The sequence below is a fragment of the Tachypleus tridentatus genome, chromosome 2, assembly GCF_004210375.1.
Source record: "Tachypleus tridentatus isolate NWPU-2018 chromosome 2, ASM421037v1, whole genome shotgun sequence".
In the NCBI taxonomy this organism is placed as follows: domain Eukaryota; kingdom Metazoa; phylum Arthropoda; class Merostomata; order Xiphosura; family Limulidae; genus Tachypleus; species Tachypleus tridentatus.
In genome coordinates, this window is record NC_134826.1 from 90,906,852 (window position 1) to 90,970,195 (window position 63,344).

General features: G+C 36.0%; 1 protein-coding gene across 3 annotated transcripts; it reads left to right on the plus strand.

The window, feature by feature from the left end:
- The first annotated feature begins 14,293 nt into the window (after positions 1 to 14,293).
- On the plus strand, positions 14,294 to 59,427 carry LOC143244504 (uncharacterized). 3 transcript variants are annotated; one of them, XM_076489304.1, is made up of 5 exons: positions 14,294 to 14,380; positions 18,168 to 18,244; positions 19,097 to 19,194; positions 56,858 to 56,934; positions 59,106 to 59,427. In XM_076489304.1, the coding sequence occupies exons 1-5, from the start codon at positions 14,295 to 14,297 to the stop codon at positions 59,170 to 59,172; spliced, it is 405 nt and encodes a 134-aa protein (XP_076345419.1). In that variant the 5' UTR covers position 14,294; the 3' UTR covers positions 59,173 to 59,427. The 3 variants fall into 3 exon arrangements, with proteins under 3 accessions (XP_076345419.1, XP_076345418.1, XP_076345420.1); XM_076489303.1 differs by lacking the exon at positions 19,097 to 19,194 and adding an exon at positions 25,762 to 25,886; XM_076489305.1 differs by lacking the exons at positions 19,097 to 19,194; positions 59,106 to 59,427 and adding exons at positions 25,762 to 25,886; positions 57,850 to 58,062.
- The last annotated feature ends 3,917 nt before the right edge of the window (positions 59,428 to 63,344 follow it).

Below are 63,344 nucleotides of genomic sequence, written 5' to 3' on the forward strand. Positions count from 1 at the left end.
TGCGCTTTCTTTTAAAAATAAGCTAACTGAAGTTTACGCACATTCCTCTTCATTAGTCTATTGTGACTCGAAAACAGAGTCGTATGATAAAACAGAGTTCATGTTTTTCTTTTTGTATCCCAATAAAATTTTCATTGAGTACCAGAATTCGTCAGTTCTAGACAATCGGATATAAAATATTCTGTGAAATAGTATTTATATATGCAATACAATAGCTTAAAAGTTACTGAAGTGCTATTTTTACACACTTGTTATTTCGAAAAGCAATTTAAAAACAGTATGTTGCGGGACAGCGGTAATTTTACGAACTGACAACGCTAAAATCCGGAGTTTAATTCCCCATGGTTGACATGGCAGATACCCCATTAAAGCTTTACTCTAAAATAAACAAACGAAAGGTCTGGCATGTTGGTTAAGGCGTGTGTTTTCTTAGCAAAGCCACATCGGGCTATCTGTTGAGCCCACCGAGGGGAATCGAACCCCTGATTTTGCGTTGTAAATCCGAAGACATACCGCTGTACTAGCGGGGGGGGCGGTGGTTAAGGCACTGGACTAGTAATTCGAAGGTCGTGGGTTCGAATCCCCGTCACACCAAACATGTTCGCCCTTTTAGTCGTGGGGGCGTTATAATGTGACGGTCAATCCCACTATTCGTTGGTAAAAGAGTAGCCCAAGAGTTGGCGGTGGTGGTGATGACTAGCTACCTTACCTCTAGTCTTACACTGCTAAATTAGGGACGGCTAACACGGATAGCCCTTGTGTAGCTTTGCACGAAATTCAAAACAATTTTTAGGCCTACAGATTTTCCACTGTTTCGACAGTTTTCGGCGTTCAAATCGTTTCACTCTGGCTTTTTTATTTTAAGATTTTCTAGAAAATCAGTTTTACTCCTCTGTCAAGAAATCTCCAAAGGTGTTACTTCTTTTTAAGAACTCTACAAAAGTCCTAGTATTATTCCTGCGTCAAGAAATTTCTTAACATTGTATTGGCTTACTTGATAAAATTCCATTATCATGCCGGTCTGTGTGCAATATTGTAATATCACTTTGTCAAGTTTAATACTTCTGCTTTTCTTTTTTTATGTCATTATATCCTTTCGTTACTAAAATAATCGCACTAAGTCATGATTGTTTTGCAAAGATCCGTGTAATTTTAAACTTACCTCAAGAAAAAAAAGTAAAAATAACCTTGACTGCAGCAACTAAAATAAATCCTCTGCAAAAATCAATGGGTTCTGTATTCGCTAGTATTAGCCAAGATCTTTCAACAGTTGAGGGATGTTAATCACGTGGTAACGTCAGAAAATATGTGTAGTTAACGGTCAGATGTCCAAGTTTCACCGATTTGTTAACATCATGTATTGAAGTGTAATATTTCAATGTAAAAGCCATGTGGTGCACGCATTATTTTACTTTTCTAATTTAAGTAGTGTTTAACCTCTTATGATTCCCTCGGCAGGACAACGATAAGTCTACAGATTAGAACTGTAAAATCCAGGTTTCAATTCCTCGCGGTGGATTAAACGTATAACTAACACGATAACCCAATTTAGTTTTGCTTTAAAAATAAACGACCCCTCGTGTCCTAGCAGATAATCACTTTACCCTGTGTATGAAAATACGGTGATCATCAATACTTTAGTTTTGTTAATTGTTGTATGTTGCGACATTCAGTGTTATAATGGAGAATTAACAAGTAAAATGGATTTGAATTGTTTTCGAAATACATTAAGTTGCTACTTGTATAAGTAATAATACGAGTTCCTTGCTTTGTTATAATTCTTTTATGTTAACACTCAGTTTGTTTTTTGCTGTGTCCGCACTTGTTAAGAACACAAGAACGCTATTATTGCTGTAATTGTATGCCACCAAAACACACACCCATCTTGATGAATGACGTCATGAAAGTAATTGATCGACTTGCCATCATCATTGTACACCACTGAGGCTACGTGATGTGGTAAGTTGTACACAGGTCATATTACACGACACGGCATTCCTGTATGCAACGTATAAAAAGAAATTATGAACGACAGCGACCTCTACTGTTGTCACATCCTTGCATTGAAAACTTTCAAATCGTGCAGCTTGTCTTGTTATTTATTCAGATTAATATCGTTACTTGAGATGGAAATTCTAAAGTAGCTTGTACTAGCTTACTGGAATCTCAAGTACGTGCATGATTTGTTTGCTTTCAAACAGTTGTAAAAGTTTTTTAGGCCTTATCTTGCACGCTATGTTTTTTAATTCCTTGAGGGTTAAAATATAAATTCACATTCCTTCTCATTCTTTATTCCTTTTTTTCCTTTTATTTCTGCTGTCGTTTATTTTAAAAGTTATGCTCGTTATAATGTTAACTATGAACCATTTAGGTCACTAGTAATAATACTGTCAGCTTGTAGACCCAGTATTTTATGTCGTTGTGATAACTATTTTTCATATTCAGTTTAACTGGTTTCACTATATTCTAGTAGTAGCTTAGAAGTAGGCCAGTTTTATTTATTAGTGCAGTAGTTACTAATCACTAGAAATAAGTGAAAGAACTGTCAAATCAGCACGAACAAGATTTGTAACCCATAAAATTTGAATTGGACTGCCAGTCGAAATACTTAACTTATTTGCTATTTATAAATACAAACATTACTAATTGATATATCAAACCACTGACGATGCCATCCCGTAAATGTTAACTTTGCAGGACCAGAAAAGTCAATTTCACTTGTGCAAAAAGTAGGTCAAGTACTGTGTATCTAATAATGGTTCTTTACTATCATAATGTATTTGTATTGTTTATGGAAGCTGTGTGGAACGGTATATTTCTTTCCATACCTTTCCTAAATGCATTACACTAAAGAAAACAACATCGCCACCAAAAAACTAATGCCTCTTTGGCTTCGCTGTGGTATATAGGAACGCTGATTCAGATACAAAGATCGATAGCTTATATACCATGTATATTTGAAATGGCCTAAGCAACGAACATGTGCAGTACAGCTCCGACTGGAGAAGGGTAGTCAACGCAAAAGAAAGAATTGTGTATAAAGCTGAGCGTTTTAGCTGATTACTCATAATCAGTGATTATACCGATTAATGTGATATAAATTAATTGAAATTAGTGTTCCCTGTTATTCCAACAATCGACTAATCGAAGTAATTATGATATCGATTATTGAGAAAGTAATGAACTAATCGAAATTAGTTTTCTAGATTATTTTTTTCGATTATTTCAACTATCCAAGTAATTGAAATATCGCCACCAAACGTATGTCAAAACTACTAAGGCTATTTGCTACTGTAACTAATGTTTAATTGCTGACTAGGGGAGAGAGAAACTGGCTGAAAGCAACCATTATCACCACCAACAATTTTTTCTTGTATGTACTGTGGTTGGAGAAATACCATGCTAATATATTGTAATCGATTAATGGAGCCGTCAGTTTATCAATTCGCAAATATCACTTATTGAACATTTGTCAGAACTGGCTCAACACAACTGAAAGCTGAAAAGGGTATGAACTACTACCCCAAGCATTGGTGTGGTGTTAAAGGGGCCAACTAAGGAGAGTACTTCGCTGCCATCGATAAATTTCAGTATTTAGAGAAATGCAAGCTCTCAGTTTTATGTGTTTTTTTATAAATACACAAATAGGACAGACAAGGCAAAACAACAGTTAATAAAGCTATTATCTCAGGGTATAATACTCCAAGACATATATGTTAAAAGACTTTTAGCTCCTAAGACAGCATCAATAGTCCAAATCTTCCCATTTTCCATGTAGTTCTATTACGACAAACCAATTACAATGTGATAAGCCTGCCCCTACATCCCAAAATGTTAAGTTTGCTTCTCTTACAAACATAAAATTTGTTTTACAACCTTTTAAACAAGAGAGTTGCTAATTAGAGCTGGGTCATAACGAGTTCTTAGAAGTGGATTGCTTCCAAAAGTTGGATATTCACAATTTTGTGATACCAATTTTGCAGTCCAAAAGTATCAGTAAGGTTGGGCGATTCATGTTCCATAAGGCCATGTTTAAGAGTTTAATCTAATTCCCTTTATACAAAAGAACCGAGAAATAATAAATAGGACCACTGAGAAGATTCTCGAGCCGAAAGGCATTAAGTTCGAACTGGTAATAAGGATTTTTTTTCCGCATGGAAAAGGATGGTGGAGGTGAATTTTCTCAGATCCTACATTTGATAAAAAACAGCAGATGGTTCTGGGAACTAAAGACATTGACTCTAAATTAGTATATTGCAGTGGTCCTCCAAAGTCTCGAGGATTAATTGCATAATGGGTCTGGCTGGGTTGTTGACCTCTCAGTGTTAATTAAAAAATAAGGATGATATTAAAATGTTTGGTACAAAATAGTCACCAAATATTCTGATATTTGTTAGCTGCATGATTCGTAGCATAAGAACGTATTAACAGAGTAGTGAAATATCAGACCTACTAGGACATTCTAAACTTCTTTGGGCCGTATTCAATGATACCTCTCACTAGATTCAGTGCACACGGGTCAAAATGGTCTGTTTATTAATGTATTTGTGTTTAACGATTCATTCATGTCAATGCTACCTCATTCACGTTCTGGTGTTTGGGGAAATAGACCCCAGGAAAAAAGGTTAGTTTTCAGAGTGATGCAGATAAGGAGATAAAATGTGATGGTGGGAGTATGTTTGTTTTTCAGTGTCTGAGCACGACTGACAACAAAGGTCAAGTTTACATTAATTACATTTAATCATAATATGGACTCACCATTTTTAGTAGTATGAAGATTGTCATTTTGATGTGAGTACTCATTACTGTAGTTATCATATATCATATGTCATAGAGCAGGATTTCTACTTGAAAGCAATCCAATAAGATTGGTTCTAGGCTAACAGACTTGATATTTTATTGATCAGATAGCCTAATAATAAGTAACTTTACTCACAGCGTCTCCCCTTCAGGTACTATTGATTAAGAAGTTTTTTTATTATGATGTCCAATTTTATCTGCGAAATTGACATTTATTTATATAATTCTTCATCCTCTGTATTTCAATGGGTTTTAAAGTATGCCATAACAAAATAACCCAAATATCCTTAGTTTGTAAAATTCTGTTACGTGTTACTGGAATTGTGGCAAAAATATTGCTGACATCCAGGAGCCCAACTACTGAATTAATGAATTTTTTAAACACAAAAACACTATTTCACTAAAAATAAGACCACCACCTCGATTTAAATCATTAATCAGTTATTTAAGTTCATAGTTTTTATTAAGTTATTTACGACCAGATTCTTTACAGTAGATATTTGGGAATTCTTGGCGATAAATTTCAAACGTAAGTTAGAGACACCTGCTATAAAGTTTCTGGCTTTACAAACCATAACAGTGGCGAGCCACTCGGAATCTACAATGGTAAACGGCAGTAGAAGAAAACATAAACAACAGTAGCAACTCTCGCCTGTATACTCAAAGCTGTAGTGGTGGTGAAAATATTGTGGAGGTTACAACTACACTAAACAATTATGTTGATTTACTATGATAAGTGGTAGAGAGAGTCAAGTGACTTGGGTTAAAAGATTGTGATCTACAAAAGTTTGTTAAACAACAGTAAGACGTAAAGGGAGAGAAGTGTCAACAGGATAGAGAGGAGGAGATGAAGAGATAAACTGAAAGAAGAACGTATGGATGAGACTCAAGCTCAGAGAAGAGAAGAAAATGAGAGAAAAGAGAGACTGGAAATAGAATAAGAGCACAAATTAAGATTGCAGTCTTACCAAACCTAAAAATGGAGGACCCACGAATGACAATGGCATCAGGGCCAACCAACCCAAGCTGTTCAAATTTGGTGAACAGAAAGATGACCTGGAGAGGTATGAAAGATTCACCCAACGTCTGAACTGGGACAAAGGTGATTGAACAGTTCGTCTCAGCTTCCTTCTTACAGGACAAGGCTTACAAGTGGATGGGAGCTTGAAGTCGGGAGGTGTCTTGGACTGTGACAAGTTAAACGTGGCCTTGCTGAAGTACTATAAACTGACCAAGGAAGGCTTTAGTCGTAATTTCTGAGAAGTTAAACCTAACAATGAAGAAACTGTATTTCAGTTTGTGGCATTTCTGTGGCAATAATTCGCAGATGGACTGACATAACCAACTGAGAAGATAGTTATGAAGAACTGCATACATATAGAGGTGCTAAATTGAAGTGCGAAAATTGAGGTGGGCGTTGTACCTCCATAACTACCAGCTACGCATTATAGCCATTAAGGGGACAGTAAATATTAGTGCATATTTTATGAGTAGACAACGAGTATGTTGTTGCTGTAATGTTTTTATGATATTTGAAAAATGAGATACTTTTATTACCAACGCTTGTAGTGTAAAAAATAGGTGGTCTTGAAAGAATATTGAGAGAAACACCAGCAAGTTAACTACGTAAGCTTCTATTATTTTTCTTATTAAAATCCAGTCATGGAGGCCCGGCATGGCCAAGCGTGTTAAGGCGTGCGAGTCATAATCTGAGGGTCGCGGGTTCGCATCCCCGTCGCGCCAAACATGCCCGTCCTTTCAGCCGTGGGGGCGTTATAATGTTACGGTCAATCCCACTATTCGTTGGTAAAAGAGTTGCCCAAGAGTTGGCGGTGGGTGGTGATGACTAGCTGCCTTCCCTCTAGTCTTACACTGCTAAATTAGGGACGGCTAGCACAGATAGCCCTCGAGTAGCTTTGTGCGAAATTCAAAAACAAAAATAAACAAACAAACAAGTAGTCATGGAAATGCGTCAAAATAAAATTGTAATTTATATAACATAACTGTTTTAAATTTCGAAAAGTAAGAATTGAAAGGACTGTTTGACTTTAAACTGCGCATGCGCAAAAGTTTTCCTAAGCTCAGAATTTATTAAGCAATATACAAGTGAAACAGAAGACCTGCCAAACGCGCTACATTTTATATAAGTCACGTATGTAAGTTAAAAAAAAACAAAAACATGAGTACTTGTACTCATGTGTCATCCGCTGGGACAGAGGTAACTTTTTGGATTTTCAACGCCAAAATTAGGGTTCGATTCCCCTCTGTGGATACAGCAGATAGCCCGATGCGGCTTTGTTTATAATAAACGAACAAACAATTTTGTACTCATGAATTGGAAAAATGCATTTATGGATGCTTCAAAATTTGCGAATTCATGAAACGCCGAACATGTACATTGTCCACAGTAACACTAAATAAATTTCTGTTGTGATAAGTACACCGGTTAGATTCTGTTCTCATATTTCAAGTTTATGCGAAATTCTGAAAAAAAAGTACGTTAAATAAAACTGGTCCAAATAAAGAGTAAAAGATTTTGTTAATTAGTCTCTGTAGCAACCTGATGATATTATTTGTATTGTTAGTTGATTATTTACTTTGTGTTATTATGTAATATATTAAAAATGCTATATTTTAAGCAGAAAAGTTAGTAGAATCCCTCCCATTTTATATATGTAATAGGACTCGTACACCACCAGTGAGGGTCGTTCTTCGCTTAGGTTCCTTTAAATTCTAATATAATTTGTTCATTTTGTAAGTGTTCTTTATATGATGTTAAAAAATCTTAACGAAATATATATACATACGTTTACATTTATTTCTACTTGTGTTAACATAATTTCTGGACATTCTGTGCACAAGTTAAGCTAATTAGATGCAAGCAGAACAGCATGAACTATTCGGCAAAGATGAAACAAACATTCTGTAATTACCGAATGAGATATGTGTATCTTTTATACAATGTTAAGTTTTGTTGCATAACACAAGCCTGTAAAAGTTAATTAATCCAAGCGAACATTTGTGTTACATTCATTTTATTGAACATTCGTTTAAAATAACAGTAACCGCTTTTCTTTCAGTGGTATTTGAGGTAATGTAGAAATTGCAGTGCTGAAATTGTGTGATGGACTTTCTGTTCGTGTAGATTTCTCGGTCTGTGTGCAGAAGCTGTTTTTCAAATACGAATGAAGACCAGAAACGTTGTCCTGATCAGAAAATAAGAACTAGAGCAGTCTTATATATAGTTCAAAACTACAATAGAAATGGTGTAAATCAGGCATCATTAGGAAGCAGTCACTCCGAAGGGTGTAGAACACCTTTTCTTGCAGAGAATGACATAAGAAACTGGAGGGTCACTCGGTAGAGCGTATAACTTCGCCACGAAGCGTTGATTTATATTATGCCTTAAAAATATACGAAAATCTGTATGTATGTTTGCAATTATTTGTCTGTGGACACGGACCATGTTTGGCAGGACACGTCCACAAAATTTTATTAAAATTCAATCATTTTGACTGAGTTATAGAACAAAAATACTGTGAAAAATTGGTCCTTATGTTATTAGTGTTTTTTTTTTTTCGTGACCTTACTTAATCTTTGATTTTGATCATGGGGAGTAATGCTAGATCTACTTTTATTTCCTAGACTGGCATTCTGTGATCATTTAAATTGCCAAGAGACTTGTAGCACCCCTCTCCTGCATATAAAAGAAGTTCAATATCTTTTTTTTTAATAACATAAAGTCGCTTTATTTAACTTGCAGTAAATAACATGGTAATGTGCTGAGACTGGTGCGTTCAGGTTACATCGCTATTAACGACTGATATTTTTAGCATTATGTTTACTTGATGTAATTATAAATGAAGCCCGTCAACAATATTAAACACCAAGTGAATATTTTTATACGTATATCTAAAACTAAATCAGCTCAATTGTAATAAAAAATTTATGGCAACGAAAAAAAAAAAAGACGAACACTGAAGGATGTGAAATCAAAATTGGTGGTCAAGCCAGTGAAGTAATTATGTTGATGTTTCACTTATAGGTCTCTAACACAATGTTTACCATAACTGTTATTAATAAAATTTTCATTGTCACCAACAGCGTTACTGCATTGGTTTGGTCGTCAATTTTGATTTTACATCCTAGTTTTACCGTCTTTTTTTTTTTAATTTGCTTTCTCGGTTGCACTTTCATTGTTAGAGCTGGGCTGTTTTTGGTTTAGATATCACTATTTTGTTAGAAAGTAAAATGTGGATCTACGGACAAGTAAGTTGTAAATAGATGGACTTTATATATGCGCACGCACGCACACACACACACACACACACATTCATGGGTTTATCACGTCAAGCAGCACTTTTCCTACGTATCAGTTGAATGTCCACTGTGCAGAGAAGCTGTAAGATTGTTTTTGAATTTCGCACATAGCTACTCAAGGACTGTGCTAGCCGTCCCTAATTTAGCAATGTAAGGCAAGAGGGAAGGCAGCTAGTCATCACCACCCACCGCCAACTCTTGGGCTACTCTTTTACCAACGAATAGTGGGATTGACCGTAACAGTATAACGCCCCCACGGCTCAAAGGGCGAGCATGTTTGACGCGACGGGGATGCGAACCCGCGACCCTCAGATTACGAGTCGCACGCCTTAACACGCTTGGCCATGCCGGGCCATCTGTAAGATATAAAGGAACTTTCAAAGTTGCATGGTATAATATATTGTTACTTACATATGCATACTATTTGATGCTGCAGCGACAGTTCGATCGCTGTAGAACAAAATTTATACATTCGTTTATGTTGTAGGCCTGGACGCCCTACTCAATTGAGATCCAATGAAAACCGGATATAAGACGATTTTTAAGTTGATCAGGGGAATTTCGGTAACTCTAGAACGATTCCGTTTACGATTTGTCCTTCAGGCCTGAGCAAATGTCCTTAAAAATTTCGGTTCTATTTACTGTAGTAGACAAAAGTTGTTTGGTTTGTGCGAAATTTGTACATAGGTAGAGCAAACTGTGCGCCAAATGTATGTCAAATATCATACAAGTCGTAGCTTGAAAACCCAATGTTATTTTACAAATAAAAATACAGCAGTTTATTATCTGTAAAGTTGAAATATCTTGTTTGTGATATTTTTCCAGTCTGAATTGCACAGTGATTTACTGACATCCTCTACTGCTCAACTAATCACAGGCAGTGTTACTTATTTTTTTGTTTTCTATCTAGATTTAGTTTTAAAAATTTCAGTACAAACTGGGATATTATTGGCAGCTAATTATAGAAATTATTTACCTGATAAAATGGTCATGAAACAGTTTTCAGTTTTTCTTAGGCTCATCCTTTTGCTCTAACCCTCCTGAAAACTCTACGTCGATTTTGATTTCGAAACGCACGAAATACAAATACTGAAATTTTTACTACCCTTTTATAACCAGATTGCAAACTACAGCGGCTAGAAGTGGTCTAGTGGTTAAAGTTCTTGGATCGTGCATATGAGAATTTAGGTTTGTGCTGTTGCTGTAAAAACAACACATCTTGGAACTGTGTGTACACTATAAGACTGACGGTCAAATCCCATTATTCGACAAGACTAAAGCAGCCTTAGATTGGCGGTGGGTGCTGTTGATTAGCTGCCTTTACTCTGTGTGTAATTATGAAGGTTTTGAAACATCGGCGTGTTCATGAAACTCATGTTTGGGCCAGGAAAATGTAGTCAGCTGAATTATTGACGAATTTCACATAAAGCCCATGGGCTTTTTTCAGCATATTTTCTAATTATACATCCATCAAATCGTTGACCAAGACTACTGGTTGCAACGTCATTAATAATGAACGAGAGAAAAATGTGAACAAAAATACACTTAATGTTGTAATTAATCTCTCTCTAATTACTGCTGCAGTCCTGTATTTAATACTGATTTCAAACACCGTTTATTTTTGTCATATTTCACATAAGTTTTGTGGTAAATTGTTCACCCTAGATCAGTGAATTTCAACCGTTTTGAATCCACGAACTCTTCTGGCGCTCAAATTTGAGTTACGGAACTCTTCACAGCTTTCGTTACCCCCCCCCCCAAAAAAAAAAAAAAAAGAGAAGAAGAGAGAGAGAAAGAAAGAGGAAAACCTTACTCCATTAATTCGACAGTCCGTTTGTTTAATGCAGCTTTATACCCACATGCAAACCACGAAAACTGTCTCAAGCCAGTTAATTACTCGGACACGCGTATCGGACATAACTCAAGCATCTGTTTGTACCTCGTCTCACTCACTAGTTTAAAACCGTGCAGTGACTTACTTATTGTTATATTCTGTCATATGAATATCCCCAAACTAATAGAGAAATATGAAGTCTGCGGATTGCAATTTTGTGATTAATATGTATTTACTTATTATAATATGTGGACCTCTTGGACGTGTTTCGAGGCATCCGAAGGTTCCACGTAATCCAGGTTGAGGAAAAACTATCCTAGATGTTCTGGATAAAAACAAACCACATAACAATTACTACATATTATGTAATATGTGGACCCTATCTGTAGTGAACAGTATAAAAGTAAGACCTGTTTACAGTAGAGTTGTATCTATTGTAGCTCATGTTGAAAAATAATCGTGTTCCTGTTATTGGTATACGAGTTTGTCATTTGTGTTATGTGAAGTGACGTGCTACTTTGCAACATGTACACATAATTGACGTGCTACTCTGCGTGTCAGTCTTAGGCTTATGGCGAAACAACCGTTGCTTGGGACATTTGAAACAATGTACCTTTTAAGCACACCAAATTAGAGACAACATAGAGTACATATAACCCATTTGTGTTGCCACGCGCTTAACCGTTAACAAACAAAACGGGATAGAAAGATCGGGATAAATAAAAGAAATACAGACGTATTAGTGGACGTGCGTATGATTATATTGATAAATAATTTCGCAATATATAGGTGACATTTTCCATCTATCCATTGTCTAAGTGAGTTAGCGTGTGCGTTTTATACGTTTCTTTGTTTTGACAACCCACATGGTAAAACTTTCAGTAGATATCACAATAGTCATTATATTGTTTTGAGTGCCTGCTGTCTGTCATATAATTAGTCCAGTAGAATCTAATATGGCGGTAAGAAAAATACATTAAATTAGTTCTAACATCTAGTAATATAGTAAGAGGAGTGGAAAATATTTTAGTGTAGATGATATCATCTTTTCGTTGCATTTTTACTTAACATTCAGTTGGCCAGTTAAAAGTAAAGTAATTAAGATGTTCAAAGTCATAATGTTGCTTATCATCACACTTAAATATCTTAATAGCTGTAATGTCATGTGATATACAACTTGTAATTGTTTTATTTTCAATGGTGATTTAGATCGGGTAGGTTTCAATTCTTTGAAATGGGTAATTTTTTTGTAAATATGAACTTTCTTAAATCTTTCACAGAAGCTGCAAAAAATTCAAAGAAATTATAATTAATAATAACTCTTGATTATGAGTAATAGATTAGTTACAAAAACGCTTCTTGTGACCATTTCACCATTTGTAATCAGATGGATATCCTAACCAAGAGTGCCAGACTGTGGAACTGAGGTTCGCACCCTGTTATCGTAAAAAATAAAATCAAACCGGGTTCTGCTCTTTGGAGCAGTAGAGGTGTTTATAAGAATAACGATTAAATCCTCACTATTCGATTAAAACAGCCGATGAGTTGATGGTTGGTTGTGTTGAATAGCTGCTTTTCCTATATTTTATCACTTAAGTTAGAAACAGCCAATGTATATAGTCCACCAGTAGCTTTGTGCTGAATGCTGATAACTTACTTTCATTACATTGAAAGATACTTAGTTTTACAACAGTTATGGATGGTTGAGTGATGGTCATTTTTTCAAAAATATGCTGGTTATTAGATGAATAATCATGGCAAAATAAGTCCACGAACGGTAACCTACATGATCTTGCGTAAAATAATGCTGTCTTTGTTAGAAGAAAAGTGGTTGCTTTGTGCGGTGAGTAAATGGTGCTCATATAAATCGGTGGTTTATGCATTCGACGTAATGGAGGACAGGATACAATCTTTAAATTAGAGCACTTCATAGATCTAAGTACGTGGTATAAAATATCCATTTTAGTAACATGCTTGTTCTTTTCTCTATGGAAATGTTTCTATCAAAATGTGAGGTTTTGAAAATGGTTCTTTGTTATTATTGTCCTCTATTTCTATGGTGACGTGATGATTGTTCTATCACCGTCCTTCAGTTAATATTGTGTAGTTAAATCATATTATTTTTAGTAAATGCGATCTGACGAAAAAAACAATATGATCTTCTGGTTATTTATATAAATATAATAGTACTGTCTATTGTATGTCCATGTAATTACTTTTCAGGGTATAGATAAATCTTCACTCAAATTAGTATGAAATTTCATTATGTTTATATGGGGGTATATGCAAATTTTGCGTTTTGCAAGGGCGTTTTTTTAGTTTTTTTTACCACTGTTTCGCTTCCTATAGATGGATCTTCACTAAATTTGGTATGGAGGTTCATTTGGTCCATGGGGAGATGAACGCAAACTTACGGTTTCATATTTTGTATTTTGCAGTTTTATGGGCGTTTTTCGCAGTTACGTATATGGGAAGCAGGTAACCTTTCATTAATCACGAATTTACATAACTTCCTTCCAGGGTCAGGTACTCCATCTAGTAAACAAGTATATAAAAATTTTACTGTGATTTTTTTTAACTTCCTTTTCATTTATGTATGGCTTCGCTAACAACAGAAAGGGTGAACAACATTAGTTGTTTGTAACTAAGCTAACAATGAAAAGGGCAACATGTATCAATATGTTTATACTCGAATTTTTTTTTCCCCATACGATAAGAAAGTGTAATCTCTCAAGAGGGAATTCTTGTCTTGTCTCACATGTGGCAGAAATACTTTTACTGTTTCCATGGCGACTTAACGTATAGAGCTTGTTTTGGCTCGACTGGAAGTAGCTTTTTTTTTTCCTCATTTTTTAAGAGTAGTGTACGAAATCAATACCATCTGTGTTTTCATATCGGGCAAGCAAACAATAAGTACGGACACACTGTTAAGTCGTATTTTGTCAATGAACTGTCTTTTAAAGGGTAAACAGCACTGAATACAAGTAACTACTAGTCTAAAGATTTTCTTTCCTACAGCAATCTTTCTTCTTGTATCCTGCTTTTTCTAAACAGATAATACTTTATCACTTTGTCGTTCAATTTTTACAGAAGTTAACTTGGAGATGACCGAAATATTTTTACTATTTCACTAAACAAGATAATAAGAATAGTTCTAAAGATATAATGTAAATGCAATATTGTTTAGGGATCTCCGTAAATGTTGTCTGCATTACGTATATAGGTAAATGTTGTAGCTAACCATTAAAGTTGTTTCTCTATTGTCTGCTTTGTTTATTGATAATATACGTAATAGTTATCTTGGGTAGGATATGTATGTTTCTCATTTCCTGCAGGTGACATGGCGGTTATCTATTCCATCCTGTGTTTCTTTCGGTGCCCTCGCTGTAGTTCGAGTTGTTCTTGTGTTTTGACATATTTCGAATGGTAATACGATATTCGTTTCTATAATGATCAGAAATTGTTTTATTTTACTCAGTTTCAAAGTTTTAGCATGCTTGAAATAAATTTAGATATAAAGCATGTGGTGTAAAATCATTTGTAATCATCTGGCTTTAACTGAAATTCACATGCATGTAATAGAGAGTGTACCAGAACAGAGTAATTGTTTAGGAAGGATATTTTAAAATGATTGCGTGCTATGAAACTTGATGGCCAAATGTTTCATTATAACAGTCGTAAAAAACTATTGTCGATACTCTGATGTAAAAATGCAAATATCGTAAGGAAAATAAGTACAAAGGTAACAAACACCATGCAGGCAATTTGTGATTGAACTAGAAGTGGACTTACTAAGAACTCATCACATGAAACATCATTAGTTTAACATTTTCTGTTTTTTTTTGTGTTTTTTTTAGTATCACCATAATTGTTTTTGAACTGTATTTTCACAGCTACTCTTGTCTCGAATCTTTTATGGTATTTTAATTGATTTTGCTCTAAAGTTGGACCGAGCGTGGCCGACTAACTATGTCGGGTTGCGCATCATTAAGCCCAAGGTTCGAATATGTTCTGCACATTCAACTTTTGAAACATTATAATTATGACGCTTATTTCAGTTATTCTGTTAAGAGTAGACGTATACAGCGAAAGCTGGTCAGCAGCTGTAAATTAGAGAAGGCTATGCTAAACCTGACCGTTAAATTTCGTCTCGCACAAAGTTCGTTCAAGTAAAAAATGTGTTGATATTGTGTGGACTTTTGTAGAAATCTGTGGTTGCGCTTAGCTGTAATAAACTGTGTGACTAAATTGTCAGTATAGAATGTAAAAAAAAGAAGAGAGAGAGAGAAAGATTTGTCATTGGTGCACATTTATGGAAACTGGAAATAAAACTGTAAACTACTTGTAAACTGTAACGAACAATTGTGTTGTTTATCCAGTTGTAAAGTTAGTAAGGACTATTCTGTTTGGTTGCCAGGGGCGGATCTAGTGTTTGCACGGCCCTAGGTGAATGTGGCGTGTGATTCGTAATTAAATTTGGCTGTTATTTTGATTTAAAAAATCTTTCTTGCTCCCTTATATGGACGATTCCGGACACGAAGTCGCTACACTATATATTTTGCAATACTAAAAGTAATGTGACAAGCACTTGAGGGAAAATTGACAACTAATTAAAAAAAAATATGTTAAAACCTCCTTTATACAACTCATTTTCAGAAAAAACTGCAGCTCATATATTGACTTGAAATAAAGTTATGAAATGAAAAATATTTACATTTTTAAAACTCAATACACACATAATGCAGTTACGTTACTCACATTATTTTACAACTATTAAGAAAAAATATAACTACGTAAAAAAAAGTATGTAGAGCTGGCTACTGAACTTATAACTAAGATCGTTATCAAGTGGTATGTCCACTTTTATCACTTAGCAGAGTAAACCGTCTCGACTTTACATGGAGAATCCTACATTACTAACTTGGTGTCTATATATAATCCCAGCTTTCATCATTATACCTTTCTTTTAGTTAGTTTTACAGTACTACTTATATTACTATTTTACCATTTTACGATTGAAAATTCTGGTTCTACTTATTTTGCCAGCGAGACGTATACAGTCTCGCTACCGGCTAAGTCTGTCTTCGAAACCATACAAGCGCTGAAACCTAAAGTAAAAAACTGCTAGGTATACTGCATCAAAATCTATTAACAGCTGCTAAAGAAATTTCTATGAAGATTGTGGGGCTATTTTAAGTTGATTCTTGAAAGACGAGATTTCCACCCTATAAACTTTTCTAAGTTCATCACCACCAACATAAGCTTTTCCAAGCTATTTAAGCACTGTTATACTAGTAGGAAATACTCTATTTTATATTGGTCGGAAACGCTTCGTTTTACTAGAGTAAACAATGTTTATGTGTAACCTTTGTCTCCAATCTAATTATTATTGATTATAGTTTTACAAGCCACTAAAAAAACACACACCAAAAACTACGAATATTTTACTGAAACTGCACAATTGTAATGAATACAGTATTGAGTATGTCATAGGGTAGTTTAAAAATTTATTCAAAAGCCTTTGAATTTTCACCTTAAATTATTTCTCAAATCCCTTCACTTTCCGCCATTACAGAGAAAAAAAAATCCGGTGTTTTTACCAATATGCATAAACTGGAAAATAATTTGTGCAATTTATAGTGCATTAATTCGAAACTACTAGGTTGAGGGTTCATTTTTTTTAATTCGCTGCTTTACTGTCTACGTGGTTTGTTTGTTTGTTTGCTTGTTTTTGTAATTTCGCACAAAGCTACTCGAGGGCTATCTGTGCTAGCCGTCCCTAATTTAGCAGTGTAAGACTAGAGGGAAGGCAGCTAGTCATCACCACCCACCGCCAACTCTTGGGCTACTCTTTACCAACGAATAGTGGGATTGACCGTCACATTATACACCCCCACGGCTGGGAGGGCGAGCATGTTTAGCGCGACGCGGGCGCGAACCCGCGACCCTCGGATTACGAGTCGCACGCCTTACGCGCTAGGGTCTACGTGGTTTTCTGCGACTATTTCAATGAGTATCGTAGCAGTAGACGATTACAATAGTAATTTTTCTGCCCTTGTGAGTGGTGATTTATGTCGATGATTTTGGTGTGTATTTTACTATTATTATTATTAATGTTTTCATATTTTTATTTAACAAGTTTACAGCAAAATCAGCTGGGTATTTTGCACCTAACCTTAGGTGTATGAAACGTTGCGATTATTCATGACCTATTTATTTCAAAAGTTGATTATTTTGTCAATAAAGTTGATTCCCTAAAATTGAAAAGTACTGTAGACATGAAGTCAAAATAAGGATCTGTATCTTGAGAAAATAATGTATACACTATTTCCAGCCCAGTGTATTGTAGTCTTAGTTGTAGACTTGGAAATATATTTGCATCTTGATTCAGTTTGTTTCTCTACTTTGACGATCCATACTCATCTCTTTAAAGTACTATTTTTAATTATCGTGTAATATGAAGAATGAACGGGTGAATTTTAGATATTTTTACTAACAATCGAAAAATAGACTCCTTTGGTATTATCAATATTTTAGCAGCCTTAGCCATTGAAATAGGTCATGAGTGTTTCAAGAACAAGTCTGCCTTTTAAGATGGTTTTTACCCATGTATTCTGTTAAATTTCTGCGTAATTCCTGGGCGAATTCTATTACGCTGTTACTCTGTGGTTCATGATAAATAGATGTTACATTGTTCAATTGAGGAACCACAAAAATAACTCGGTGGTTTATTCAGACTGTGTTGGCTTTTCTTATAGCAAAGCCACATCAGGCTATCTGCTGAGTTCACCGTGGGGAGTCGAACCCCTGATATGAGCCTTGTTAATCCGTAGACTTACCGCTGTACCAGTGGGGGACTAAGTTAGACTCAGTAAAGATAGATTTGCTACCTGGATATTACAATGAGTAATAAATGGTTAACGAGCTTTGCTCGAATATCCAAAATTTGTTTGAATGCTTGTTCTATACACCCCTTTTTATGAATGTATTTCATATAGTTGTAGGATTTACAAGTTAACGTTTCTGTTTTTTTAATGTACTCTGTTTAGTGTTTACGAGTTTGTTTCGTTTTTTGTGAGTGTGTTCTGTATAATGTCTGGAGAAGCTATAACTTAATGTTACATTGTTAGTAACATACAGTTTTTATATTACCGGGTATGATCCATATATGTTTGTAGTATGTCTATTTTGATCATAATGTTTTCTTTTGTAGTGTCCGTAGTGTTATGCATAAGCATCTCGAGAAAATGGGGGATGTCACGTTTGATAAGATATTTAACCAAAAATTAGGTAAGTCATTCTGATACGTTCATTTGTTATATTCATAGTTATTTAGGAAATTTGTAGCTTTCCTAATGACTTGTGTTCGCAAAAATTAAGAATAACCAGTGTTATGTATTGTTACAGATCTGTTAGTGTATGTTATTGTACTGGTGACCGTGATTGATCTGTCACTTTTAAATCTAATGCCTTTAGAAAAATAAATGACTAACTTCCGTTCAAATGAAGCTAGTTACTTGGTTCATGACTAGCTTTTAACATAATAATGAATGTAGTTAGTATAAAATATAATTGTTACTTGTATTACCGAACTGGTGAATGTATGACTGCTTGTTGATACCGATTTTTGTCAGTTCAGAGGATACAGATGATACATTTTCAAATCACATGTTTCTTGATGTGTGTGACAAATGTCGAAGGCTTCTACAAAACTTCAGTGAAGTTACCAAGGTCATTGAAAGTGTGTGGGCTATACAGTACGTTATTTGATCTTACCTATTAAAGAGCATGCACAAAATAGTATATAATCAGTCACTTTTTACAGGACTGTGACACAAATGTCACTTCAAAACACTAACATTTTGAGTACAGTAAATGGTAAAAAAATGCTACGCACAAAAGAAAATTTGTGGATATATAAAATACGTTCTGAATTAAATATTAACCAAACAGCGTCATTTTTACTTCCCAAAGTAAACACCTGAGAATAATAAAATACTAACGTGTACTTAGTATCTAACTCTTTAAAATTGGGTAGTCATGTTTTAAGGTGAAAAAAAATTAGTTGAAAGGGGGAGGAAGAAGAAGATTAAAGGATTCTAGACTGTGATACCAATGTCTCGTACAATTACTTTTTCATAGTAAATATCCAAAGAATTGAAAACAGAAATCAAATGGGATGTGAAATCCGGTTTCTTCTTGTCAGCAAACGTCCTCAACCACCTAAGAATGCCGTTTTTGTAAGTGAAATATTAGAGGATTTTTTAACCGTGCCAATTGAAAGATAGTCAAAAATCGATCTTGTTACCAATTTGGTCGTTAGCTTAGATTCAAGTTTTCGGAACATTTCCACATCAAAGATGTTTTATTCTTATTGGAGGATTCCCGCTGAGCCTTAGAAAGTCTTAAATTGGTTTTGCATTTTTGAGGTTTTGAGAAGTTTTAGATATGTTGTTCAAGGTCTTAAAAAGCCCTGAATCAGTCACAGGTAAAAAGAGAAATTGTCATCCTTTCAATAGACATTTATACGAGCAGGGGTAACAAAACATGTGCTAGTGAATGAGAAACTCTCGTCATTGACATTTATCGAAAATGCATTCAAAGTTAAATAACCCAGAGAAAGTATTTGAGCAATTATTTATTATTGACATTTTTGTTATTTTTGAATAAAATGGCTGTGAAAATTGGTTTTAAAAGGTCTTAAACTTGATTAGCTTGTAGCTGCAGGAACCATGAATTACAAATTTTTATATTTTCAACCTTGTTAATTTTGAGGGAAATAATAAATAGCGATTGCGAGCTCATGTATTTGTTTGATTGTTTTGCAGCTCTTTCTCTTGAATGCTTTTTCTTTTAATCGAAAAACACACGCACATTAAAAGGTATTAAAACCAATGGATATTTTACTTCAAAGGTTTTGCCCCTTCGTCAAGTACCCATTTAAGACCTGTATTTCATGCATGGACATTCAACCCATCAAAACAATACTACAGTTATGTGTGTTGTATACTTCACGTTTTAAATATTGCCAACGTTATGAAATATTTCAGAGGTTTTTGAACATTATATATGTTTTGTAGTTAACTCACGTTTTTATCTTTTGTAAAAATAAAATATTGAAATACTAAACCGGTAAGCTTTAACAAAGAGTAGAGCCATACCATACCACAGTGGAAAATTTCAACTTCAAAACATTCAATAAGGTTTTGTTTTTTATCAGGGGCGTCTTAGATACACAAAAGGGATTATGAACCCTCTTACTTTAATAATTTTCCTTCATGAATAAACGGTCAGTTTACAGACTAACAACCATAAAATCCGGTGTTCAGTTCCCGTGATGAAAAGAGCACTGTTAACTTATTGTGTAACTTTGCTTTAAAATAACTAAACAAAGTTCTTCTCATTTATACGAATTTGACAGTCACTGTAGTATTATCATCTATTAGGTCATCCCTTAAGTCATGTCCGATTTTAGGTTCAGAAAAAGAGAAAGGATTTCAAACGCTTTTAATGTTATTTAATCAACAATGTATGTTCCATTATTATTAATTACTTCCTGCCAACGATTTACAAGCCACTTCTATAAAATTATTGGGGTTTGGAAGAAAATAATGTAGAGAGGGTGATTCTGACATCTTCGTGTGTTCCAAGATCTTATCCATCAAGATAGTTCTGCAAACTTTGGAATAAATGATAATCGAATGGGGCGAGGTCTGGAGAATAAGGAATATGTTGAAGATTTTTCCACCAGTCTAGCTCTTCAATCTTTGCAGATGTGATCCTTGCTGTATGGGGCTGTGCATTATCCTGATGTGACAACACCTTTACGATTAATCAAAGCAGGCCCCTTTTCTTTCAGTGCAACATTCAAACGCTCTAACTGTTGACAGAAGAAGTCTGATGTAATCGTTACTTTGAGTGGCAGAAACTCAAAGGGAATCATACCAATAATATCCCACCAAACGCTTAACAAGACTTTCCTAGGGTGGAGGTCCATATGCTTTAGCCAGTTTATCTGCACTGAGCCATTGTCTGCGCCGCTTAATATTTGTATAAGATACCTATTTTTCATCTCCAGTCACTAACCTGTCCAAAAAAGGTGAGAAGTGCAGATGTCCACTTTTGCCCTGAGGTTGGCTTCTGTCAAATCATGGAGGACCCATTTTCCAAATATTGACACCTTTTCAGGCTGTTGTAGACGACAGTGAACTGTTGATATGGGTTGAATTAAGCCTCTGTGCTTGTTCATCTGTTACAGCACGATCTTCATCAAATGCAGCCAGTAGCAAGTGGTCATCTGATCTGAACTTTTTGAAACAACCTTCGACATTTTCTTTCATTGAGAGGTTCCGCACTATAAACACTTTGAATGTTTCGCGTAGTTTCTGCTGCACTATTGTCTTTTTTAAACTCGTAAAGCATTATATGCTTAATGTGCTCCTCAGACACATCCACCTTCATAAGGGTTTATTTGATCAATGATTTGAAAAAAAAATGGAATTGGGTTAGCTTCTTTTACTTATCTGAACATTTTTATACACGTCCTACTACATATTTTAGTCATTAAAGCCTTCTACAAATTCAGAAATGATGTACTATCTGTATTAAATTTTCGGACATTACTTATGGGATGACCTGATACAGTTACTGTACAGATTCAAACTCTTTTAACTAATTCAGTATTAGCTAGCTGGAACATCACAAAGTTAAAATAAGTTATCTTTGTTTAAAACTGAAGCTAGAGTAAAAAAAGAGGCTGGACAGAAAATAAAGCATAGTTAAAACAGTTATTCAAACATAAAAAAAATGTGTGTAAAGGGAGAAAAGCGTCTTTACTGGAGCTATCAAAAGTATACAGGTGTCTGTATGTCTGTAGATGGGGAAAACTCTTGATACCGAGAAAGCATAGCATTATGTACACAGTTTTGAAGAGTTATACCTTTTAGTCTGATGTGCTACTTACGACATTCTCTATCATTCCAATCTAAAAATAATGGAGTGAATATTCTTAAGGTATAATTTGACCTGCCATTGTAAAATAACACTTGTTTTTATATAGTGTGTTCTGTTTTATAGCAGTGCTTCTCATGATAATATGCTCGTGATACCAAAGAGCTGTACAGAGTTAGAGTGAAAAGAATTTAGCCGCGTACCGTGACCAGTGTTCTGCTTTCAGATCTACTCTTAGTATGCTGGTGTACTAGGTTATTTCAGTTTCCTTCATGCTTCTATTAGTGCTAACAAGTGATACGCAGACACACCTTTCCGACTGCTTCGGAAGCCAAAGAAATAAATTCCGTGTCAGGGCAAGTAACTTTGCTAGTAATTGACTAAAACTGTTATTGAATCTAGTTTCTAAATTTTATAATCATGTACTCTTGATTTAAAAAAAAAAAAATCCCATTTTCGAGAGGGGGTTGTTTTGTTTTCATCATTTCTCAATGGTCCAGCAGTAAATGTAGAGGCTTATAACGCTAAAAACAAGATTTCAATATCCGCAGCATAGATAACCTATTGTGTAGCTTTATGTTTAACTACAAACGAAACAAAATGAATGTCAGGTGTGGTTGTATGGAGTAACCCACAATTATTACTTCATTTTAAAGAGAATGTTAACAGCACCAGAAGATATGGTCAGCTTTATCACAGTAGCATTTTGGGTTGGAGTTTTTTCTTTCGTAACCATGGTCTTCGTTTTATGGATGAGAAAATTGTTCCTGATTGGCATGGTGTGGATTACGCGCGCGTTCACCGTATGGTTTGGTTTTGGAGACCGTTGCTACTTTTAAAGCGCTGTTTTTTTTTGTTTTTTTTTCGTGCTTCTGCATTTTTTGGTTCATTTGTTTGACAACCCTTAATATAACATCTTTTAGAAAGGACGACTACACACGCCTCCAAACATTGATCTAGTTCTAGAGGAACTTCTGCCTGCACATGTTGCATCTTTTGTTAATCATCTTCACAGTGTATCGAGTAAAAACTTGAAGTTCCTACCATGCTTATCATTTTCTGGAGTAGCTTTAACGTATGCGCGCGCGCGTGTGTGTGTGATCTCTCACGCCATTTTACCCATTTATTCCCCTCTTTTTTTTTCTCACAGTAAACGACAAGCACGTTTTAATTAAATAGTTTATAATTTCTAAATTAAGTTTACAAGCTTTTGAACTCCTGACTCAAGGTATCCATTTGGATAATGTTAATATAATATTAAAAGAGAACATTTTCGAATGTTTTTATTTGTAAAACGTGTTTTAAACAGAAAATCATGATTTATAAAAGAAAAACGGAAGCTTATGGACCATCTGCCATTAAATATAGCTCGATGCAATAAATTATAGAAAAGCTGAATATAAATTATGGTAAACTGTGGCTGTTGATCCAGATTGCAAACTAATAATTAATACTTCTCGAGGTAAAAATAGAAGCAAAAAAGTGTGAAGTTAACCTAAGTTGACTTGCCAGTTTCTTTATTGTACCATAAATATACGGCAGTATTTAATTTGACATTAGTCATAAAAGAAACGCTTTTTTGTGATTAAATGCACGCATTAAAGACGTAGGTTTTTATACAAGTTTATTTGAGATTCTGTCTGACGTTTCTCAGTCTAAAAAAATTTTCTTCACACATTTACTGTCATAATTTTTTTCGTAAAGCCATCGAAGGTTAACGCACATTTCCACACCTGTAGACACTGAAGGTTAAACCGTTCTTTGATTATGAAGCACTTCTTTCTTAAAGTTCAGCAAAACTCTAAAGACGCTGTTTAAACTTGTACTACCTGAGGGTGGTTCCCAGAACCAGTAGAGAACATAGCATTTTAAATAGATGTTGTAATTATCAATCCTGTTAATGTTTGATTTGAAATTATGACAATTTTTCACAATTTGCATTGAATATAAGGTAATAATTACTTGGGACCTGACCTGTTGCCATAACCAGAAAATATATAAATAGTGTATGCACTAAATTATATTTGTGAATGTTGGATACGGGTTTCCAAAACATTCATTTAATATTGCAATTAATTATACTGATTATGGCTGAGAGTTTATAAGAACACAGGAGCCACTCAAAATATATTGTCACTGAATTTTTTGTTATTAAGTACAAACATACATAATGGGCTCACTGCAGGTATCAAAACCTAATTTATAGCATTATAAACCATCAAACCTGCTCTTGAGTTACTGGGGTACTAATTGATTCTTTACCTATTTTACATAGAAAATTAGAAATTTCATCCAATTTTTTTGTTAGTTCCTTAATCCAAGTGTTTTAACAAGCAAAGCATTACTCATTATGATGCACTTTATGGACCCCACCAGTAGTAAATGGTATCAAAACAAGATGTCAGTCTGAGGATTATTTTCATCCAAACTAATTTAAGTATTAAATGGTGTATATATTAATGGTTCCAACTGTTTGGGCCTGAAGCTCTCCACATGTTTACTGTATACAACTTGTACTCCACTTTTGCATTAAAAGTGCATTTGCACGTTTGAGCTAGGAAAGTATTTTCACTGAAATTGTCTAACCTCACAAGCAGACAATCCTGACAGACTACTTTCTTGTTTGGGTTGCCCCTAGATTGTAAGCTATTGATATAGGGGACACCTAAAACCTATTAAGTTTGAAGTCTTAAGTAGCTATGATGGAAGAAATATTTAAATTATGGCAATATTCTAATACTAGGTTTTATCATTTCTTATTCAATCGCTACTTTGAAAAAAGGATGAGGAGAGGGACATGCTTGTTTCTAGATTTCTCAAAAGGTACACTTGGTCTGGCCCAAGTGCAGACCAGTTGTTTGTGCTTTGGACTGCAGAGTTTCTATGGTTCATGTCCAAATACCATTAAAATAAAAATTGTACCATATATTGTGGGGTTGTGAATATAAGAGTGATGGTCTAATACACTATTTGGTTTGACAAAAGTAAACCAATAATTTGTGATGGGTGTTGAAAGCTGCCTTCCCTCTAGACTATCACTTCAGAATTAGTGATGGATAGAGTAGATATAGCCCTCAGATAGCTTTGCTAGAAATCCAGCAAAGCAGGCACAAAGGCTATATAGCATAGGCATCCCTAATTTTAAAAAATGTATACTAAGAAGGAATGCAGGTAATCAACAGCACCCACCACCAACTCGTGTCACACTTGTCCAGTCAAATAGTAGGATTTGACCATCATTCTAATATTATATGTATGACCTAATAGTACGAAACCTTTCTTCTGTGTAATGGATCACAAACCATGAATTCTTGGATTCACAGTCAGGGCATTCCAACATTGTGCCACACTCTGTTTAGAGACGTATAGCTGCATCTGATAACAAATAAATAATACATAAGGCAGCTAATCTATTAAAAATGGGCAACAAAAGGATTAGTTTTTGCTGAGAAAAAAATTCAAAAGACATCACTTAGAAATGGTTCTGTAAAAAACTGATTTACAGCACTAATTCCTTTAAAATTAAATAAAATGTGGTATACCTATTAAAAAGTTGGTTAACATTAAGAAGTTCAAAAAATTCAGGAGCAATTGATTTATTAAAATTGGATGAAATGTAATATAGTGTATCTGTTTAAAATTAAGTCAAGAAGCAATTAGTCCATTAAAACTCGAAAAATATATGATATAGTGAATCCATAGAAATTGTTAAGACAAGGAGTCGTGTGCTTGTTAATAATTACGAGATAATTGTAGTGGATTATTAAAATGGACCAACATGAGGACCAATGGATCTGTTAAGAAATGAAATACAAATTACCAATTAGTTATTAACAATCTTGTTTATCTGTTTTCAGAAAATATATTGATACAAGGTTACACTGCTGAACATGCGAGTCCTAATGAGAAAACAGTTTTCCAGTGGTGCACAACACTTATTTCCTTGTATGTAACCACAGGATTCAACCAAACAGACCAAAAAGTAATTGCATTTTACAGTGTTTGCACTTAATTAGCTGTACTTTGAGTTCATAAGGGAACAAGTAAATATCATAATCTGCTCAGGTTATTGATCTCTTTCTAATTTTCATTAAGTTGTATCTAGGATGAAAGGTGACATGTTTTTACTCAAACAGGAGAAAAAAGTTCTGAATCTACAAACTAAAATACATAATTATATAATTATGAAAAACATATTAAACATAATGCATTAGGACTTGCATGTACAAAGTTTAGAAAAGTTCAATACCTTGTTTAGCAAGTTGAAGAAAGTAATAAGATTTTCCTTGCGACTTAAAATATCCTTTTTTTATTTTGTGAAGATTTGTTGATTTTCATAGGAGATTAAAGTAAAAAATATTTCAAATTTTAATTCAGACTAAACAAACAAGATTTAAGGCTAGCATCATCCATGATTTCTTTAAGGATGTCAATTTGATACACAATAATTTTTTTTAAACTAAATTTTGGGTTTTAATTACTTACCTTGACAGTGAGGGTATTATTGAGATTCAAATGATTTTTATTCACCCATAACTGCAAGGTTATTTTCTCCTATTTTGGTGTCTGTGAATAATAACTTAAAATTTCCATCTCATTTTAACCAAGTTTTGAAAAGAGGTTCAATGTCTATGAAGAACCATTTGATTACCTTTTGATGAATATAGTTTTTGCTATTATATTAGTAGGCTGGGATTCAAACATTAGAACAGAGATAGAAGGATGTTGGTACATAGATTTATGTTGTTGAGGATAAGGAATGTTGTGTAATGTTAGGTGGATAACTGCAAAATTCAACACAGTGATGGGATTTGTAATCTCCAGAGTGCCTTTCAAGTTGTATATTTTTATTTACTTTGTATATTTGTATATTTACTTCTTTTTTACTTTTAAAACACAAATAATCTGGATGCTGCAAAATCAACTGAATAAAATTTAAAACTGTCTGCATAATTTATCATCTTTATGAGTGTGTATGCATATTCTTTAGCAACTTTCTATGATTGGTAAAAAGAAGGTTGATTGTGGGCAGATAGTTGGCATACCAAACAGATTATGGATCTTAAGTCCATCATTTGCATTACTTTTAGAGACTGAGTGCTCTGAAAAGATGGTATTTAAACCCCTTTATTTATTCAGACAGGAATTAGCAGCAGATGTTATTGACAAACTGGCATCCCTGTAATCTGTCAGCTTAAAAATTTAAGGCTGGCTATTGCAGACAGCTCTTCAGTAGGCCTTCACAAGTTTCTGAAAAACTAAAAAATGGAGGAGTATGCATTGGTCTTTGGGGGTGGGAGGTGGGGTGTCTTATTGCCTTTTAGTTTTAGTCATTAAGTGATAACTAACTAACTTCTTATTTTATAGTATTGTAAATTACAATGTGCTACAAATCTATGTCAGATACCAGGTAACAGCTATAGGTACTGCAGTATTATCAGTAACAAAAAGTAGAGATAAACAATTAAGCATTAGATTAATTTTTATTGTTGAATAGGCTTTTGTGGTGGAGTTGTGTGAAAATTAAACAATACAATATTATATTTAAAAATATTAAAAACTTTGTTAATTTAAGCCAAACAAATAAAAACAAACATACTTAAAAGCATAGATACTGATTTTGCATCTGCTATGATACTCTTCAGTTTTTAAAATAAGGCTCTTATAACAAGACCTACTTAAAAATGTGATACTTCTATATTGTAAATTTTTTAATGTTTTTCTTTTAATGAAATATTACCTTTCATGGAAAGAATTTTATAATGTATTATCTGAACAACCACAAATTGTATCAAGTTCTAGATTTTTGCCTTTTTGAAGGTGCAAAATTTTTTGTTTTAATAATCAGTCATTATCACCATTTTTTAAAATTCTGTTAATCTGAGTTTTCTCATAAATTCATGTTTTTTTATTTTTGAATTCATTTGGTTTATTATTTGGAATAAAGGTAATTACTCTCTTTGAATGTTTTAATTTCTCCTGACAAAGTTTTTGAACTCAATTTCAAAACTTTTAAGGCCTTTATTGAGGAAAAACGTTTTTTCTGTCTTCTCTTCTATTATTATTATTATTATTATTATTATATATTTTTATTTCATTCAATAAATTCTCCCTTGTGTGCTTGACTTTTTTCTCGGATATTTATTGATTTCATTCCTTCTGTTATTTTTCTGAATGTTTGAAATGATTTATTCTTCCTATTTCTGGATCTTGCCTACCTAAGTCTATTTGTTTATAATGGACTTAGGCTAACTCCTTTTTTTTTTCTTCCAAATATTCTTGTGAAGTTTTTCTTCTGCAGTAAAAAAGACCCTTTTGTATTCATTAGAGATTCATGTAAATAGTCAATGTTGTTTAAATACCTTAAAAATTTCATCACTAAATAATTTGTTTTGTATATTTAAGTAACTAATTCTCTGTTCTTGATTGTAAAGCATGAATTCTGGTAGTTTTCTTAGTTCTGTGCATTAATAAATATCCTGCTTATCATTTTACTTTGAATTAGTTATGAAGTTTTAAATTATGGGGTATGAGAGGTGGTTCTTCTTAGACTTTTTATTAAGAATCTCAAAGTTTACTGCTCTCAGTTTTCTCCAGTACACAGAAATGGCAGCTGAAACAAGAAAATTGTTGGCTGGAGAAGGTTTTGGCACTAGACAACGAAGCTCACAAATATTAGTTTCATTGTTTTAGTTTGCTTTTTACTAAATTTTGCCTTCATCTTCCTTTGATTAGCTTTTCACAATTGCTCTTGTGATTGAACATCTGTATCGTTTTATGTATTATAATTTATTTCAAATGAGCCTCCAATTTATTATATTACTATTACAATATGAAATAGCCTAAAATTGAATTAATTTGGATTCAAATTTAATTAAATGTCGATATATATCAAACTTATGATACTCGCCAACAAGATTGATACACACAATATTATTTCAGAACACATTACAACATTAGTTTGCAATAACGGTTATTGCAAATAATAATTTTAATACAAAAGCTTTACAAACTTGCAAACAATACTGAGTCTTCTGTCTTGTTTGGAACTGAATATTTTATCACCGGTTCATGATGAGCAAATAAATTTCGAATTGATATCAATACAGTTCACTTAACAGGTGGCTAGCTATTTCTTGTTGATCACGAGTTTTTCGCAGCTGAAGTTATACCATGTCTAGGTAGAAATTTTCATGTCCGATGGTAATTGGCTGAAGTTAGTTAAACGGTTTTTAATGTTCGAGACCTAAACATTCCAAGTCAAGTATCTGTAGTTTCCAGATTAATAAGTGTTAATCAAGTTTTAACTTCCGAAGTGTATAATATATCAAATATAGCAAACCAACAATATATGCTGTTTCTTGGCGCGCCGATATATAAGCTATAGGCGAGTTCTAGAAATTCCAGTTGGCAACTGCACTTGACGATACGCTAGTGCTTTTGTAAAACTTGTATTGTTCATTCTTACAGTCAAGCATTTTTTTTACAAAGTTAGTGAATATACGAAAATTTCAAAATATTCGTTTACTAGCATAAGTTACATGCATTTCTAAATATAAATTTAACTCGCACAAACGATGATATTAAATATAAATATAAGATGGCAAATTCGTTACAATAGTAGATAAGATTAACGCACAATATATATTTCTGCACGTGTAAACGTATTTGTGTGTGTGTGAGTGAGAGAGAGAGAGAGAGATGTGAGAATGATGTATTTAAGTTTCACAACAAATGATAGTTTTGTTTTTTTGTACTTAACCCAGAAAATTTAAATTTTCGCTCTTCTATGTAAAAGTGTTTTCTCAGCCCAAACGAGCCGTTTTTGCATATAAATTTCTCAACAAGTGGGTTTCTCGTCATCACTGAAATTTAAATTTTGTACTTGAATGACTTGGAAATTTTTTTACGTAGAGGAACGAACAACGTTTCGACTTTCTTCGGTCATCGTCAGGTTCACAAAGAAAGAAAGAGGTAACTGACCGGAAGCTGACCACATGTTTAAATGGGATTGTATAACTGAGTGTCGGAATGTAGAGGGTGTGCTTAGATGTTTCAATATGTACTTTTATATTATTTATTTTATTATTATTATTATTTATTATATTATTTTTAATATGGGTATAAAGGTGTTCATTTTTATTGCCTTATTTTGGGCTTGAGATATTGTTTAAGTAAGGCTTCTTCAATTTTGCATTTGTTTGTTTGTTTCTTTATTTAGTATTTGGGTGTTTTCTATGGTTATGTTGTGTTTTATTCGATTTGCAGTGTTCGAAAACGTTTGAAGATGACTTTTTTATGTTCTTTGAATCTGGTTTCCATTTTTCTACTTGTTTCTCTAATATAGAAGTCGTGGCAGTTATCACATTGAATTTTATAAATAATGTTGGTGTGGTGTTTGTCAGTGTAGTTTTTACATAGTATAGACCTCAATTTTGTGCCTGGTTTTGTAATAAATTTGGTATTAACTGGAATGTAATATTTTGTTACTAGTTTTTGCCAAATGTTGGTTATTTGTCTGCTGATATCGGGAATATATGGTATGCAGCAGTATATGGTTTCGTGATTTTTTGATTCGTGAGATATATTTACTTTTGTTGGTTGATTTTGCTTTCTGTCTAGGTGTGTGCGTATAATGTTTTCTACTGTTTGTGAGGGAAACTTATTGATGTTGATGAAGTATTGTTTTATTTTGTCTAATTCATCGTTAATTTTATCTGTAGATGTGAATCCCGCAACTGTGTCATTACATATCTGTACATCACTGAAAGAATAAAAAATAATATATATTCAATATCTCCTAGCAATTTGAGTTCCAGTAATATTTTAGGCCCACTGCCTGATCATATGATAAGTAATGGCGTGAAAGCAGGGAAGTAGTCTGGCTTACAGCATTGATTCGATTAGCGTGATTAGGTCTAGGCTCGCTTAAACCTGGCATATTTGTATGGCAACTTGTATGCAAATATAGCGGGGCTAGATTTAGGTAGACGAAACAAACCTCTTCACACTACATCACTTATATTATTTTTCTCCCTTTCTCTTCGAAAATTAATAACTTAGGAGAATGATTTTAAGCACTTTCCTACTAAAAATGAAGACTGGTCATTTTGTTTTTTTAAATTCATGGTCGTTTTTTTAGCTTGGGCCTGGGTCTACAGCTACAGTTAATCCCACCTTATTCCGCTCTGGATAACGGAATTCAAATAAAGAGGTGAACGTGAATTTTAATTATTAATAGAATGTTGCTAAATGTAATATATCAACCTAAAATATTTTGGTCTTATATTTTTAAAAGGCATATCTGTGAGTGATTGGTTAGTTTACGGACTATTACAGGTAACATGCGGTACAGAATGCATATAGACTATTGCGTGACTTTACGCTGAAAGGAATTACTTACAAGTTTTCAGAATGACTTGTGTGGTTCTGTCGCATCTTTGAAGGAATATTGCAGGAACATGTGTTACAAGATAAATGAAAAACTGGGATTTAAAAAAAAAGCCTGTAAATATGACCGTAAAAATATAGAAATAAGGTTGGATATATTGTAGACGTTATTTACTCAAACCACAAACTCCTATTTTGGCTTCATACTGTCACTTAGAATTACCTTTAGTGGAATCGAAATAGGGATTTGTAGTTTGTGTAAATATCTACAGTATCTTCAGCCTTGTTTCCTTACTTTCTTTGTGATCTCTATTTGCAATTTTTTTAATTCCTATTTTTTTATTATTTGCTATTTTTTATACTCAGTAGCTGGCAAAAGATAATTTGATATGGTAGCTAACTTTATACAGTATAATGATATCAAACGTATCTAGTATGGTTTTTACTCGTACATAATATAGGGGTTGGCTCCCTAAAAATACCGGTTGTATAGTGTACAAAGCACTGAGTATCTACTTGTTACAGTAACCTACTGATCATCTGTTATTGGCTGGTAATTCATGTTTTACTTTGTGCTTAAGCTGTTTTTTTAATAGAACATGGATGTTTATAAGAGAGAGGTGATTTCAAGGGTTAATGATGACATCACGTACACTAAATTATGATGTTTTATTTTACCTAAAAATAGGGAAACAAATCAATTTTCACTACTCCTAAAACCTTTGCAATACTTTATTTAGTATTCTACCAAAGGCTTGAGTGTTATATATCAGACTGTTTTTATTGTAGGCTGACAAGTAAATAAGAATTAGAAACCGAGCATTTTGAGGGGGATTTTCTTTTCTATGTAAATCTTAAATGTATACTATTTGTGTATTTTTATACATGTCTATAGCTTTAGCAGTCAATAGTGAAGGTTTTAAAATGTTTGAAGTGAATCTTTACTGTTTAAGGTGCTTTTTGCCCAAATATTGTATTAGGGTTTTGTGCAATTTTTTGTGATCAGTATTATGAACTACATGATAATGAAAGAAGCTGTCTCCTCCCATTTTATTCTACGTCATATTTATAAAGAACTACTATTGCAGAGATACTCCCAAGTTTAACTTGGTGACACTAACAGCGAATCATGTGTGCTTTGAATTAGAAACGAGATATTATTGATTACCGGAAGTCGCTAGCTACCTGGAATTGAGCAAAAATTGGAATGTAAAGCATCTACTTAGTGAACATAAAACCTGACCTAGTTGAATTTATGTTGTATACCTAGACTAAAGCAAGCTAACAACGCCCTGATTGTTAGGCGATAATAACGCCATGGCATTTAGACTAAGAATAATAATGCACTGGTTGTTAGGCTGATGCTAATAACAGTGGCTTCTAAGCTAAGGCGAAAATGCATTGGTTGTTAGGTCGAGATTAGTAATAACTTGGCTTTTAGCTAAGTCTAATAATGCCCTCTCTGTCAGTTAGGCTAAGGGTTATAAATCACTGGCTACTAGTTGGACTAAGGATAATAACACTTTGGCTGCTAAGCTAGTTAACTTATGTTTGCTAGTTTGTAGAATATATTTGTTATTATGTATTTACGCAATCAATAGGTATAGTACCTCGGTGGGCACAGCAGATAGCCGAGGTGGCTCTGCGATAAGAAAACACAATCACTTGTTAGTAACCTTAAATATAAAACACTTAGGGCTGTCACGTTTTATTTCTTTGAACTGGTGTGTGTTCTTCAAACTTTGCTGTACTTCTACACTGCAACACAATCTGTAATTTTTTTCGCACCTTTACTCAACTTGGTGAACTCAACTGACATTTGCTATTCTAAGTAGATGGTTTATCTAGCTTCTATATCTTCAAACCAATCAGTGATTCTTCATTGAGTCGCACTTGGTAAACTGTTTTGAGTTAAAGGCTGGTGACGTCAGGATATCTAAAATACTGTAAAGCTTGACATGTTTAGTCTTTCTTCTTACAATAACTGTCTATATGAGTGTTAAGTACTGTTAAATATTATTGAGGTTTGACATGGGATACCACTTTGTTAGTCATATAATAGAAATATCGTATATACAGGGTGTCCCAAAATAACGTTTACACTCTTTGGATCATTATAACTTGCCTTGTTTATTGATTTTAACAATGAAACAAGATACATATGATAGCCAAAGGATTTATTTAAAGATTTAATACTGAAATCAAGAGAAAAAATAACAAATAAAATTCTTCCCAAGGAAAACTCTCCTTGGCTGAAATTGTAAAATGTCACAATTTGCTTGCTTCACTTCAGGTGTTCAAACTGAAATCCGTTCTGCTCCAGACACATCTCATAACGGGAAGAAATGGAAGTGCACACATCAAACACCATCTCATCTGGTATTAAAGCACATTGTTCTTCAATTGCAACTCTCAATTCGTCAATTGTTGCCCTTTTTTGTGCTGTAAACTTTGTCTTTCAGAAACTCCCAACAAAAGAAATCCATGGGTGTCAAATCTGGTGATCTAGCAGGAAATTCTACACTTCCTCTTCGTCCAATCCATCTGTCTGGCATAGATACATCCAGATAAGCTCTCACGTCGCGATGGAAGTGGGGAGGAGTGCTATCCTGCTGGAAGAAACACTCTTCTTCTCCAAATTGTTCTTGGATGCGTGGCACGGCAAACTCTTGTAGCATGTTGAGATAATTCAATCCTGTTACGGTGTCTTGGAAAAAGAATTGTCCGATGAGTCCCCTAGCGGACAGACCACACCACACAGTCACTCCAGGCAAATTCAAGTGATGTTCCTCTGTAACATGTGGATTTTCTGTTGCCCAGTAGGTGCAGTTGTGTCGATTTAGTGAGCCATTCAGCTTAAACGTTGCTTCATCACTCCAAACAATTTTGAGTGGAAATTCATCATCGCCTGCACATCTAGCAAGATATCATTCACAGAACTCAACCCTTCGGTTAGGGTCATCTTCATTCAGAGCGTGAACAAGTGATGGGATGAAACTTTTGAATTGGGAACGCTTCAAAATGCAATGAACGTTGGATTTAGGGATACCTGTTTCACGAGACAGTTGGCGCACTAATTTTCTTGGAGAATTCAGAACATTATCAATGACTTCTTGCTCTCTTGTTGGGCTTGTTGATGATCTTTTTCGACCGGAGCGACCCTTTCTCATATGGTGGAGAATTCCGTGTTCATCAAACTTGGCAATGATGCGTGAAATGCTGGGGCGAGATGGCGCATCCATATGGAACTTTCTAGTAAAACGTCTTTGCAATTCAGCTTTGTTTTCGACTTTCCAAAAAGTTTTGAGAATGAATATTTTGTGCTCGATTGTCAGCTGATTATCCGCCATCCTTGGACACATGTCAAATCTGAAACAAAAGAAACGGTTTATTAGCTATACACAGTCAAAGAGTGTAAACGTTATTTTGGGACACCCTGTATTTGTATGTGGGCTTTTTAATTGCATGCCGTCATTGACCCAAGTATCGCAGATATTTTGTAGACTGCGTTCTGAACATGGTACATTAAATAATGTTTTTGACAACTTGTTAATGTACTGTCACAGATATGTGAAAATCCGGTTTTGTAAAACACGAGAAAAAGTAATGTGTAAATTATTTTGTCACAAATCAGTAAAAGTGTTATTGCACAATAAACGTTTTAATTGACGACGTAAATTGTTGTATAAAATAAAAGGTTTAATTGTCGCATGATATTGCCCTTTTTAGGGTGAGTTCAATCTGTGGATATATATTCTGTGCTTATGAAAATGTATGTTATAATCATGTTAATCTTTTTGATCTTTTATTATATCACTGAAAAATTTTAATCACTTTGATAATTATGATGTCATCTTTTATGGGCGTATAAATTGTAAGGAAATTTAATAAACTGGTTAATTAGTGTTAAGTGTTTTTTCTAAGACGAATTAATGCAGTTGATTTAATTAATTAGTGTTAACTATCATTTTCCTTTGACGATTTAATTATATATGTTTTATTAATTATCCACATAGTGAGACATTTATTGTGTTAGTCATGGCCTTCTAGCAACTTGCTCTCTAGTCATAAAATTTGATACTCTGACGACTTTATCTTTGACACACTTCCCACTCTCCCCTCTTCAACTTCCTTCTTCATGTGTCATGTCAATTTTTGCCTCACAAATGCAGCTCTTACTACTATTATCACTTTAGGTTGTTTGCATATCCTCTGTATTTAGTTAGAGACCTTTGACTGAAGTAGGGGATGTGGCCGTGATACTTGTTCGTGACATTTGTCCTCTTTGTCAAAGGTTCCAGGAACGCATTTTCAAGGCAAATTGTAGTGATGTCTTTTTCCTCATTCTTCTTATAACATTTTTGTATCTCTCGTATATTATTTGGGAGATTAGACAAGGTATAATGCCTGTCTTTACATACTTAATTTGAGGTATTTATTTATACTTAAATTTCCTGTAAACTTGTATGTGAGTAGTATGTCTTGGCAATCATCGCGTCTACGAATGGGAGTTTACATTTTATTTCCTTTTTTAGTTATATCACCAGATGTTACCTGTTCATGTGAGCAATTCTTGTATCGTGTCTTTAGTGTGTTTCCAGCATGTCTCAGTCAAACTTTAGGTCTCGGAGTGACTGGTTTGACAGTTCCGTTTAAAGGTTACTGAATAGTTATGATAATGGAGAACCAACCCATGGCTCGGCATTTTGTTGGTGGTATTTTCTGTCGTGTTGGGCTTAAATTGTGTAAATACAAGAAGTTATTAGTTATGTTATCATGGAGATTGTCCCGCTGAACTTCACTATTTTTACAATGTAGGCAGAGTATCTGTAGTATTTCTCGGGTTGATAGAGCCGTGGATATCAGAACTGGTGAGCCGTTTTCAAATCCGTGTGATACCACAAAATCTTTCTCGCGCTTTTAAACTTTAATGTTGTTATAGGAGTGAAACCTCTGCTTAATAATATTCTAACTGACGAAATTAGGGAGATTAAGACTTTGCTTATACCTTTCGTCATTCATGGTGCCATAAATTATCTGTAAATCTTCAGTACCATTGGCAGAGACAGAGATACAGCCCACACATATTCGTTCATCAGCGTACTTCACTGGTATACTTTGAAGGTATTACCCTCTTTCTCTGCGAACGAACAAACTATTGTTGGTTGTTGACAAAAAATTTGAATTTTGATTTGTTCGTAAAGCGCATGCTCCTCCGGCTTTGTTTATCTAATTATTTGAAATGTTTTAGTTTGGTTATTTCTGGCAATCTGTCACATGGAGTAACCTTCACGAGCCAAATATTTTTAACCACGTCGCCATGTGGTATTTCTCTCTCGAGTAACATGAGTGCGTTTACCACACTAATGCGGGAAATTATATGACTGCCTGTTGTTGCATTATCTGGTTGGTTAGATAACAGCTAATTACATTGTAAGCAATAAACTATTAGCTCGTGTAATTCAATTTCATACATTATAGGGAAAAAATCCTTGACATTAACATTCTATGCTCCTTTTTATTCACTGTTTTTATAATTGTTTCCAATACTGTATGTCTAAGGAGAGAATGTGCATTGCAACCGACATTCTGAACTCTCATAGCACGTTTCACATTTGTCTTGAGTAATAAAGCTTGAAGAAACAACTAGATGGCCGTAATCTTAATAATAATTTGTGTTAGAATTACTAACTGTAAAGTAGATAGTAAATGCACCTTGAGAAGTATTGCACTGTAGAAATGTGTATATAATAGTATTTTTTGTTGGTTATTCAGTATAGAGCAGGTATTTTGAGATTAACCATCGTTATTTTTGTGAACTGAATGAAGATTGTTTTCATTGTGTACACCTCTTCTTTCTCGCAATCTCAAACGAGATTTCAGTTTAACTCTGCAACACATTTCCCATTATCAACTGTCCTACTTGAACCTATTGAGTAAAAGTTTGTGAAAGTACCATAGTTATTTATTAAAATGATACTTGTACGTTAATCTCGTACATTCTTAAATAACCATCATGAATTCTAAGACTCCTTCCAGGGCACTTCTTCTGACGGTGGAAAGAAAAAAAATGTTATTGAAGAAGTGCTCTTAAAAAAGAGGTTAAATATTCTAGTGATGAAAACATTAAATTAGCCTGGAAGAAAACTTTTGTCATTACCTTCATGAAGGCTTAAATTACATTCACAGTGAAACTGAGGGTAAACAGTGGAGAGTCAGGTGTTGGTATGAGATAATTTGAATTAACCATTAACATCAAGAAAGAACTAGAAATACTGTGACATTGAATTTTTTATCATTGTTTTTGAAAGTACAGATATCGGATTTTTTCTTATTCTATGCTTATAACTAATTAGTAGAAGTGCCGTATCAGTTATAGATGATCCTGTGGTTTTAAGGGGGGTGCTTCTTAAATTTGTAGTTCATCTTCCTATTCACTTGGAACTTTAGGTTTGGTGAATGTAAATTTCATGTTCTTATTAACCAACTAATAGAAATCCGAAAGTGAATTAATAAAGGAGCAATTACATTTTATTCAGTCTTCATACATTTTGGTACAGTTTCTTCATATTTAGAGGCTAATACGTAAAGAATATTAAAGGCAGGTAGGGTGATGATGCAATAAAATTGATTTGAATTTTTAGTCTTTCTTTCGTAAGTGATTATGTATAAGTTTTCATTGACATGAGTGTTTTATAGTAGTTCAGAAATCCATTTGAAACCTGTAATGGGTCAATCAAGATTACAGTTTCGTTGTGCTTCTTCTCAGTATTACCCTTGAGGTGAAATCCTGTATGTGGTGAGGGTACCTCCAAGAAGGTTCTGTAATTTCAGTTTATCTCCTCTAGCATCTGAACACCTGCCTGGGTGTTTGCCGTGCATGATAACTCTGAAGGAGAGGAGAGGATCCTGATGGTGAAGGGGTACAACCCTAACATATCACTTTGGCCTTAAATTCCTTGTCAATTGGCTTATTCCCTTGGGCTAGAGTCAACCAAGTATCAGTGTTGGATGTTTTCAATGGATGGCATTGTTGGTTGATCAGCATGTGCTCACCCTGTCTTTGCCACTCGATACACCCTTGGAGACCACAGCCATCCGTGTTTCCTTGGGTCGTACCATCAATGTTTATTCTCTCTACCTGTTGCCTGGAGAGACATGTGATCATTCAGACCTTGATGCTCTCATTGAACAGTTGCTGTCTCACTTTTAAATCCTGGGGACTTTAAAAGACATCATTACCTCTGGGGAAGTGCTGATATTGAAAGGAGGGGTCGCTCTATAGAACATATGCTTTCTGATCACAACCTTTCTCTTTTCAATACTGGTTCTTCAACTAATTTCTATGCACCTTGTCAGTCCTTTACTGTTATTGATCTTTCAGTTTGCTCCCCTTCATTATTCTTCCATTTTTCATGGAGGGTTGACAATAATCCACGAGTCAGTGATCATTTCCCTATAATCTTGAGAGAGACTGGCTGTGGTCGATGCGACCCGACCCGCGTGTCGGGAGAAACTAAATCAAGCAAACTGGTTCTCTCACTGCTCTCACAGAACTTGATCCTGCCATTGTCTGTAAGCCATCAATAGACGACTGTGTGGCAGCTGTAACTTACTGCATTATACAAGTAACTGCTCAATGTATTCTTTAAACCTTGATACCTTTCCACTATATCCTCGTCAGTGATGGAATCCTGCTTGTCATATGGCACAGAAGGCTCGAAAACGGGCCTGGGATACTCCCATAGATATCCCAGTCTCGAACCGCATCGCTTACCAGCAGGCCCTTGCACATGCTCAGTGGGTAATTCTCCAAAGCCAGAAGGAATCTTGGATTAAGTTCATGACCAGCATATCTTCTATCACCAGTTCAAAAGTCATATGGGACAAGATTAGAAAGGTTAGTGGGCAATATAATTATGTCCCTCTCTCGATCTTGCTCTCTGATAACCAGGAAGTAGCTGATACCTGGAGCGTCGCCGATACTCTAGGTGAAAGCTTTTGCAGGCTATTTAGCTCTTCTGCTTCTTTCTAAACCTTCTTAGCCATCGAGGCTCAGGCAGAGTAATCACCTCTTTCCTTTCGAGCTGATCCTGGCAAATTATTATTATAATTTTGCTACACGTCTTTTAAAACCTTGTTATTACTCTTTTTTGAAAATGGCCATAACGCCATATAACTCAGAACCAGAACTGGAAAGACTAACTTCAGGTGATTGACGGTGGTTTTTGTACTTACCTGTGAGTCTTCTTGGTGAGTTATGATAATGACAGTTACTTTACAGAAAGTCTTTCACAACTTGAATTACTGTAGATTTTCTCTTAACATTGTAGACTAGATGTAAACATTGGTTTTACTCTATTTGTGTTTTTTAAACTTTGTTTTGTTTTACCTTAATTTCCTTTTATGAATTTTACTAAATTTACTTTTAACTTCTTTTTACTGGATGTTTGGTGCTGACAGCTCAGCTGCTTTGTGCCATAAAATACTAAATCAACCAACCAACCTTTCGAGCTGATTGTCTCTATGACTATAATCATCCCTTCACACTGGAAGAATTCAAACTGGCCCTTCATTGGCCTGGCAGTAGATCGGTTGGACCTGATGATGCACACTCTGAAATGCTGCGTCATCTATCTTCTGCTTTTTTTTTGCTGTTATTCTGATTGTTTTTAACTGGATCTGGCAGGAGAATGTTTTTCCTGATGCATGGTGCCAGGCTATTGTCCTACTTTTCTCTAAGCCTGGGAAGGATCCCAAGATTCCTTCAAACTACTGTTCAATTGTTTTGATGATCTGTCTCTGTAATACCTTAGAGAGGATGGTTAATGCTCATCTTGTTTGCTTCCTCGAATCAAACCTCATCTTGCCCACCCAGTGTGGGTTCTGATGACAGAGCTTCACCATGGGTCATCTGATTTGACTTGAAATGTCAGAAGCTTTTCTCTTGTATCAATATTCTTTAATATTGAGAAGGTTTATGATACAACATGCAGGTATGGCATTTTGCGAGACTCCATATATATGGGTTACGTGGCCCATTTTTATTGAATTTTTTTTAATGAACAGGAAACTCCAAGTTTGTGTGGGTTCAACTCTTTCCCACTCTTTTCTTTAGGAACTTGAGTTCCTCGGGGCTGTGTTTTGAGTGTCGTACTTTTCAGTATAAAGAGTAATGCCATCACTGAACAACTCCCTCTTATTGCATATGAGCTCTATGTCGATGACTTTCACATCTTGTCAGTCATCAAACCTGATGTGTATCAAGTGGCAGCTACAGACTGCCCTCAGTCATTCACTGAAGTGGATCACAGCAAATGGCTTTAACTTCTCTCTCTCTCTGAAACTGTTTGCATGCACTTTTGCTGCCAACGGGGTATTCACCCTGATCCTGAACTTCATATTGGTGAAGTTGTGCTGCTTGTGGTCCCTGAGTCAAAGTTCTTGAGGCTTATCTTTGATCATAAGCTGACCTTTATACCACGCATCAAGCAGCTATGGCTCAAATGTAGTAGAGCACTGAACATCCTCCGTGTCATCTCTTCTGCCACTTGGAGTGGATTGATGTTCTGTGTTAAAGATATATCATGCTCTTATTCGATCAAAACTGATCAATGACTGTGCCAGGACCTTGGCTTTAAAGATGCTGGACACCATTTATCATCAAGGAATTCAGCTCTGCACTGGGGTTTTCCACACTTCCCCAGTTCAGAGCTTATACATAGCCTCGTGAACATTCTTTGCAACTGTTTTTTACTGTATGTTTCGAAACTTCATTCCTTACCAAAGCATTCCACCTAGGGTTGTGTTTTCTTTCATCAGTGGGCCATACTTTTTGAGAACAGACAGTGCCATTGCTCCTTTTGGCCTTCATATCCAGGTGCAGTTGGATGAATTGGGTCTGACCTTGGATAACATTGCTATACTCACTGGTCAGACACCCCATCATGGCTTATTACAGTCCCCAAATGTGACCTATACTTAAATCATCTGAGAAAAGCAGACACTCCTGATTGGAAATGCTGTCTGTGTTTTTGCTGAACATCTTTTAAACCATCCTTCCATTCCTATTTATACACACGTTTCGAAATCAGTTGACTGTAGGTTTTTTCCATGGTTTCTTGTGGTTCTCGTTTACAGATTGTGTTCACTGCTGAACTGTACGCTATTTCTCTTGCCTTGGATCACATAGAAACTAAGCAGTACTCAAACTGCACTATTTATACTGACTCTCTTAGTTCTCTACTGGCCCTAGAATCACTTCACGTTAGTTCACACCCTGTTCTTGCCGTTATTCAAAACCGACTAGCCCATTTCTCTCTAACTTCTACTTTTATCCAGTTTTTCTGGATACCAGGCCACGTTGGTATTCACGAGAACGAACTTGCTGACATTGCTGCTAAATCTATCCGTTCTGGCACTATCACTGCCGTGTCTGTTCCATACCTGGACTATGGTCCTGTATTCAAGGCTCGGCTCCGTGCCATTTGGCAGTCGACTTGGAGTGAGCAACATGAAAACAAGCTTATCCAAATAAACCATATATTGGACTTGGCTTCTTGCTTCCATAAGAATTGACGCTTGGGCCATAACACTCGGACCACAATAAGTCACATTTTACTGTCTTGTCGTTGTTATGACTCTCAATGATGGCACCAATTTAAACATGTTCTGTCTGAAGGCTTATCCATAATGTTAGACAGTGTTATTGGTGATGGTGACACTGTCTACCTTGGAAATGTTATTAGTTTTTTTAAAGGCCATTAATCTTTGTAGTGCTATTTAAGTGTTGTAATTTATACATTAGTCCTCTTTTTCATGTGATTCTCTTTTCAGAATCAAATTACATCTAGTTCAATTTGAAATGAGAAAATGGCCATAACGTCAAATAACTCAGAACCAGGACTGGAATTTTGCACCTTTTTCTCATACACCCACTTACGGAAAGAATTAGAGTTAGTTGGTTGGTTTGGTGTTTTATGGCACAAAGCAACATGGCTATCTACATCAGTATATGTCCTCCATTTCAATGCCACAGTGGGAGTGTAGACATTTCTCTCCATGCCCCTAGCAGAGTTGTTTGCAAAACATTTGAAGAGTCTTTTGCCCTACATGGTTAAAAGAGTTGACGAGTCTGTCTACTTCCATCCCTGTCCCCATCACTTTTTCCAGTGGCTGCTCAGATCCAATTCCTTTGAATTTGGTTTTGGAATTTCCTTTGGTCCATCTCCTTTTCCAGCCCCAACATTGAAAACGATTATTCATTCACGCCATCTTTGTCCACAGACAAAGACTTGCATAGACTTCTTCCTATTTTAATCTACATAAATAAAGGAGGCCACTTTGATACAAAAGAACTTTCAGGGTTTTTGTTCGAATATAGATGACATTAAGAGTTTGATTGATTCTTATCCTTATAGCTCTTCTTACAGGAAACGTTTTAGAAACCTGCTTCTGCAATCACCCTAAAGCAGTTTTCTTTGTACAGAAATGACAGGTTGTGTGATGGACGAGTGCATGGAGGGGTGGTTCTGCTGGTCAATCAGCATTTGACTGCTCTATCATTGCCTCTCGATACACCCTTGGAGGCCATAGCTCTCCATGTTTCCTTGGGTCATACTATCACTATTTTGTTTTCTGTCTGCTGAAGAGACTTATGATCAGTGAGACCTTGATGCCTTTATTGAACAATTACACTCTCCTTTTTAATCCTGTACAATTTTAATGGACATACTTTTCTCTGTTATGGTGCTGATATTGATGGGAAGGGTCATTCTGTAAAATGTATGCTCTTGGATCACGACCTTTTTCTCTTCAATACTGGCTCTTATTTTCGTGCACCTACTCACTCTTTTAGTGCTATTGATCTCTGTCTACTTTTCTTCACGTTTCTCTTACTTTTCTTGGAGGGTTAACAGTAACACATGGGTCAATGAACATTTTTCTATCATTTTGAGATAGTGGCATGGTCGATGCCACCCGATTTGCCTGCCTTGATGGAAGTTGAACCAGGCCACCTGACTCTCTTTCATTGCTTTCCTGGAACTTGATTCTGCTGTTGCATGTAAGCTATTGATATTGTATTGCCCAGGCAGTTGTTCAGTGTATTTCTATAACCTCAACACCTTTTCCATGGTATCCTTGTCCATTGTGGAATCCTACCTGTCACGCAGGATGGAAGACTCGCACAGATATCTGGGATACTTTTTGTAGGTATTCCACACTTTCGAACTGCATTGCTTTTTCAATGGGCCTATACACATGCTCAGCAGGTCAGACATCAAAGTCAGAAGAAATCTTGGATGAAGTATGCAACTATTATCTCTTTTTTTACAACCAGTTCCAAAGTCATATGGTACAGGATTCAGAAGGTTAGTGGGCAGTATACTTCTGCACCCCTTTTGATCTTGCTCCCTGAGGGCTAGGACGTTGATGGTGCCCAGAGCTTTTTTCGTGCACCTAGCACTTCTGCTTGATCCCCCACCTTCTTATCCATTAAGCCTCGGGTAGTACAAAGGCTTTTTTCCTTTCAGGCTGATTGTCTCTATGACTGTAATTGCCCCTTTACACTGGTGAAACTCAAATTTGCTCTTTATCGATTTGGCAGAACATCAGACAGATCTGATATAACCTATTACAAAATACTGCCCCATATCTCCTTCTCTCTTGCTACTCTTCTGGTTGTTTTTAACAGGATTTGTTAGAAGAATGCTTTCCTTGATGCTTGACACTGGGCTTATTGTCCTCCCTTTTTCAAAGCTTGGGAAGGATCCCAAGATTCCTTCAAAAACTGTCTGTAACATTTTGGAGATGATGGTTAATGCTCGTCATGATTAGTTCCTCAAATCAAACAACCTCCTCTCACCCACCCAGACTGGGTTTCAACAACAGTGCTCATTATGAATCATCTAGTTTGACTTAAAACATCAATCAGGGAAAATTTTCTCAAGCAACATCTTGTTTCTGTTTTTTCAACCTTGAGGAAGGTTGTGGAGACATGGTATTTTGTGAGACCTACAGTCATGGGTTGTATGGCCATTTGCCCATTTTTATCAAAATTGTTTTAATGAACAGGCGATTCAAAGTTCATGTGGGTTCGACACTTCCCTGTTCTTTCCCACAGGAACTTAATCCTTCACGGATGTGTCTTGAGTGTCACACTCTTCATTATAAAGATTAATGCCATTACTGCCAACTCCCCCAACAGTTACAAATGAGCTCTTTGTCGATGATTTCCACATCTTGTGTCAGTTGTCCAGCATGAGGTTTATTGAGTGGCTGCTGCAAACTGCCCTCAGTCATTTACTGAAGTAGACCACAACAAGCGGTTTTACCTTTTCTCTCTCTAAACCCACCTGGATGCACTTTTGCTACCAAGGTCTCTGAGGCAAAGTTCTTGGTGCTTATATTTCACCATGAGTTGACTTTTTCACACATCAAGCAGTTATGCATAAAGTGTGCAAGGGCACGGCACATCCTCTGTGTTCTCTCTCCCATCTCTGGGAGAGCATATCGATGTTTTATGCTGTATGCTTCAAAGCTTTCATTCTTATCACAACATTCTACCTGGGTTGTGTTTTTCTTCCTCAGTGGGTCATGCTTTTTCAGAATAAATGGTCTGCCATTGTTCCTTTTGTTCTTTTTATCCAAGCACAGTTGGCTGTATTGGTTCTGTCTTTGACGTTGCTGTCTCCATAGTTAATCTCATTGCCATTTCCAAATGTGACCTTTCACAAGAAGACACATACTCCCGATTCTATTTACTGAACATTGTACCATCCTTCCATTTCCATTTATAAGGAGGGTTTGAGATCAAGTGACTCTGTAGGCTCTGCTATGGTTTGTTGTGATTTGGTGGTTGCACACAAGATCCTCTACAGTTTCTGTTATCACTGCCAAATTGTACACCATTTCTCTTGCTCTATATTTATTTACACCAACTCTTCCAACTTGTTATCACTGCCAAATTGTACACCATTTCTCTTGCTCTATATTTATTTACATCAACTCTTCCAACTTGTTATCACTGCCAAATTGTACACCATTTCTCTTGCTCTATATTTATTTACATCAACTCTTCCAACTTGTTATCACTGCCAAATTGTACACCATTTCTCTTGCTCTATATTTATTTACACCAACTCTTCCAACTTGTTTAGTTCTCTACTAGCACTGGAATCACTTGACATTAGTTCTCACCCAATTCTCGTCAATATTCAAAACCGACTGACCCATTTCTCTTTATCATGTACATTTCTTTAGTTCTGCTGGATACCAGGCCACGTTGGTATTCAGGAGAACAAGCTTGCTGACACTGCTGTTAAATCTGTCTGCTCTGGTGCTGTCACTGCCATGCCTATTCCATACGTGAATTACGGCCGTGCATGATTCACGTCTTTCCTCGCCATTTAGCATTCGACTTGGAGTGATCAACATGATAACGAGCTTTTTCCAGATAAAACCTTTTATTGGATTTTGGCCATTTTGTTTCTGCAAGGATCAGAAGGAAGAAATTGTTCTACCTTGGCTGTGCATTGGTCATAGGTTTTTAACCCATCGTTTTCTTTTATCTGGCACTAATGCACCAATGTGTGGTCTGTGGGACAATCAAGTCACAAAAGCCCACATTTTACTGTCGTGTTGTTGTTACGACCATGATCAATGACACCATTTTAGACATGCTTTCACCATGAGTTCGCCCCTGACGTTGGACAGTGTCATTGGGGATCATGACACTGCCCACCTTAGAAATGTTTTTAAGTTTTAAGGACCATTGGCCATTTTAATTATATTTAAGTTTTTATCCAATGTTGGGCAACTGTTATTTTTTACCAGTTATTTAGCAAACATGGTCTAGTTGCTTTGTGCCATAAAATGCCAAACAACAACTTTAGGTACTCTTCTTGTATAATATTTACCCTGACGAAGTTGTGCTTTATCACTTTTAGCATTATACAATATTCAAGTAAGAAAGCGTTATCATAAGTTATCGCAGTCAGATATGCCAGATATTTTAAAGCATGGTTGAAAAGATGTACCTTTAGATAATTCTCAACAATGTTTACTGCATAATATCACTGCATGTTGGTTGATTATGATTAAAAAAGAGTTAACGTACTTGACCTCTTTTCCCTTGGTGTGGATTTCTGTACGTGGTGAGGAGACCTCCCAGGGAAGGTTCTGTTCTTTCAGTTTACCTCCTCTGGGATCTAAACATCTACCCACGTGTTTGCTGTGCGCGGTAACCCGTGAAGGGGAGGAGAGGATCCTGGTGGTTGAGGGTTGTAACTCTAGCACACTACTTTTGCCTTGATTTCCTGTAGACAGGCAACCTTGGGGTGGTCTCTTTGAGTCAGTTGGCTGTCCACTTGGGCTAGGGCCAACCAAGTATCAGTGTTGGATGTTCTCAACAGGTGTTGTGGACACTGTCTGATGCTGGTGTTTGGGTATAGTGCTCACGAAACCCTGGCGTTGCTGCAGTGTCCTTGTTTGACATTGTAGTGCATCCCCTAGTAGGGCTCTATGGTGGGTGGGGTCAGTGGGCACTGAAATTTTCCTTTCTTTATTATGGATACTCTGCTTACAAATCTTAATAAAATAGTGAAAAACAGTCTATAGGTAAACGACCATGTCTTAAAGATTTTGTGCAGCAATCCTCACCATCCGTACACCTGTTGTACCTTATTTTCTTATATTGCACTCACTTTCAGACAAACTTTTTTAATTCAGAAGGGACTAGAAGGACTTGCTGGCTCTCCAAAGTCACTAAAAAAGCTTTGATTTGGTGACATATTGGTGGAAACATCCAAATATCAACACAGTGAATTCCTGTTGCATTCAAAGGCAATTGAGTTTACACCTCATGCTACTTTAAATTCATCACGAGGAGTAATTGTTGAGAGGGATTTGAAGAACATTCCAGAGTCGGAGATTCTCGCTGGTTTCTCCACCCAAGGAGTTTCTGCAGTGAGGTGCATCTTCACTCCCAAAGATGGAATTATGGTGCCAACCAGTGTACTCATTCTGACATTTATGTCCCCACATTTGCCTGCCACCATCAAGGCAGGTTATCTTAATTGCAGAGTATGGCCATATATTCCTAACCCTCTCTAATGTTTCCAGTGCCAACGGTACAGTCACTTGAAAACATCATGTCGTGGTACCTTGATGTGTGCTCGTTGCAGCGGCAAAGACCATGATGACTATGAGTGTGAAACAGACCCTCATTGCATCAATTGCAATGGCTTTCACCCGTCCTACCTACATTCTTGCCCTAAATTGTTGGAAGAAAAAGAGGTGCAGCATTTGAAAACGATTCATAACATTACCTATCCCAAGGGTCGAAAGTTGCTGTTCACCACCTCATCTTGGATGTATGCTGCTGCACTTCATTTCGCAGCTACTGCAGGAGTGCAGACAGATCTCTCTGTGCCTCCTAAAGAATCGTTCTCCAAACGAATGAAAAGTCTTTTGACCTCCATGGTTAAAAAGGTTATCTCTGTCCCTTATATACACTCCACCCAATCCCAAAATCCACATCCTTAGATTCTAGGTACAGACATTTTCTCAGATCAATCTTCCTCTCACACCCCAAGATGCAAAACAATAATTCGTTCACGCCCTCAATCTCTGCAGTCTCCTTCCAACAGCAAAGACCTGCCCAATCGACCCAGGGCAGGATCCATGGTCGATAGACCTCCTTCAAATAAGGAAAGTAAGGAAAAAAGACGTGGTTGTAAACAGAAGGGTTTTCCAACCAATTCGCCTACACGTAAATAAAAATGGCCACCTTGATACAATAAAACTGTTAAGGTTTATGTTCTAATCTGGATGATATCAAAACGCTGATTGCTTCCTACCATCCTGTTTGTCTTTCTTTACAAGAAACATTTCTCAAAACTGCTGATACTCACTCCATTCGGCAGTTTTCTCTGTACAGAAATGACAGGTTGTGTGATGGTCGAGTACATGGAGGGGTGGCACTGTTGGTTGATCAACACGTGCCCACCCTGTCGTTGTCACTCAACACACCCTTGGAGGCTGTAGCCATCCGTGTTTCCTTGGGTCATACCATCACTGTTTGTTCTCTGTACCTGTCCCCTGGAAAGACATATGATCAATCAGATCTTGATGCTCTCGTTGAACAATTGCCATCTCCATTTCTAATCCTAGGGGATTTTAATGGACATCATCCCTCTGGGGAAGTGCTATTATTGATGGGAGGGGCCGATCTGTAGAGAGGATGCTCTCTGATCACAATCTTTCTCTTTTCAATACTGGTTCTTCCACTTCCTTTCATGCACCTAGTCAGTCCTTTACCGCTATTGATCTCTCAGTTTGCTCCCCTTCATTATTCTCCCATTTTTCATGGAGGGTTGACAGTAATCCACTAGGCAGTGATCATTTTCCGATCCTTTTGAGAGAGACTGGCCGTGGTCGATGCCTCCCTACCCGCGTGCCCCGGTGGAAGGTAGATCAGGCAGACTGGTCCACTTTCACTGCTCTTGCAGAACTTGATCCTGCCATCGTAAATCAGCCATCAATAGACGACTGTGTAGCAGCGGTAACTGACTGTATTACACATGCAGCTGCTCAGTGTATTCCTAAAACCTCGACACGTTTTCCACGATATCCTCGTCCGTTGTGGAATCCTGCTTGCCACTTAGCACGAAAGGCTCAAAAGCGGGCCTGGGATACTTTTCGTAGATATCCCACACTTTCAAACCGGGTTGCTTTCCAATGGGCCCGTGCACATGCTAGGTGGGTAAGATGTCACAGCCAGAAGGAATCTTGGATTAAGTTCACAACTGGCATATATCTTCTACCACCAGTTCCAAGATCATATGGGACAGGATTCGAAAGGTTAATGGACACTACAATTCTATCCCCCTCTCGATCTTACTCTCTGATGGTCAGGAGGTGATTGATGTTCGGAACATCGCTAACACTCTAGGTGAAAGCTTTTGCCGGGTATCTAGCACTTCTGCTTGTTCCTCCACCTTCCTGGCCATCAAGACTCGGGCAGAGCGATCACCTCTTTCCTTTCGAACTGACTGTTTCTTTGACTATAATTGTCCCTTTACCCTGGTGGAACTAAAAATTGCCCTTCATCGGTCTGGCAGTACATCTGTTGGACGTGATGATATTCATTATGACATGCTGCACCATCTATCTCCTGCTTCTCTTGATGTCCTTCTGATTGTTTTCAACCGGATCTGGCAGGAGAATGTTTTTCCTGATGCCTGGCACCAGGCTATTATTTTACCTTTCTCTAAGCCAGGGAAAGATCCCAAGATTCCTTCAAACTACCGTCCAATTGCTTTGACGAGCTGTCTCTGTAAGACATTAGAAAGGATGGTTAATGCTCGTCTTGCTTGGTTCCTTGAATCAAACAACCTCCTCTCGCCCACCCAGTGTGGGTTCCGTCGACAGCACTCCACCACAGACCACCTAATTCGTTTTGAAACATCTATCAGAGAAGCCTTTCTCAACCGCCAACATCTTGTATCAATATTCTTTGACATAGAGAAGGCTTACGACACAACATGGAGGTATGGCGTTTTGCGAGACCTCCATACATATGGGTTACGTGGCTATCTACCCATGTTTATTAAAAAAAAATTTTAATGGACAGGAGATTCCAAGTTCGTGTGGGTTCGACACTTTCCCGTTCTTTTGTACAGGAACTTGGAGTCCCTCAAGGCTGTGTATTGAGTGTTACACTCTTCAGTATAAAGATAAATGCCATCACTGAACAACTCCCTCTCACTGTTGCGAATGGGCTGTATGTCGACGACTTTCACATCTCATGTCAGTCATCAAACATGAGATATATTGAGCGGCAACTACAAACCGCCCTCAATTGTGTACGGAAGTGGACTCTGGCAAATGGCTTTAACTTCTCTCTCTCTCTGAAACTGTTTGCATGCACTTTTGCTGCCAACGGGGGTATTCACCCTGATCCTGAACTTCATATTGGTGAAGTTTTGCTGCCAGTGGTCCCGGAGACCAAGTTCTTGGGGCTTATCTTTGATCGTAAACTGACCTTCATACCACACTTAAAGCAGCTTCGGGTCAAATGCACAAGAGCACTGAACATCCTCCGTGTTCTCTCTTCTACCAGTTGGGGGGCAGATCGCTGTTCAATGTTAAAGGTATATCGTGCTCTTATTAGATCGAAACTCGATTGTGGATCAATGGTCTATGGCTCTGCCAGACCCTCGGCCTTAAAGATGCTGGACCCCGTTCATCACCAAGGACTTCGACTCTGCACTGGGGCTTTCCGTACCTCTCCAGTTCAAAGTATATACATTGAATCTGATGAACCTTCTCTACACCTTCGCCGTTTGCAACTATCTTTACAATATACTTCGAAACTTCATTCCTTACCAAAGCATCCCACCTGGAAATGTGTTTTCCTTCCTCGGTGGGCAGTACTTTTTCAGAACAGACGATCTGTCATTGTCCGTTTGGCCTTCGTGATCCGGGAGCAATTGGATGAATTGGGTCTGTCCTTGGATAACGTTGCAGATTCCACAGGTCGGCCCATCCCACCATGGCTTATTACAGCCCCCAAATGTGACCTTTCTTTCAGTCATCTAAAAAAGGCAGATACTCCAGATTGGAAGTACCGTCTTTTATTCAATGAATATCTTTCAAACAATCATTCAGTTGTCATTTATACAGATGGTTCCAAATCAGGTAATTCAGTGGGCTCTGCTATGGTTTGCTATGGGACAGTAGTTGCGCGCAGAATCCCTTCTACAGCTTCTGTGTTCACTGCTGAACTGTATGCCATATCTCTTGCCCTGGATCATATTGCAGCTGAGCAGTACTCCAACTGCACTATTTATACTGATTCGCTTAGTTCTATACTTGCCTTGGAATCGCTACACGTTAGCTCACATCCTATTTTCGCTGATATTCGAAACCGACTGGCCCATTTCTCATTAGCAGCTACTTCAATCCAGTTTTTCTGGATACCAGGCCATGTTGGTATTCGCGGGAACGAGCTTGCAGACATGGCAGCTAAATATGTCTGCTTCAGCAGCACCATCACTCCTATGCCTATTCCGTACATGGACTATGGTGTTGTCTTCAAGGCTCGGCTCCGTGCCAGCTGGCAGTCCACTTGGAATGAGCAACGTGACAACAAACTTTTTCAAATCAAACCCAAAATTGGACTTTGGCCATCTAGCTTCCGTAAAGTTCGGAAGGAGGAAGTTTTTCTCACTAGGCTACGCATTGGTCACAGTTTTTAACTCATCATTTTCTTTTATCTGAACTGATGCACCAATGTGTAGTTTGTGTAACACTCAAATCACTATCAGCCACGTTTTACTTTCTTGCCATCGTTACAATTCTCAACGACGGCAATATTTTAAACATATTTTTTCCCATGGTCAATCTGTAACATTGGACAGAGTTATTGGTGATGATGACTCTGTCCACCTTGATAATGTTTTTAATTTTTTAATGCCCATTAACCTTTTTAATCTCACATAAGTGTTGCATATTTATTTATTACACCTTTTTAATTGTGGTTCCTTTTTACAGTTTTAATCTCTCTCCTTCAATTTGACATTGGACAATGGCCAGAACATTAAATAACTCGACACCAGGACTGGAAAGGCCAACTTCAGGTGACTAACGCTCCTGTTTGAACTATCCGTTTGAACTACTCGTTAGTCGTCCTTGCGAGTTGTTATTATACTTTTGCTGCATATTATTTCACACTTTTACTACTTAACTTTTTAGTACTGGCCATATTGACTCATAACCCGGAACCAGGACTGGAAAGACCAACTTCAGGTGACTGACGGTGGTTTTTATACCTACCTGTTAGTCTTCCTGGCGGGTTACGATCATTACCATTCTGCTACAGGTAGTTCTTTACAACTTTGTTGACTGGATGTCAACATTGGTTTTTACGCCATTTTCTGTTTTAATTGCCGTTTTGCTTTTATCTTCAATTACTTTTACAAATTTTACTCCATTTACTTGACTTTTATCTTTTTACTGGACATTTGGCTACTCATTATTACGATTTTGCGGAGTGTCTTTTAAAACTTTTATTCTTTTACATTTTGATAATAGCTACTATGACACATAACCCGGAACCATGACTGGAAAGGCCAACTTCAGGTTTTTGAATTTACCTGTTAGTCATCCTGGCAGGTTATGATCATTACCTTTTTGCTAGAGTAAATACCTTACAACTTCTTATACTCTGCCTTCTATATTAACATTGTAGACTAGGTGTCAACATTGGTTTTATACTTTTTTGTTTTACCTTCATTTCCATTTATGTCTATTACTACATTTATTTATTTATTTTTATTTACATTTTTACCGAATGTCTGGCGCAGATAGCCTCGCAGCTTTGTGCCATAAAACACTAAATCAATCAATCAATCAACCTTCCTTGGTGGGCCATGCTTTTTCAGTCCAGACAGTTTGCCATTGCTTCTTTTGGCCTTTGTATTCATGTGCAGTTGGATGAATTGGGTCTGTCCTTGGATAACATTGCTGTATCCACTGGTCAGCCCATTCCACTATGGCTTCTCACAGTCACCAATTGTGACCTATCCTTTGGTTATCTGAGAAAAGTAGACACTCCTGATTGGAAATACTGTCTGTTATTTGCTGAACATCTTTCCAACCATCCTTCCATTCCTATTTATACAGAGGGTGTGAAATCAGGTGACTGTGTGGGCTCTGCCATGGTTTGTCGTGTTTCGGTAGTTGTGCGCAGAATCCCCTCTACAGCTTCTGTATTCACTACTGAACTGTATGCCATTTCTCCTGCCCTGGATCACATAGAAGCTAAGCAGTACTCAAACTGCACGATTTATATTGACTCGCTTAGTTTTTCTACTGGCCCTGGAATCGCTTCACGTTGGTTCACACCCTGTTCTCGCCGATATTCAAAATCGACTGGCCAATTTCTCTAACATCTACTTCTACCCAGTTTTTCTGGGTACCGGGCCACGTTGGTATTCTCGGGAAGGAGCTCCCCGACACTGCAGCTAAGTCTATCTGCTCTGGCACTATCACTTCTGTGTCTGTCCAATACATGGACTATGGTCTTGTATTTAAGGCTCGGCTCTGTGCCAGCTGGCAGTGGACTTGGAGTGAGCAACATGAAAGCAAGCTTTTTCAAATAAAACCCTATATTGGACTTTGGCCATCTTACTTTAATAAGGATTGGAAAGAGGAAATTGTTCTAACTAGACTACGCATTGGTCACAGTTTTTTAACTCATCGTTTTCTTTTATCTGGAACTGATGTACCAATATGTAGTCTGTGTAACACTCGGGTAACAATAAGCCACATTTTACTGTTTTGTCGTCGTTATAACTCTCAACGACAGCACCATTTTAAACATGTTCTGTCCCATGGTTTGTCCATAACGTTAGACAGTGTTATTGATGATGGTGACACTGTCCACCTTGCGAATTGTTTTAGTTTTTAAAGGCCATTAATCTTTTTATTGTCATTTAAGTTTTTTTAAGTTATACTTTACACCTTTTTAATGTCGCTCCCAAAATCACAGTTCATCTAGTTCAATTTGAAATTACAAACTCTCCGTAACATTAAGTAACTCGAAACCAGGACTGGAAAGACCAACTTCAGGTGACTGACGGTGGTTTTGTACCTACCTGTTAGTCTTTCTGGCGAGTAATGATTAGTACAGTTACACTACAGAAAGTCCTTTACAACTTGAATTACTGTAGATTTTCTCTTGACGTTGTAGACTAGATGTAAACATTGATTTTATGCTATTTATTTTTTAAACTTTGTTTTATTTTACTTTAAGTTCCTTTTATGAATTTTACTGAATTTACTTTTACCTTTTTCCAGACGTTTGACGCAGATAGCCTAGCTGCTTTGTGTCATAAAACATTAAATCAACCAACCAACCAACCTTGATCTCTTTCATCACATAAGAGTTAAGCGGGAATAAAAATTATTCCCTCATAGTAGTTTTCTGCTTGGTTATAGAACAGCAGTTTCACTTATTTTGTTTTTTTCCTCAGATGTGCAAGTGTTTTTGCATTGATTGACGATTCTGTGTTGAGTTATAATCGAGATAGAATGGTATTTTTGTTTTAAATGTAGACTTTTTTAAAATACTTTTGTCGGTCCCAGATTCAGCCGCATTATATCATTAAAATGTAAACTGCTTCTATTGGCAAAGTGAAATTTATCTCATTTTGTGTTTGAATAATTACTTTTCTCTTGTTCAGTTCTTCCGTACTCAGAAAATGATCTTACGTTACTCATAGCAGTATATCTTATTTTGAAAACAATTTATTTCGTTTGTTGTTTTGTAAATCATGTTTTATTGTTTTTATTTAACGTGATCATGAGTTATAAGCATCTGTGAAAATAGCTGCACTGTTGTGTTAAGCAAGGATTTTTCTTGAAACTGAGATAGGTCTGTTGTAATTCAGAAACTGTAGACTTTTTTGAAAGTTCAAACGGATTCAGCAGGGTATGCATTATTATTCCTCCATTCAGCCACTGATTTGTCTTAAGTAGGCTACTCTTTAGACGTTTTTAGGCTTGCAATAGAGATTTCATTTCGTTTCATTTGCGGCCAGGCATGGCCAGGTGTTTAATGTACTCGACTCGTAATGCGAGGGTCGCGGGCTCGAATCCCCGTCATACCAAACATGCTCGCCCTTTTAGCCGTAGGAGCGTTATAATGTGACGGTCAATCCCACTATTCGTTGGTGAAAGAGTAACCGAAGAGTTGGCAGTGGGTTGTGATGACTAGCTGCCTTCCCCCTAGTCTTATACTGCTACATTAGGGACGACTAGCGCAGATAGCTCTCATGTATCTTTGCGCGAAATTCAAACGAAAATCGTTTCGTCTAAGGTTAGCATTGAAAACATAATTTGTCATTTAAGAGGCATAATGCATCCCTTTTAGAAACTAAGTCTCTTAGGCTTAGATAGTCGGCCACCCTTGAAGTTTAAAACGCTGTGAAGCATAATTAGTTTATTTATGCTTCAAAGACTGGTGTTAGTCAGGCTGTTGCCGCGTAAGCGTCCAGATACCCCACTAGGCTCAGTGAGTCAAATGTATCGAATAATTTTCATACTAAACGTTTTCCGTCAAACTTTATATATGTGCCAAATAGCCTTCAAACTAAACATTCGCACATTCTAAATCATTTCTGGTTAAAGTAGGTTTAATTGCTTTGTCTGTGTTCTTATGGTGGGTTAGACATGATCTTCTTGTAACTGCCATCTTCAATTAAAGTTTAGTGTTGGCATATCCTTCTTTGCCCTTTGTTACAGTGAATTATTTGTATTTATTGGTAGAGTTGTCATGGTGTTATCTTTGTTTGTAGGTACCGAGGGTTAGTTATTTCATTGACATAAGGAATATTAAGAAAATGCGACCTTACATTTTAATTATATATGTACGTATATCTTATTGAATGTTGATTTAATATGTATTAGCGTAACTGTTTGTTTGGTTTTTTTGTCAAACCCAAAGTTACCCTTTTAAGTTTAAATATTATTATTATTGATTGCGTCCAAACTTGCATCGTTTTGGTCGATCTGCCGGCGTTTGGCAAAATGTTGATTGTTTTGAAATTCTGAAATGATTCAGCATCCAAAAGCGTTGAGAATATCCCATCTGTCAGATGTGATATTGTTTTTGTGAAAGGTAGAGCTGCAGTTAAGCGTTTTTGATTAAAAAAACATAGTTTTCATATCCGTAGTCCATCTATCAGGTTTGCGTTTTGATCATGCATGATAGATAGAATATCCTTAACGTCTTTGGGTATTATAACCACTGACATCTTCTGTTATAAGGAAATAAATATTGAAAAGGGCTGCTAATGTACATTTTTTTTAGGTTAAAATCTCAATGGTTAATTCAATGTGAGTTTTCATACTAACTTCTGTCGTTGTTATACAGTGCTGATTTTGATCACCTTGTATACATTTGATATAATTTATTGTATTAGAACTGTTTACACACACGCAGTTATAACATTCCAGATTCCTTTATATTGGTTTATTTTGGGTTTAAGTTGTTGTATAAGTAAGACTTCTTTAATTTTGCGTTTGTTTATGTTTGTTTCTTTATTTAGTATTTGAGTGTTACACAACCCCTTCCAAACATGTGGTCAGCTTCCAGTCAGTTACCTCTTTCTTTCTTATTCCAGATTCCTTGTTAGTTGTTTCGAAGTATAACATCCAGTTTAGTGTTTCTCTACTGTGATTGTAATTTTAGTACATAACATACAACTTCCCATAAGTAAGAATTTTATCTTTATAAATAACAAAACCTAAATACTTTTCGAACCGTGGGGAAAGTAATGGTAGGCCTGGGACTTAAACAGACCAATAAGAGTAATGTCATTTATATTAAAACACACACACACACACACACACACACACACAAAACCGAACTGTTTTTCCAAGAAATATTTCAAATTCCAATCTATCATGTGAGACTATTACAAGCTTTTATGATTCGATAGTGTAACAAAAAGGAATACGTTTGGTCGTATTCTAACGTTTTATGGATCATTACAGGTTACCTCCTTTTCAAAGAATTTTGCGAAAGCCTCTGTGATGAAGAACCTATACCCCAGCTCAAGTTTTACGAAGAGGTAAGAAGGTTCCTTCTATTTCTGAAGTTCTTAAAAAAGAGTGGTGAAAACTCGTACTTTTGGCGTACGCAAGTTTTGCAAAAGCAACATGTTATACATCAACTGTCTTGTATAGTTATGGTAAAATCGAAACTAATCATCGCAATAAGGTAGTTTAGGAATATTTATTGTAGGTCTAGAATTAAGGGGATGAATAAATAAGCCTGATAAATATACTTGAGCCATGTGCAAAATATTATATATGGTGCAGTAAAGAAGACAATATTGCTAATATTCCTGATTACACGTAATGTCTCTACTTTTAGTATTTAAATTGTTTTTGACCAGTGACTGCAAGGGCTGATTGAGGGCTAAAACTGCCCAGAAGGCCTTTTTAACTTTTACCGGCCCTGCAGGGAAAAGGATTTCTGGAAAACAAGTACTTTTATGTGCTGCTTTTTAATAGTGCGTAGCCGATAAGATATACTAGCGCTATTCATGAAGTTCCCAAACTAAAGAAAAATACATCCTTAAACATTTCGGTTACAATCCAATGATTGTTTTAGGACTCTTCATAGTACGTTATAAATCTTTATGCGCTCAAATTTCGTGAACTGAAAGTAGTTTGCACACAGCAGCCGAGTAATAATGCCGCCCTGTATAAGGCTCACACTCAGAAGGGTCTATTAAACGTAAATTCAGATTTTCAAAATGTTCACGTTGTATTAAATATTCGTGGACGATATGTATGTTTCAAGATTTTAATTAAGTTTATGTGAATGATATATAAACATATTTTTAAATTCTATGAGAGCACAGTCTAGTCAAATGGCGGCTTTCAGTATGTTTCCTTTGATTTTTTTTCTGTAGTAGTTGTTGAAAAACTGTTTTTAATTATTGACTTGCTTTTAATTCATTTTTCTTGCTAATTTTTAGCACAAAGTAACACAATAGGCTACCTGCACCTTGTTCACTGTGAGAAACCCGGCATGACCAGGTGGTTAGAGCGATTGACTCGTAATCTGAGGGTAGCGGTCTAGAATCCCCCTTTATCCTACACATGTTCGTCCTTTCACCCGTGGGGGCATTATAACGTGACGATCAATCCCAATGTTTGTTGATAGACGAGTATCCCAAGAGTTGGCGGTGGTTGGTGATGACTAGCTGCCTTCCCCTATTCTTACACTGCTAAATTGGGGACGGCTAGCGCAGACAGCCCTCTTGTAGCTTCGCGCGAAATTCATAAACAAACACACAAATCCACCATGAGGAAGAGAACTCCGAATTTTAATGTTGTAATTCGTAAACTTACATCTATTTTATAGAAAAGGCTAACTTATTTGCAGTTGTTGTGTTAACAGGGACAGGATTGTTTTGTTTGGTTAGGGTGGAGAATGTCACACCTGTTTTACGCAAGGTTGATCACGTTACATTAAACCGCTTTTTAGTAATGCAAATCAGTAAGTTACGTAACAACCGCAGCCAAAATATAGCCGCAGTGAAATAATGTTCCAGAAGCACATATTGATATTGTTTAGCGTTTCGTAGTTAATGTGGTGCCATCGGAAATTTGAAGTACATGTAACATCCCTTTCTGGCGGAAAATATTCATCTACTCAAATCATAACGATGTGTTCAGATTGAGGATTTTAAGATTTCTAAGATGGGGATATCATTTTTACTTAATGGCATTGAAAAACAATAAAATAAGGATAAAATCCAGAAAAGAGACCTGCAACAAATCGTACCTCAGTTGTAATAAACACAATGCGACATTTTGTAATAAGGAAGAAACCACGAACACAAAGATAAGTGGCAAAAGCCCTTCACGTGCCCCAGTCAACAGTACGCAATAGAATAAAGAAGGATTATCATATGGAAGAGCGACATAAGTCGCGTGTACACGAGCTGCTTCCAGGACATATCTGTTCAACAGTTGTATACGCTAAGTATTTGGAGAATAAAACGAGTATTTATGGTATTTCATACAAATACATGAAGGTGAAGTCGTCGGGGGACGCATTAACTATTGGGTTGAGGAATAATTCGTGAGCGTTTTTTTAAGTTACCAAAATATATTCATAAATGAAACGCTTTCACAAAATATTTCATGTCATTTGGTAGATAATTTTTTGCTCTAATAGATGGTGTGTTTGATTTTATATGTCTTTAATTTTTGCTTTCATTTTCAGCTTATTAAATGGAATGTCAAGTGGACAAAATCGAGCATTTTCGACACCATCTGCTTTTCGCATTTAATTTCTTGCAATTTCGTTTAAAACAATGCATACTATATACCTAGGTATTACATGAAATAAAGTATCATAATAAATGTTTTGGGTGTAATGTGTTCATGCATTGAAGTATTGTATAGTCTTGCATGTAATGCTTGAATGAAATTATTTAAAAACGCTCACGAATTATTCCTCAACCTAATAGTTTTCTCTGCACTCGAACTGTTGAAACGAGTGTCGAAAACCGTTGTCCGCGTACGCCACAAATTGATTATGGAAAGCCGCTAGAGGAAGAATGTGATTATAACGTGACAGTGTTATCACAGTCTTTAGCAATGGAAACTACATCGCATAGCTATTGCCAAGAAGCACTGTCGTGAGATGAGCGTGATTGGACGTGGTGTCATGGACTGAAAAGACATAGTGAGACTTCCAAAGTTTGATTTTATATAATATATAAAAGAGCGGTCGTTATATGTTCTTTTCTTTTGTCTGTGTGTACTTGTTCTCAGCATCTGTATTTTGTTGTTATTTTTATTTATTTATTTTGTTTGACTGAGCATTTTAAGAGTATTTAGAGATTTTTATTTAGTTTGACACTTTTTTTACGTTAAAAAAAACAGTAACATCACTCCAAGACTTTTAAATGGTTCCTGTGTCTGTTTCCATAATTCGAAATGGCAAAACTCGCATTCTAGCGCAGTTCACAGCAATTGTCAAATTTTGCTTATTAATAAAAAAAAAGTTAAATGAGATGTATTCCATTTGATCTAAATAATGCATGCGGAAAGGGGGCTCAATTTTTTTTCTTGAAAATGTCAATTACTGAAAAATGAAAACAAACCTTACACATATTTCATAAAGGGAATATATATTTCCCAGTGACTAATCTTTTGCCCCTTTTTCTGTATTTCCGTTTCTTTATGTGCGTATGGGTGTCCTGAAGAAGCATACACATTTTTGTCTTTGAAATTACAATGGAAATTAAAGAGTGTGTTTATACAAGATAAACGAAAAACTGTGAATTTAGAAACCTGTAAATAAAGACCGTATGAAAAATTATAGAAACAGAGTTGGAGGTACAGTAGACATTATTTACTCAGTGTTTCGAGTAAATATTTTGGCTCCATGTTGTTACTCAGAATTACATTTGGTGGAGTTAAAATAGGAATTTGTAGTTTGAGTAAATTTCTACAGTATATTCAGTTTTGTTGTTTCGGTACTTCTTTTACGATCTCTATTTGCAGGTTTTTAAATTTCCAATTTTTAATTATCTTGCCAGCTGGCTTTTTTTATACTTAACTATGGACATAAGATTATATGGTAGGTAGCTAACCATCGTGGTTCATGATATATACTTATCTTGTACTTTCGTATATATATTGCTGATAATATACAAAATTATAATATGTTTATGATAGTTATTACAGTGGCATAAAACGACGAAGTTAGCGACTCAATGCGGCCACATAAAGTCTAGCAAGGTAATTAAAAACACGTCTGGCTGCACGCATTTTTCTTCATATACCTATTAATCGCTCCATTTCGAGAAAACAGTTTGGATTATCATTTGTCTACATCTGGTCGTTAAAATGTTAGTTTGCTATATGTAACTTAAATTCTACTTTCATGCATCTTAGATTCGAAGTTAGTGGCGGATTAATTTAGAGGAATATAAGAGAAAAAACATGTGCAACCAGGCGTGGTTCTATTACTCATTTTACCTAACGCTAAGCAAGTAAATTACTAGAAAACATGAATTCTTTGAATTATCCCTTTTGCGCAAACTTTATTGGAAAATGTAATTTTGATGTTACTAGAAGACAGCTGTGAGGTTCCAATGTGTTTTGTTCAAACATAAATATGATGTTAGAGCGAAACAGTTAATGGTGGATGTATTCACTAAACTGTCTGTATAATGTGGTTCATATCTGTGAGTATGTGTTTCATATAATCCCTCCTAAACTTCTTGCTGCATGAACTTCTGAATAATACCTAAGAACTTCTCTCGGTCCCGAAGTTTAGACAAAGGTAAAATTGTTCACCTAACCCTTTAGAGAACCTGCATATGTCGCAAAAACATTTTGTCGGTAATTCCCTGAAAGAAAACCCGAAATTTGACATTGGTTAGAACACATATGTAGGCCTACTAATTACCATTTGTAACTTGGTTAAATAAATTAAACTTGCATTATAGTGACGATGATCATTAAACTCAAATCGTGTAAAATAGCAGTTCAGACATTAAGCTTGCACTATGGTTACCCTGTAAACGTAGGTCATAGGTTCGCTTGTATCAGTATCCAGCGTAAGCATACCTGTTGTGACCGACTGACTCTAATATAATGCGTATTTAAATAAAAAGTATCTAAATTGATAAGAAATAAAAAAGACTTCCTGGTTTTCCACTATAATATATTCAACAGTGTTATTTATGTTACCAGCTGTATGATTATTTCACTTTTCTATTTTTGAGTGTGGTTCTTTAATTCTCATTCGTACGTTATAGCCCTAAACAGGGAAGTAAAAAACCAGTGTTCCTGCTTACTGTTCTACGTAGTGTTAAAGCTCTGATTTCTTGAATAATTTCACGGCATTTCGACAAGTTGTTAACAATAGTCAAGGAGGAAGAAGTCTGGATTGAACCTGACCTTCCCGAATCTATACCAGCTTTATCTGTGCTGCTCTATAAGGTGTTAACAGGAAATTGGACAACCTGATTAAGCCCGAAAGTGTGAGAAAAGACTATTTTCATTGGTCTGCCGAAAATTGTATATCTATGAACTAATACTGCAAATGAAATTATAATGTAGTTAGTGCTTACTTTTAATTGTTGATATTATCTCTAATCAAAATTAAAATAAGACCAAGCTTTTCTGCATATTTAAAATTTTCGTTTGATTTCAACTTCTGAAACTTTAGCGAACTCTTTTTTTTTTTTATTTATTTATATTAGTAATTTTAACTTAGACTTGTATAAGTATTGGATGTTACAATTTTATTGGGTTTCGTTAGCCGTGTTTCTTCTCTCTCTCAGGAGGTCAGGTGCACTTGACCTCTTGTTTTTCCTTATTGGTGTGAGCTGATTAGTATATTAATTATTCCTACATGGTGGCCAGAGTAACCTATATTTTCTCAGGCCCCTTTCAGGGCAATGTCCATGTATCTTGCACCAACAGTTCCTTCACTAATGTATAGCTCATAGGTAGCCTGGCCCGTTTTTATTTTTGTAATAATAAGTATTATTATATATGTATATTTATTTATTTATTATTTTTTACTTTTTTAATTATTTAATTTTTTTATCTTAATGATCTAATATATAAGTTATCCGCGGAGAGGTACTTAGGATCACCTTCATCATGTATACAGTACTTGTCGAGTTCACATAATAATTCATGTTTTCTCCAATTTTTATCAAAATGTTTTATTGTACTATGTAGGAGTATATTTGCCATTGTTTGTGTGTATGAATATTTATGCATAAACTTTGAAGCCCGCCAGTGGCTCGGCGGTATGTCTGCAGACTTACACGCAAAAAAACGGGTTTCGATACCCGTGTTGGGCAGAGCACAGATAGCCTATTGAGTAGCTTTGTGCTTAATTCAAAACAACAAAACAAACTTCGAAGAGGTGATTCTGGGTACTTTATGTCGTAAGTAGTGTATTTTGTAATGACTGTAATTTGGTTTTCAATTGTTCTTTGCTTATATTAATCCATGCTGGAGCTGCATAGTCTATTACAGGTCTTATATAAAAATATTACAAGTGTTTGTGTTTTTTTTATAACAAAGCCACATTTGCCATGTTTCTTGAAGCATTGTTTGGTTGTTTTTGAATTTCGCGCAAAACCGCACGAAGGCTATCTGCGCTTTGAAGTATTGACAAACGCCGATTTATAAATATAACGATGTGGTTTTATTTCAGGTCTTCAAAGAATGTTTGTAGAGATGTAAATTCTTAATTTCTATTTTTATAATAAGTTGAAACCCACCTATATCTCATTGTCTAAGTATTTTAATAACAGGTATTAAAAAATAGTTTGAATGTCGCGAGTATGAAAACTGAGAGATCGCATTAGAAATTGCGTTACTGGCGAGTTTCCCTCTATCTCTACAGTCGGTATTTTCTATTAGAGATCGTTGTACTTAAATCTTGCCACGTCCATCAAGTAAAATGTGGATAAACAGAGAATTC

What these genes read in the sequence shown, in the direction of transcription:
- LOC143244504 (XM_076489303.1), top strand. Translation starts at nt 14,295, where the DNA reads ATGGCGGTTATCTATTCCATCCTGTGTTTCTTTCGGTGCCCTCGCTGT. An exon ending in GATATTTAACCAAAAATTAG is followed by an intron (nt 18,245 to 25,761) that starts GTAAGTCATTCT and finishes ATCTGTTTTCAG; the next exon opens with AAAATATATTGATACAAGGT. An exon ending in AGCTCAAGTTTTACGAAGAG is followed by an intron (nt 56,935 to 59,105) that starts GTAAGAAGGTTC and finishes TTTCATTTTCAG; the next exon opens with CTTATTAAATGGAATGTCAA.